Below are 72,089 nucleotides of genomic sequence, written 5' to 3' on the forward strand. Positions count from 1 at the left end.
AAACTTGGAATGATATAATACCTTCAGTGCATCCTTTAAAGGCATTCTGCTATATACACCTCTCCAACTGAAAGAGCTTTAAGGAGTGTGGCCAGAGGAAGAATAGAATTTTTTTAATCTCACCTGAAGAAATATCTCAGACATATTTCTGAGGCTGGATTCCCTATGGCTCTCTCTACACTAATAAATTAAAATATCCTTGGGAGTATTCCTGGCCAAATGGCAGGGAGGAGCCAACATCTACCTCAGACTGAAAACAGAGTTGCTAAATCCAAACTGCTTGTTGGAAATGGTGTTTAAAAACCTACTTTTTCCAAGGACTATTTAGAAAATTTCAAACTAGGGCAAACCCAAAGCAAGTCAGACATTGTTCTTAGTTAACAGTGGGAGATATTGGTAATATAGATGCCTGTATTGGAAAGTCCAGGAGTGTTCTGGGTGTCAATTTGATAGTATAGGCATAGTCCCAAAGTGCATGAAGTAAATGTCACAATTTCACTTATGCTGCATCTTAATTGAAAGAACTGGGATGTTTGTAAGTCCAGAGTATATCCCCAGTCATCCTGCAGTAGGATGATTATCTGAACTAAGGAACTGCTGGGTCACAGAACTAATGCCTTGTATTTTCAGTATTGGCAGCCTTGACATGTCAGCAGCAGGCAGGCTTTATCAGGAGTTGAGATGATCCTACTTTATTTCCAAAAGAGTAATAATTTAGCAAAGTTCCTAACTTTATTTTCCACTAGAATAGAAAGATGTAAAATGTGGCTAAAAGGAAAAGTACTTTTTATTGTACCTGTGCAAATTTCTCATGAAAATGTGCTAACATAGCAACAAACACAAAAATAAACCAAAAAAAAGCCAATCAACTGACCCTAAAACCCCAACAAAATTAAACAATATCTGTCTTTGGCCAAAAGCAGCAGTCTGAGCAAGGTGGGTTTTGTATTTTTTTTTTTTTTGGTTTTTTTTTTTTTTGTTGTTGTTGTTTTGGGTTTGTTTTTTTGTTTGTTTGTTTGGTTTTTGTTTTGGGGTTTTTTTTTTTGTTTTTTTGTTTGGGTTTTTTTTGAGTGGTTTTTTTTGTTGCTGTTTTTCTTTTTTTTATGTGTTTTATTTATTGGAACAATGAGCAGATAGATTATATTACTCCAGTACTCCTTGGAAATTCACATATTTGGAAGAGAAAGTGTCTGCATGCCACAGGCACAAAAAAATTATGTAAAAGGAAAAAAAAACCAAAACTAAACATCAGACAAAAATAAGGGATATCACAGTGCCAATGTTCAAGTTCAGAACACTCCAGCACTGACTGAAGAATATTTATCAAGACTTAAACAAAACAACCATCGCCACAGAGGCAAAATGAAGCAGATTATACCACATGAAATAGTCAACTTGAACTAAAAATAAAAGAAATAAAGAAAGACATAAAGATCTAAACAAAGACCTTTTTTTCATGTGAATCTCATTTCTAGTGAGTGTCACAGGTGTGCTGAAGAACCTGCACCTGACAGTTGTGTGAGGACCACAAGAGTCACTGCCTGGTTCTGTTAATAATTAATGATCAAATACCTACAGTGCCACCCACAGGCACTTGAGTTTTCTCCTGGTTACTAAACAGTTTCCCACTTTGCACTTCTAATCAAAATGGAATTGCTAAACAGTTGTGGTTTTTCTTCCACTGGACTAAATCACCCTATGACAAGCTTAAAACTTTGTTCAACCACTAAAAGATAAACAGAAAGAGAAAAGCAGAACAAAACAAACAAACAAACAAACAAAAAGGAAATAAAAAGCTGACTTAAGGTCTATCACTGTTTTCAAGTTTAGTACTGACATTCCTGCCTAAAGCTGTCGACTAAACTGGGATGAGTAGTCAACATCTGTTCTGAATTATTTATTTATTTTCGATTGCAGAAAATTGGCAGTTCCAATGTCCCTAAGAGAAGGATAATTGTAATTATCTATGATGTTGTGAAAACTGTTTCAATGGCTCAGCAGTTACTTAGGGCCTGGGGTTTTTCCTCTCCTTCCAGCATATATATTCCAGTGTGTGTATGGATGTGGGAAAAAATAAATTTTCAGGGTTTTTTTTCAAGTTTTATCTGATTTTTTCCCCCACTATACCACTTTGAATGCACTATAATGTTTTGCTAATTAGGGGATCCAGAACATGCATTCTAAATATGCTGCTTATCGTTAAACCTCATAAAATGTTTACTTGAAATAAGTTTCCATCTTTCAATATGTTGTGCTTGAATGGGCTGTTGTACCTGTGTGCACTTGCAATGACTGATATAAAGTGTCTGAAAAAATATGCAGTTAAATATTGCATAAAATTCTAATAACCAGTTATACATATTTACCAAAAGTGTAAAAATGCTGATCTCAAATTTCTGTCATTTTACAGGAAGAAGAATCAAATATCAAATCCAAGAAATGAGCCATTTTCTCAGAAACCCATTTTTATTGCTATTTGAAATAAAACCAAATAAAATGTATAGTGAATCTTTTACTGAATCTTTTGTCTCCAGCTCAAAATCCAGACTATTGGAATTCATATTTCCTGGCTTTATGTAAAATGTAAAAATATTGAGAAAAGAACTGCTTGTCCTGGAATGAAAGGAAAGAAAAATGGAGAAGATATTACCTTATATTTATGAAAAAATTAAATCAAATATGAAGACAGAGGAAAGTGAAATACAGAATTATCAAATATCCATGGACTGAGATAAAAGTCATACATGACTCCTCTAAACTGCCAAGTCCAGAGAATGTGTTGATGAGGAATTATTAAGCATAATAATGGTGACATATAAACTTAAAGAGTGGTGGGACACAGGGATTTGAACCAACTTAACTCATGATGGATAAGGAAAATATCAGGAGATAAATGCTAGGACTGTACAAATAAACCAAAGAGTGCTGGGGATCATCCTGTGCCATTGAGGCCAACTAGCACAGTCTGTCACATCCACACTGTTAAACTCTCTTGGCCTCCAGCACAATATGGGCAGATCTGTGCTGCCATTTGGGAATGGTCCCCAACCTGCACTAACACTTGAGCTACAGCCAGAATTTTTCTGGCTGGTTGGCTGTGGCCAGAAGCATGGGCATTATAACAATTCACCAACAGAGATGACTGAATCCCAGTGCTGATTCTAGCTCCAGTTCATCAGCTTATGATCTGTGTACAGCTATGTTTTTCAAAAATCCTTAAATTTTATCAGGGAAAAAAAATGTGCAGAAAGTACTAAGTAGTACATGATACTAGAGAAGATCAAATTTAAAAGACCTTTCTTTCAAATAAGTTTGTTATGAAAACACATTTATGTGATTAGATTGACAACAAAATAGGAAAACAGGTTAAAGTAAGGAAAGAAGAGATCAGGGTTAATTGTATGTGTTGTCCTTCTGTGGCTCAAGTAGCTCAAAATGTTAGCCAAGGCACAAAAACATTATTTCCAGAAAGGTAAAAAGAAGAGATGATTCAGAGGACAAGACAAACATCAGTGAAAAAAATACTGATATTTAGAATGGCAGAAAGGAGATCCCAAGGACGTGAAAAGCACTTGACCACATTTTGTTACTCCAAAAGACATAGAAAAAAAATCACTAATCTGGTTTTGTGCAGCTGGTAGATAATAAGGTGCTAAGGAAAGGGCAATATGGATTTGTCAGGATTTGACAAAATATGCCAAAGCATCTGAATTTCCTTCTTGACATGTTAACTGGCCAAGAGGATATGTGGGAAGCACTAGATATATTTGATAGTCTGACTTTTGTATTCTGTTGATGTGTATGGCATTATTACAAATGAATTTAGGAAATGCAGTTTTGATCAAATGCAGCTAATACAGATGAACTGGTTGGAAAAAAAAACCCTTCATACTCAGGGAAGAGTTCTCAGTAATTTTCTGCCAGACTGGAAGACTCTTTCAAATTGGCCCCACATATAGCAGTTCTGGGATGTGTATTATTTAATATTTTCATTAAAGACATGGATGACAGAATAGTGAATATACTTACGAGAAGTGGAAGGTCTTCAGGCTGGGAGTGGTTATATCAATTTAGAGGACAGAAGAGTAGCTCAGAGACATTATGGTATATTAGAGAATTAGACTGAAATCAATAAGAAGAAATTTCTGAAAGGCAACTACAAAGTATACTCAGGAAGGAAAAACAAAAATGTCCCTAAAATATGGAAAATAAAACAAGAGAAATATAAAAAATGGGAGTTAACTATAAACTGTATATGGGTTAAATGTACTTATAAGAAACATAATATCATTCTAACATGTATTAATTTCAGAGTTGTGTGCAGGACATATAAATGCAATTATTTAATTCTGTTCAAACTACTGAGGTCTTTGATCCAGTTAGTGTAGAATTTGCACTACTCATTAACTAGCTGGCTTTTAGATTCTTTTAGAATCTAAAAGAGATCAACAAAGACAACAAAAGTTCACAAAAAGATAAATTGCCAGGACAGGATGAAAAACAAAGATTTAGTACAGAAAATTAGGAGATGTAAAGAGTATTCAAATCTGTGAAACAAATACAGGTTCACACAGGCATAAAAAGGGTTTCTGTGTCTCAAAAAAAATGTAATTTCATCCATTCATTTTTTAATATGTATGTAAATCCAAGGTTTTTTGCAAGTTTGTGATGAATCAAAAGTTTTCCAGACTGTGAATTTGATTATATTTGTGAGCTTCACTGCTAGAATCAGCTTTCAGGGACTTTGGCTTCAGGGCACATCTTCCAATATTGTCTGCTCTGGGGCTTGGGGTCCTGACTCTGAGCATCCCCAGGACAGCCCCATTACTCCTGCATTCCCCAGGGCTCCAGCTGCCTTGGGTCCCATCATCCTAATCCTTCTCAGCAGTCTGAAGCCTTGATAACAGGGAAATTATTATAAAAACCGTTATTATGATTTTTCATGCTGAAATTAGGTTTATATAACAGTTAATTACTGCTTCTTGTATTAATTTACAAATAATGTTTCCCCCTCCTGCAGGAAGAGGAAAAGGAACAGCCCCAAATGTTATAATCAGCATCTCTCAGTACCTGCTGGATAGAATACAATGGTTTTATGCTGCCAAAGCAAACCCAGGTGTAGATTCTATAAAGGGGAGACTGGGAGGGGAAGGAGAGAACTGATAATCTAATTTTCTCCATGAGTCCTTGTTGAGTGCATTGAGGGTGTTTGGGGTGGAGAACAGTTGCTGCTGTGTAATTTCACTGCCCATTGTGCACTGCCCCTTCTAACACACAGGTCAAATTAAATCTGTTGTGAAAAAGGAAAGGAAAGATGTGTGAGGAAAACAAAGAGGTTACATCCTACACCTGTAGGAAATATATCCTTGAGGGTCATAATTCCCCAACTTCAAGAATTTAGGAGTAAGCCATATGTATCTGCAATGTGTGGTTTAGGTGGTTTAATAACATTTTTCCTAGCCTTAGGGGATGGTCTTTAGAAATCTTTGAGCATATGGGTGTTTGCAAAGAGGCAGAATCCATGCACGAGGCATGTTTTAAGCACAGCTGAGGACTGTACTGCTGTGGTCTGTCACTGCTTCTGCAGCTGTGGTAGATCCCTCTGTGCCACACTGGTGAGGACAGAGTGCAGCCACACTGGGTACATTTTTGTAGCCTCAGACCCCTCATCCTCTGCTGCATTGGTGGAATTTATGGCTGAATCAAGCCTCTATAGTGTGAAATGCTAATGTAACCCAAATACATGAGCTATAATCCATAGCCTGGAGGAAGGTCTCTTATCCTTCTGTCTGGGAGTGTGCTACTTTGTGGTGCAGAGTTGATTTTGCTAGTAAAATAAGGCAGCTCCTGCCTCCAATCATAGGTGTATATTGTATGCATGCTATTCTGCTGAATTTAATATACCCTAGGGTTTCTCCAGGTTTAAAAAAAAAAAATAAGAAGATGAGGACAATGCTACAAGGTGATACTTGATACAATGAAAATCTAGCAGACTTTGGTGATGTTAAAAGCAACTGAATGAGAAATTGTTTTGACTGAAATAGACATGAACAGTCTTATAAGTCTAAAAGATTAGAGGATTTATTACAGTCTCAAGAAAATAATAGATGCGGCTTTTGTTCTGGCCACCTGCTGTTTCCTTACTGAAGTGAGATCCAGTTTAGTTTTATTTCAAATTCATAATTATGGCAGAACTGGTTTAGCTTTTCAAAGCCCAAACTTTGAGAGTCATAATGCTGAGATTCTTTTGTAAACACAGTCACAATTCTGTACAAAAGAGCAGGTAAGCAAATTCATATGAGGTACCTGGCATGTTGCAAAATAATTATTAAGTCAGTTTTCTCCTGTAATTTGTATTTACTGAGAGGCAGTGGTTAATCCCAGACAGTTTTTACCCTCTTAATAAGGCTGGGGGGAGGGCAGAGGCAAGATGAATAAAGAAATACATCTATAGATAATTCCATGTTGAGCTGAGCTTGTTAAACCAGATACTCTGAAGCTAAAGAGTTTCACAGAAGAAAAGAGGAAAGAGCCTTTTCAACTTCCCAAGAGAAGGTAGCAATAAACTGGCTTGATGATCACTGTTGTTAAATTGAGCCCCTTGGGATGCCAGGTAATTTGCTGGTAGCGTGAAAGACTTGGTCTTTAGCAAGGCTGTTTGAATGAGTGTCTGGAGGTTCCATCTTTATAGTCCCAAATTCTCTAGCACCTTTCTTGCAGGGGGATCTATTATGCTGCAACAGTCAGTTGATGAACTGCTGAAAGTTAGAGAAGGCAAAAGGCCATTTTCACTCTGTGGGCTGGATTCAAAAGCACTAAGACTAGCAGGCTGGAGGGAGAAGAGATGCTTTATTGTTCATCCCCAGAGTGACAGTGGAGTCACAAAAGGGATCTTCAGGGAGAGAACAGGTATTTAGAGGGCCAAGTCGTTTCTGGAGGTATAATCTATTTTTAATAAAATTGCTAATTTATCAAAACTACAGGAAGTTTCTTAGAATTTCTTCGTATTCTGAGAAGTAGCTCAACTAATCTGTTAACTCTTACCTACCAGTTAAAACTATTTTTCCCCCAAAATCCTTGCAGTGACTTAGTTTCAGAGTTCCTTAGTTTAAAATGTTCATACAGAGTTTTTTAGTACTTTACTACTCTCACCTTATAGACAGCAAATGCTGAAACAGCTCATGCATCTCATTGGGTTATTGTTAGTTTTAGTGGATGTTTTTCTCCAGAAGAGACAACTATGTTTTTCCAATAATATTGGTTTCTACTTTTTTAAGTCACTCAGTTCTCAAGACTTGCCATGCCTAAACCCTTTTTCTCAGACAGGAAAAGAAGGCACCTGTACTCTGATCTAACCAAAACTATAATTTTTCATTCCAGCTGTCACACAATATTCGAGTGGCTTGAGTTGGAAGAGACCTTGACAATCATCTGGTTCCACCCCCTCCTGCCACAGGCAGGGACATTCCAACTAGACCAGGCTGCTCCAAGCCCCATCCAGCCTGGCCTGGGACAATTCCAGGGCTGGGCTAAGAGCAGGACACTGCTGTCTTACATGCCATGGTTTCTGATCACTGCATTCAGAATATCTATTCAACAGCTTCACCTTTTTATTAAGAATGATGCAATAATGGATTTTTTTTCCTCCTGATTGACAGCTAACCACTGACCCAAGCAATTGAAGAGAACTATAATTATAATTTAGCACAGAAAAGTTATGGTGCTTTAATGGCTCTTCTTAAAGAACATTTGATTTACTGATACAGCAATGGGTGCCAATATTGAATGAACTGTGAGTATGAACTCAAGTAAAATAATTGAATTCTCCACTATAGTTTTTTTGCTTCCTTTGTGTTTGCCTTCTGTGAATATTCTATAAAGTGAATTTAATGGCAGCATGTGTGTGATAATAGTCAGTTTAAGTAAATATTGGAGAATATTCTGATCCTATAAATACCGAAATTGGAGATGCAAATATTAGCATTGTATTATGAATATTTTAAATTAATTTGGCATTGGTTCTCATCCACACATATTTTTTTTCACCAAAACTTTATAATTTGTATTACAATAGATGAGTAAAAGCCATTTCTCTCAGTCTTTTATAACTCAGGATTTGTATGTTCGTGGAAGGCAAAAGAAATACTTTTCTGCAGAAACAGATGATGTTGCATGAAAATAACACCTAAATAGATACATGGTCTAGGAACTGTGGCATCAATACCCTTCACTTTACTGTGTGCAGCATCCTGGGTCATTCTTTATGCAGTCAGTGAGATCCACTCTGACCTAAAAAGCCACAAAAATCTACAGAGTGATCAAACATTGTTGCACCATCCAGGTCTACTATTGAAAAGCAGTGTCAGGCATTTTTAAGTCTGGTTTTGGTTTGGTGGTTGGTTTTTGGGTTTGTTTCTCACAAGAAATGCATGAGCACCTGGAATCTATGAACTCTGAAGGATGATAGAGGGCCATGGGAATTCCTGTGTTATAGCAAATATTGTCCAGGTAGTCAGAAATTATAATTCTGACAGAAAGCCAATATCAAACACTCCAGGTAAATAGAATGGGAAATCCTCTTATGGACAATTGTGTTATAACCTGGCCAGTCTAAAACTCTCATTTAGTGATTGTCTCATATTATAAAATGCCTTCAATAATCAGAAGTGACCATTCCAAAATGGTCAGAGTTATAAGATCTTATTTTCTCTTTGGATAATCCAGACATTTACTACTCTCAAGAAAGATTTATAGATTGTATTGAAGAGAAAGTAAAACCAAAAACAATTTGTGTTGAAAGTGCAAGTCCCTTTCTTAATTATTTTTCACTAGAGGGTGCAGGAATGGTGTCAGAAACAGGAGACTAAAACCCAAATTTTCAGACAAGCAGATTTCATGATGCAAAAACACTAGTGGAACTTCATAAAATTTATAATTAATCTAAAAAACCTGTTTCTTTAAAAAATTATATTTCAAGTTATTAAAAACATTAAATCAATTACTATTTGCAGTTGATTTTTAATTTAATCTTCTCTTTCAAAAATACCTTTAAGATAATAAGATTTAATTTTTCTTCATCCTTCATATCCTGTTTAGTTTAAAGTGTGATGGCAAGGGAAAGCTTGAATCAAGTCATGTCCTGTAATTCTCTTGTTTCTTGCCTTTAAGTTTTGGGGGATGTTTTTCATTTTGAAGGATCCAGTATCTGGTCTTAAATAATATCTTTGTTTTGTTTTGTTTCAAGATCTGCTCTATCATCTCTTTCTGTATTTTATGTATGCAATTGCCAACACATGTTTTTCAAGTGTCCTTTATAATGTGTAACAGCAGCAAGTGTTGATCATATCCCAAGCAGCTTCCATTATGCACAGATTATGGAGGAGAAAAGAGAGAACAGAAAGGCACTCACAGTATTATATTAATTACCAGGACAGCAAGAAGCCCATATGCTTAAAAATTTCTACATATGTTCTTGGCTATTTGCTCTCCCCTGTGCAAATTTTCTATTAAAGCTGAATTTATCATTTTTTCAATTTGTTACTGACAGTTGGCAAGAGTTGCTCCTCCTGTCTGAAGACTGCCAACAAAGCTGCTCAGGGAAAAGTAAGGACCCCTCTCAGTGCTCTTGAAAGAGTGGGGCTGAATACCACACACTTCATATATAGAGAAATAAATTATTTATTTCCCAAATTAATAAATTCCTTCCCCCTTTCTGCCTGGTGTATGGTCTCTGTGCAGTAAAAAGCAGTATCATTTATTGAATGGCAAGAACTCTGAAAGATGTCCTTGCACTCTATAAGCATGCACTACAAAAAGCTTTCTCTCCACTACTTTCTCCTATAAAAGCCTGGTTACAGGGACAAGTATTGCACAATACCCTGGAGAATGATCTGCAAACTCACTTCTGCTTCTAATGATTTAAATATATTTGCTCCTACTCAGAGTCATTTCTTGGAAGAGTTACTTAAGCATTTTTATGAATTCTTCTGCTCCAGAGACAAAACAGAGGGTGGTGATCTGGCAGCCAGAGTCCAAGGCAAGCAGGAAATATCAGTAAGAGAAGCCTTTGAATGAACATGGATGGAAACATGAGAATATTATTTCCACCAGTGTCTCATCTAGCCAAGAATCTGCATGCTCATGATTAGTACAGTGATCCTCAAGTGTAAAGGTATATAAAATATAAAATAGCTATGTTTAGCAATTTTGGGTTGTGGTGACCATCCCCCTGTCACTTATTACATCATACCAATGAAACACCACTGGAATTTGTTCAGCTGCCCCTAGACAAATGTCATATCCTAAAATTGTCATATCCTAGCTGTTTCCATTGCCTGCCACCTTCAAAAAATTGGCATATGAGGGAGCACATGCATGCACACTGCCTGTTTGCTGCTGTTGTTGAGCCACATTAATTCCTCTACACAGCTGAGGGATTCTGCCTGGCACAGCTGAGCAGGAGACTTTCCAGTAATTTACCAGAATGGGTAACTGAATGCATGGCCTATGCCTGGACCTGACTTAATCTCCTGCTGTCTACTCTATACTTACTATATATATATATATATGTATGTGTGTGTATATATACACACATATATATATGCACAAATGGACATTTATGCACACCCAGTATAAGAGCTGTGTAAGAATGGTCTCTAACAGACTTGCAAAACTCAGCCTCAAGCTCCATGTCATGGAATCTTCCCTGGCTAAATGAAAGGCAGTGTGAATATGCTGATACATGCTGCAATCACACATCTTCTCACAGTGTAGACATACCGTAATAATGAGTGTCAGTTGAGGTCTTGGTTCAGCTCTAATCATTTTGCACTGCTCTGCAGTACAGCAAATGCATTTCATCTGCAAGTGGAGAGTGCTCCCAGCAGAGGGAAAATCTCTACTTGTATAGAGTCAGCACAGCTGATTCCCACAAATACCTTGTCAACCCTGTGGGATGGACATGCACAGGATGAATAACAGAGAAGAAAGAGAACCTTTCACCAGTCTCATAAAAATGCTATAAGTTTGAGAAGCCCTCGAGCTATTTAAAATGAGGTCATACTATTACTGCTTTTTTATCATCTTTTCTGAGTACAGGCCCTATTTAACTGTACAGCCTTTGAAAATGAAGCAAAACAAACTCTTGTGTATTAATTCTGTCAGCAGTGTGCTGGGCAGAAATGGAAGGTGGATCTTTGTCTTGTATCTTTTGTTGAGAAGAAAAAGGAAGGACAAAATAATTGTCCATGCATAAAAGTGTCAGGGCCACAGTGGGTCTCTGGTGTTGCTGCAGAAATAAAGGCAGTAAGATAGTGGAGAAGATGCTGAGAAGGCTGAGGGTGCACTGCTTCGTTGAAAACAACCCTATGTGACCTTTACTATTCAGACATATTTTTTTCTTGAACATTCAAATGAGTTGTTCTATGAACAAAAAGGAAAATTAAGTCAGGTCTTCTGTAAATCACGGTCTTACTCATCTATTCACTACAGAGTTTACGACTTTCTCTCCATTTTCCAGATGCCCATTAACCTTTCAGATATTTCTTTGGTGCACATCTGCCTGTTTAACCTCCACCTCTTCCATCTGCACTCTCCTTTTGGATGTTCCCTCTAACTCCTGGCAGTGACAGAAGTGACATGAACAAGCTTCTTCTGAGTGGTCCAAGGGCTGGCCAGCCAGCCAGATTAAGGGGATGGTTGATTAGCAGCAGAAGAATCAATGGATGAGCTCTTCCTGAATATTTCTTGGCATTGTGTCACTAACTCAGGCTTTTCTCCAAGGCCAAGCCTGTGATTTTTATTATTTATTGTTGAATTTTATTATTTAATACTGAATTTTATTATCCTCCAAGATTCAATTGCTTTGACAAATGTTGAATCTGGTTGATGGGTTCAGAAGATATTAGATGGGAATAGCATGTAGAAGAGAGTGTGGTTGTGTAAGATTCTTTTCTTTAGGAAACCAGGGTAAACATGGATTTGTATTTTGTACATTGCAGTCACAAGACAGCAAGATAGACTTTATTATATAACATCAGACTAATTGTGTGTTTTGTCTAGTATCCAGTGGCAGTACTATTTGCTTCAGATGATGTTGCAAGAAATACTGTAGTAGGCAATTAGGGATTAACCTCTCCATAACAGAAGTTTCTTAATTCCCATCAGTTAGTGATTAGCTTATGCTCTGAAGCATGAAGGTTTATATCCCTTATGAATTTTTGTTTAATCTAATATAATTGCAGATGTTCTTGTTATCCATATAGCTCCTTATCCTGTTTTGTTCTTTTTTTTTTTTTTTTCTTTTGATCCTACTGTGTTCTTGGCCTCAGCGATATCCCATGGTAATAAATATTATGGAAGTAAAATCTCTATTCCCAGCATTGTCCCTTATTTTAGAATATAATTACAGGGAAGTACATAGAAAATAGGGAAGTTGTGGAGATGGGAATATATACTTTGCATATAGACATTGTTTTCTAAGCAGGGCGATGTCAGCTCATTCAATATGCAAATATTGAAATACTAGATTGCTCTCCTTACTACAGAGGGTGGGATTTATCCTGTCTAGCATCAGTGTCTGAGTACGTCACCTCAGACTCTGTTTTGTAGTGAAAATTATAATTTGGGAAGTTTATACCTAATCTGTGGTAGATGTCCATAGTAAGAAGTGATGGAACACACTGTGAAAGTACCACATTCCCTCTGTTCACTATGATACTAATTCTGAAACAGATCTCAGGTATAGTTGTTTATAATATAGACATCTATTTTTAGTCAAATTATAATTATGAATGGTTAAATTCCAAAATGCAGTGCAGGAACTTGGACATTTCCAGGGGTTCATTTTGCCTAATAAATCTGGCTCTGTAGGAACCTGTCCCTGCTGACTACATGCAGAGCACAGCACAAATTAATTCCAGACTTCTTGAAAGTCATCACAGAGGCTTTTGCCTTCTCCAATCATGTCCGTTTTCCCTATTCTGTGCTTCTCAATTTATATTTTAAATATGCATGTGTGCATTCCTTGTAAATGTGAAGTGAGCATTTCCTCAATCACTGACTCAGGCAGGGCTGTTCATGGAGTCAAGGTGACTCAGAGCATAGCCCTGGCAATAATTTAATCCTCATTCTGTGGAAGGAAGTGAAGGAAAAGCAAGGCAGGTAGGTAAAGGTAGGGTTGGGATACCCTTACTCCTAACCTCAACAGGTGGCAGGGTGGAAGACTGGTCACAGTGTCAGTAAATTTCTGACCCTTCTTCCTCCCCTTGAAAAGAGTGACAAGTTGTCACAAGTGCCCATTTCCATTTTACCATCTTACCTTTTGCTTTCTTCTGTGATCTGAGACACATACTCCACTTTTGATCCTTAATTACAGAGTATGAAAGTCTAATCTTATGCATATCTGTGTGTGTGAGCAGCTTTCAAGTTCACAGGGAAAAGATGCCAAGGAAGAAAGCTTACTCACTTTGAGCATTCAAGGGTCATGATTTGGTAAAAGAAATAGCTAAAAAAAAAGAAAAGGACAAAAGAAAAGCCCAAACAACAACACAAAAATTACACACAAAAAGAATACAGCAGAAAAATTGAGAACAACAGTTTAGTGTTTTTATGTATGCTTACTAACCTCAGTCAGTTCATTAGGGTTCTGATGATAACCAGAACCCAGAAAGGAAGGTGTGGAAGACAATCTTCCAGTGCTGGCAGCCACTAGACCAATTCAGCTGCTCCCCTGAGAGCTCCCAGGGAGCCAGAGAGGCCATTTGGGTCCTTAACACCCAGGGATGTCAACATCAAATTAGAAATCCAAGTGGAGATTAGATGAGCAAATTTTTAGATTTGGTCTGTAAACATTAATGTGACCTCTGTGCTTTGACTCCAAGGAACCCTGAGGCCATGTGCTATGAATTTCTGTCAGCCTGCTCCACTCACACCTGTCCTACCCCTTCTTAGAATATATCAATACACAGGAATATGTGATGCAGTATAATTTGATTGTATTGATCCTGACTCATTTTGCTGTCCCTGAGCAGCAAGGGACCAGGATGATCAGAAATCAGAAGAACATTTATTAGCTCATGAACCTGGAAGCCTGACTGGCAGTTTTCCATTTATGCTGAACCTCAAAATACATAGGCAAGATAGGTGAGAACTGGGACATGATTTTGCTCATTTAAGTTGTGTCTCTCAAAATGAGGCTTAAAATGACTGATGACTGTTGAAATACCAAATTTCTCAAGGTTTTTTTTTTCCTTTTCTCAAACTAAGTCATGATCCTATGAATGGATTCAACAGGAGTGACTCAGGGATGGTAGACTCCTGTTTAAATGGATTTGCTGAAAGATTGCTTAGATTAAGTATGATATGTTCTATTTCCAGTCAAAGAAAATAGCTGGGTTTTTTTGCAGTAATATTTAATAAAAGCTTTCTGCAAAATAGTCAATGGTGTTGTATTATATCTCTGTTACAGTATTACTAATGGAAAATGGCAACCTGAAAAATAAGATAAAATCAAATTGGTTTTGTTTAGAGGAATAATTTTGATTTTCCAGAAAATAATGAGCCCATCACTATATGTTACTTTGCATTTACTTTTGTATATGCAAAATAGCAATATTGTCTGTGTCTGCTTAATTCTGTTTGACAATAACAAAATAAATTTGCTATTGTTTATTAGAGATTTTCAGGGAAGGCAGCTAACTTGTCTTAGATTTGAATTTCAAATACAACCTTTTTAAAAAACATAGGCAGAGATATTAATCTAAAATATTGATAAGAAATTTACATCGGAGAATATCTAATTGTAGTCACAGTTCTCACATTAACAGCCACTTGCTGTTTGCTTTTTGGAATTAAAATCACAATGAGCTGGCACTCTCAGGTGTATTTCAGCATATGTCACTTTTGCATATGAAAGAATAAATGCATAGAAATATCTGAAAGCAAAACAAAACAAAGCAAAACAGCATCTTTATTTTAGAAATACCTTTCATTGTTCACAGGAGGAACAGCTTCTTGATCATAGAGCCTTTAGACACTTGAATTTGAGCAATTATAGCTAACTTTTATATTATACCTAATTCAAGCAATACATCATAGTTTCATACATCTTGAAGTTTTAATGCAAAAACATATAAAAATGTCTCTTTTGCAATCACTGAAATACCATTTTGGTGGTGGAAGAGGTGGAGGTAAAATAAGAAATACAGACTATTATTTTACCATATATAGAAAAGATCATATTTTTTACTTAAATGAATAGTGGGCAGTTGCAGACAAGACAAAGACCTTTTTAAGAAGTGCACTGGGGTAGGATAATAGGCAACAGACAATTTTCTGTACAGAAATTTCTGCTTAGAACATAGGAAGAATTTTCCTTTTTTTTTCTCCCAATTAAATGGGTCAAAAGAGAAAAACATTGCCCTGGGAAGTTGTGGAATATCCATCCATAGCTAAGCAAAACTTGGAGGGACATGATTTAGCTCCAGATTTGGATTTGCCTTTGAAGTTGGCCCTGCTTTGAACAGGAAGTTGGATCACACGACCCCTGAAATCTCTTTCCATCTAAATTATTCTGAGTTTCTGATTTCAGGTAAATGTAGCCTGAAAATCAAAATAACAAATTGGAAGAGAGCTAAATATTAATAGGAGTTCAAACAAGTGACATGGGATGTGCAGCATAAATTAGCACCATGTAAAAAGGGTCAATGTTCTCTTCAGTGTCAGCCTCATGTTCAATTTATTGTAGTATTGCATTTTCAAGTGCAGTCATATGGGAAAATTCCTGAAGTGTAAAACAGATATGTTTGGTAAAAAGATAAGAATAAATTTTCTCTACTACTACCTTCTCCCTCTACAGTGCTAAACACCATAACCTGCCAAGACTTCCCTCTTTAGACCACACAGACAACTTACTAAGCCTTGTGAATAAAGGGGCTGTATTTTAAATATTTCTAGAGCAAAGAAGGTTCAAGTATAACAGAAGATCTTGGAGGCAGCTGCAAAGTGTATTTACCATGGTTGTGACTACATACACAGTAGGCAGAAAAATGGTGATTGGGACAGGCAACATTGGCTCAAACAGGATTAGCAGGCATGTATTTAGAATAAAAGGTATATGCAATTACTGTGAGAAATTCGGATCCTATTCCTTATATTCGTCAAATTAACATGAAATTATTTTGTTCATTGTGAATATAAGTTTAATAAATCCACTGCTTAGTGGTAAGCACGTTTTTCCTTTTCAGAAGCTTCAGACAGACAATGATTGCACATATTTTTATGAAATCCATCAGAAAAAAATATTTGAATATGAAAGGGAAAAAAAAATCATGACTGAACTTGATTGATTAGCTTTATTTATGCTTTTTATTTGAACCAGAAAATTAACAGGAGTGGACACAAAAATCCTAATAAATTAAAAATTCAGATCTATTACATTCACATCACTGTATACCTGAAATGCCAGTGTATTTTACTCAACATTTCAGATATTATGATACATCTCTCCAAAGCCTCCATATGAATTTCTTTTATCATGCAGGCTAATGATGATTTTGACAAATGACTTGACACATTTTCCTTTCTTTGTTGAATTATCAAGTTCTGAGGTTTCTTAGAAGGGAAAAAATTTTGATGTCCTGTTGTCAATGAATGACAGTGGGAGATGGATGACTGAATATTTCTTGAATGTGCATTATTGTGTATATATATCATGGATTGTGTTGAGAAGCCTGTTTAATGAACTGTATTTCCTAGATAACTTTTGAAGCATTTTAAGAAATATGATCACTTCTATTTTTTTGAGATACCAATAAATCATGGCTTCCTCATATATTTTTTAGAATAATATTCTAACTACTATTCTAACTACTGTTACTGAAATATATTTAGTGAATCATCTATTATTCCCCTAGATTTATGAGGTGATACAGATTCTAGTGTTTTACAGAGTATTTTGAGATGATCAGGTTGTCATTTTCCTGTTTTTTTCTAAGTACAAGGGAATGGTCAAAAGACACATGCAGTGGTTTACAGAGGCAGAAAAAGCTCTTCAACATTTTAATGCTTCAGCACAGAGGTGATTGTATATTGGTGGCTTTCCAGATCTTTGTTGAACTTTACATTTGGCAGCTGCTTGCCTCCTACAAAACCTCCCTGTCTCACCATCATGCCTGCTTTTTCTCATAACATGAATTGCTCAACATATGTAGGAAGCGCTTCTCAGAGCAATTTGATTATGAAGTAAACCCTCATAGCAAAAAAAAGATCTTGGCAATATGATTTAACAAGAAGAGTGTATGAAAAATATTGATTTTGCCCCTTCAACTGATAAGAAAATTGCTGGATGAAGTGGTAATCAGCACTGCCACCCTTAAGTGCTCAGCTCAAGGAGAGGAACTCGTCAAGCTGATGCACTTTCTTCAAGGTCTCTCTGCAAATGGACAGGGGTTATTTGGTGTCTCCACTGACAGTAGCAACACCCACTATGCTGAACAGTAGGAAATGCATGGCATTAAGAAACATCATGGATAAAAGATCAAAGGATAGCAGAAACCCTGTTTCTTGGCTTTGGGAGTTCTAAATTGGGTGCTACATGAAACCCAAAAATGTAATTGATGTGGGACAGCATGTCAGAGTTTTCTTGTAAGGAGGATGAGGTAGTTGTGATTTTTGCTTTTGAGTCACAGTTTACATTGGGTTCTCATCCTGGAAAGTTCTGAATCTACACGGTGGATAAAAGCCATGTGTCTGTGGGGTATTATAAGAGGATGTATTACATTTCTGTCATTAACTGGCCCCACTGTGCATACAGGAACACAAATAATGGGATCATGGAGGGAGGAACAATTGTGTCTTCCATATGTTGATAATCATTGATCTGAGGATGAAGTCTCCTGGGTTGTTTATATATGTAGTGACAAAATACTGATGAAAATTAAGGCCTTTTTTTTTTTTTTTTTTTTTTTCAGAGAAATGGCTGAAAAACAGATAAAAGACTTATTATAGACTGTGCCTACTGCATCAGAATTATCAAATCTGCTTCTGGTTAGCTATCACACTACAAGAAGATCAATGGAGGGCTATAGCTCAGTAATTTTTTCTTCTCTTTGAATCTACATTCCTTTAGTTGATCAATGCATGAAGCTAAAGTAGGAGCTCTGTGAAGAATGACAGATGCATATCAAGAATTTGTAATGTAATCTATGAAATTCATTCACAGCAGGATATGATTTACCAGAAGCCTATTGATTGGGGAATAAATGTTATTTTGCATTTAAAAGAATACATTTCAATGATGCTGGAGCTTCAGCTCCTGGGTTTTGAAGGGTTCTATTTTATTCCATATAGAAAAATCCTGTGATTTCATTACATCATGCATACTACCCAGAAAACCAATCAAAATTTCTTCAGAGGTGTGACATTCCCCATTTTGCTTGTAGTTTGAGGCAAATACAGTTACTGGCAGGGACTTTTTAATTCTTTGAAAACTGCTGTTTGGGGAACAGAACCTTCACTGCTTTTAAGCACCACAGATCTATAGATCAAAGGCAGAGAAGCCAATTTGCCAATTAACACTATGCAAGGACTTGGAAGAGAGTGCTGGCTTTTCACAGAGCTCATCCCACAGGAGCACAGGACACACCATGCCCTGCTGAAATTACAGCCATGTAGGAAAGGTGTTGTGTTAAAAGGCAATGAGAATTTGTCTTAGAGCTCATTAATGAATTCTTCCTTCAGTACACCGACCCATTTTATGTGTTTCTTGCAATTCTTTTTTATTTTTTTCCTCTTTCAAGTAACGCAATCTGCTTTTCCTTAGACAGTCCAAGGTTAACAGTATTCCTTATAGTCTCACAATATTTTGCTTATTGGTTATATACCAATCATTTTTTGCACGAAAAAAAAAAAAGCTTCCAATTAACCCCCTGGTGATTGGGAGGTGGAATTTCCAGATTAGTGTTGGAGAATTCCACCTCCTATCACCAGGGGTTTAATTGAAAACTTTTCTAAGAAAAAATAATTGGTGCAAAAACATCAGTACAATAACCTAAAATTCAAGGGACTCTGTTAATTTCCATCTATTTAAAGGAAAGACAAAAAAATTAAACAGGAGCATTGAACAAGTAATAAACAATATTATTACAGCAAAACCAAGATTAAAAGGAAACTTGGGAAGTTGTCCTGCAAGATCACAAAATGCAGACAACCTTACCTTTAATTTCAGTTACCATATACTAAAACAAGAAATTAGCTTGTGTTGGAATCTATTTCAGAATCAGGTGATTTGCTTCAGATTCAGAGACATAAATCACATTTTAATAATCTCTCTCCCAGTATGAAGCCACCGTACAATCTGATATGTAGGGGTTTTCAAGTAGGTGCTTTCTTTGCATAACAAGAAGCTGCAATATATTAAATGGAGCCCAGGAAATCTTATAATGCAGCTGTGTAAGGAAAGAAAAGGTGTAAGCTAAATATACTATTGCAAAAATATATATCTTTGCTAATAATGAGAAACATCCAATGTGAATGAATGTGTCTGCAAGCAATAAACCTGTCTGAAAATTGTATCTTCAGTATTGCTCAAAAAATATTTTTCTTGCATTAAGTATAACAGACTGTGACCTGCAAATTATGAAAAAGATTAAGATATGCATCAGCAGAGAGATTTATGTCTAGTGTTGACAAATTATTCATTAAAGTTTTATGCGACAGGCCCAGAGAGAGTATTAAATAAGATTATTATGGCAGTTCTTATAAGTGTATTCATCTTGACTAAGAAGAGGTCGTGATGAAGTTTAGGACTGTTTACTTACAAAGCTTCTTTAATTAGGAAAAATAGAAATAAATGTTCTCCATTTGGCTTCTTTCACTGATTTCATCTTTATTACTTCTCTCTCCCAATATTGTGAAAGATCAACATCAATAAAAGTAAATCTATTACATGCAATTTGACAAATCATTTGCTTAATGATTTCTAAATATAGAGAACATATAAAATTTCCTTCTGAAATTAACAGCACTCTTTTCCTTGTGAAAATAAGCAGACATAGCTTTGTATCTGAAGTGATCATTAGTGAATAAACAAGGTAATTATCTCTGAAAGGAGCTAGTTTCAGTGAAAAACAACCATATATTCCTACTGTAAAGCACAGCACTCTGTGTTCTATTCTGCCATACATTATACTTTCCTGCTGTCAGGTGAAAATTCAACCAATGGCTATTTGATTACGTTGGAAACATTTGAATTGATTTTTATTACCTGATTTTGTACATCTATAAGGAAGATATATGACCCCTCTTCTTGGAAGAACTGAACAACTTCTCCTCGGTTTGATGGAACATGTAACAGGCAGGTAGAAGAGAGAGAAAACCAGATTACCAGTGGAAAAAATGCTACTGAGTTTGGTGGAAAGAAGAACAACATTACTTTTAAAATACATTTCTTCTCTACTAATGTGGCACCTTGCAAGTGTCCAGAAGGACAGGAGTTCCTTTAATAATCACTGAATACCTCAAAATCTCTACAAGTAGTAATATTTGCAGTACTATAATAATTAGTAGTAAATAGTAGTTTGTTTTTTTTTTCATAATGCTTAGTGTGAATATGAATTGTGAAAATCAAGACTTAGTTTTTACTAAATGCTGATCATCTTAACTGAGATTTCCATCCAGTGGCACTCTCTGATCAAAACTCACAACTAACCTGTTTGAATATAAAGTGTGGAAAGCAAGACTTTATGAGCACACCCAAGGAATAAACACCCTTGAGCTGCACTCCACTTTCTGCCTTGGCTTCCACCCAGCAAGAGATATACTTTATTACTTGTACAATTTAGTGCAAAACCACAAATGGAATATTAAAATATCTTCTGAAAGGTTACAGAGGGAAGGAAGAATCTCCTCTGCATGCAGAACTTCTGTTTTCCCAATTGCATCATGGATTTCATTCCACTATATAGCCAGCCTGTACAGGCACTTTAACAGTTGCTCACAGATGTTTTCCTGTAAAAACTGGTACAATGTAATTTGGAATATGCTGTTGTGAGTGGCCCCACAATTGGTTGAATGCTTTATAATAAATTGAAAAAAAAAAATTAAAGCGGCTACAGTTTTAATCACTGTTTTTCATTTAGGGTAGGTGCTTTGTGACTATTTTGTTGTTTGTTTAGTTTTGGTTTTTGTGGTTTGTTTTGGTTTTGGGGTTTCTTTTTGTTTGTTTGTTGGTTTGGTTGGTTGGTTGTTTTTTTTTTTTTTTTTGCTTTACTTTGTCCCTAAACCTTTGTATTGCCTTTATATTACACGGTTTTAGAGTGTATCAGTGACTGCCCAAGCTTCAGTGTGTCATGTTGCACAAGTGAAGACTAAATGTCACAACATCCATGAAAAAGACAGCATCTCCTTTTATTTTTATTTCCACACTAACATGGAACAGAGAAAAAAATCAGGAAAAAATAAGGCTTTTGTCATATGTCTGTAGAAAAATTACAAACTTAACTTGTAACTAAAAAGGAATATGTACTTTCTTCATGAATTATGTTGTAGAAGGAATAAAACCCCTTTGTCCAAGCCTCTCTCCTCTCCTCTCCTCTCCTCTCCTCTCCTCTCCTCTCCTCTCCTCTCCTCTCCTCTCCTCTCCTCTCCTCTCCTCTCCTCTCCTCTCCTCTCCTCTCCTCTCCTCTCCTCTCCTCTCCTCTCCTCTCCTCTCCTCTCCTCTCCTCTCCTCTCCTCTCCTCTCCTCTCCTCTCCTCTCCTCTCCTCTCCTCTCCTCTCCTCTCCTCTCCTCTCCTCTCCTCTCCTCTCCTCTCCTCTCCTCTCCTCTCCTCTCCTCTCCTCTCCTCTCCTCTCCTCTCCTCATCCTCTCCTCTCCTCTCCTCTCCTCTCCTCTCCTCTCCTCTCCTCTCCTCTCCTCTCCTCTCCTCTCCTCTCCTCTCTTTACAGCTTTTAGAAAAAGTATTTATTTAAAAGCTAAGAAAGGGATAGAAGAAAATAGATAGATAGAAAAAAACCCCTGTCCACGATATGATTTTAGTGACAGCCCTGGGAAATTCATGAAGTTGATAGCAGATGCAGTTGCCTCCCTAATCTTCACAATACTTGTAGTTCTGCTTCAAAGCAGCATGGAAAGCAGAGATGGTACAATGAGATCCTTAAACAAAAACCTTCTCTTATGAAAGTAAGTGTTTGTTCTCTGTTTCTCTGGATAGTTGATTGTGTGCTTGGGTAATTAACACACTGTCCTGCTCTTGTTTCATAAGAATGATACCCAGGAACAATCGTGCAACTTCTCATTAAAGCTGACTAATTTCCAGGAATTAAACACTTGAAACAGTGGCAAAAGAAACCTGATCAGAATCAGGTGTCTAAGACCTCTTTCTACACCTATCTGAAAGCAAGAGTGGATATATTGGTAAAATAGCACGACTGAGCCCATCTATTTTCTCCAGCTTTACTGTAATGGAGAAGTTGAGCACTCAGAGACATCCAGTAAGGACGTGCAAAACTCGTATTCTGGTGTAAAATTAACCTTCAGCAAAGGAAATTTATGTGCTTCTATGTGTGCAGAATATATGGCATACAAGTCCCACACATAGTCCAAACGTCAGTATTCTTCCCATGCTAACATTTGAAAATATTCCTGCCAAAGGTGTTCTAGCATTGAGCATATTCACTTTTGCATGTCTGTCATACAGTCTACTTCTCTCTATCAGAATTATTATCTATATTTGAATGTACATTATTTCTGATTTTATTCCATCATTTCTTGCATTTTAATCTACTCTTTTGCCCTTCCTTCCTCCATTTGCATATATAATCCTTCTCCTTTTTTTTGTTTTAAATCAATTCCTATAATCCATTACTGTGTAATAGCACTTGTCCTCAATAGAAATGAAATCCCCAACACATTGAAGGAAAGAGAATTTGCAGGTACTGGTTTCTAGTGGCAAGTTGTAATAGAAGCAGTGGGGAATCCTATTTGCATGTAAAAAATCCTTATTTGATGCAAACTGATGCAACTTTCATGATGGGTAAAAAATTTTCCTCTACCCTTGCACCATGGGAACAAAGCAGATAATAGTCTATGACAGTGCTACAGAATTATTTTTCATAAGCTCTTGCCTGAGATGTATAACAAAAATAGGAGTGCCTTGGTAATTAACAAGACTGGTTCCAAGCCTCCTACTCTCACGATGCAATATTAGAAATTAAGTATAATGCTAACAAATCCTGATCACAGGAAAAAAAAAAATCAACATTTGGTGAGGAGAGTGGAATGCTTCATTGTGAAAGAAAAAGAATATTTTCAATGAAGATTCAATAAAATAACTAACAACAAATAAAACCCCAAACAAAACAAAACAAAACAAGATGAAAACAAAAACAAAAACAACAACAAATAAAAATCAATTAAAAAATTGCTGTTAGATTTGAGAAATCAAGCCCTCATGTCATTCATGGATCCAGGTATTTTTTACCTTCTGTATGACTGACAAGTGGCAGAATCTGGGAGTCCAGACATAACTGAGCAACAGATATATGAACATAGAGATAAGTGTGTGACGGAGTCTGAAATCACTAAATTTATCAGTACTCACTTCAGCACTCCTCAACCAGACTAAAAAAGGTGATCTAAAAAATTCCAATTTCTCGACTCCATGTCAGCAAAGCACTAAGATTTTCTGGCAGTGCTCATGGTGTGATTCCCGTATCTTTGCATATGGTAAAGGAAGTCAGGTTTCCCCACTGAATACATCAGCAGAAAAACAAGCAGTTTCATTAAGCTCTGGCTGAATTTTACTGGGTGTTTTTCAAAAGCAATATATTCCTAATAAGCATTTTGGTCTTGCTGAATCAGCTCCTTCTGGGAAGAAAAAACTCCTAAACAACTTTAATCTCTACCCAATAGATATTTCACCTTGAGTATTTGTCAAGTTAATAGAGCCTACCCACTTAGAGAAAGAGGAAGGAGGCCTTTCTAATTGGTGCCTAACAGCTTACACTTAAGGGTCATTAAGACGAAATACTGGAGATAACAGTCTTAATGGCCCCAGTCCTCTCTCTTGGGGGAGCACTCAGGGTAGCCTGAACAAAAAGGAACAAGACTGAAAGACCCAAAGACACAGCAGGATCTGAGCTGGCTAAGAGGATGCAGATTGATTTAGTTCTGCCCTAGTAACTTAAGAGAAGAATTTATCTCATTTGACTTGTAGTGAAACACAAGATTAGGTGTGAATAACTACGAGATGGATGGACATGTAGAAAACAAAAGGTATGCATCATTATTTTAAAATATGTGTTTTTCTGGTATATGTCAGAAAATGCTTAATAGAATTGTTTGGGTTTAGGCAAGAAATTGGTCAAACCCACCAGCTAAAGTGTCTGAACTGAATACATCACTGCTGCTTGAAACCCATTCAATCCAACCCGCAAAGTGAAAAGCATTTAAAAAGAAAAATATGACCGCATCCAGGAGCTGTGGTTTCCAAGCTGCAACAAGAAACGCCAAAGATGGTTCACCCTGCTGAACTCCCAGAGCCCAGCTGCACACCAGACACTGAGGTTCTGTAATATGAAATACACCAGCCCCAGTAACTGAGGCACCTCAGCTGCTCAGACATCGTGCCCCACTGCAGAGCACAGTCATGCTCACCACCCGAGCAGTGCAGAGGTTCAGCTCACCCTGTCCTGAGGTGGGTTGTTTCTCATAATTCTTCTCTGTAAATACCCAAGACACCTATAAAAAAAGGTGAGGCTGAAAGGTCAGACAATTAGCTTTCCTATTTGTGAAGAAATAGCTTTTCTAAGCTTATTAATGGAAAAATACAGGATGAGATCGCCAGTTACTATAAATCAGTGTAACTCTGCTGGCTTCAGAAGGGCTGTGCTGTCTTATACAAACAGAGATTGCACTGTCTCTAATATTAAATAATAATATAAAGTCTTACACTGAAATAATGAAATACATGCTGAAATGCCATATGCATGTTTTCCTAAGCAAATTTAATTCAACTTTCATACATCTTCCTGTTACCCTAGAAGTTATTTGTCTTCTGAAGGATGCCTGCCTATTGCAGTTCACCTGATAGGTGATCTTCACTAAACAGATTTCAAATTTACTGAGCTCAGAAAATTTCAGCTTTCCTGATTTCCTCTTTGTTACAAGCCTTAGACTTTCATTCAGTAGATCCCATAATGAGTCTAAAACTTTGTGCTTGCTAAAGCCTCCCAACTACAAAGACATCCTGCAAAATACTTTGGGGTTCAAAAACTGTGGGATTAATTTTCCCTGTTCCCTTCTTCTGGTGTATGACCTACTCTGGTAAATAGCTTATCTATCAGTCAAGTATGTTAATTTATGAGGTGATTCTCCCCCTCTGCCCCACTTTTGTGGGGCCTCACCTGGAGCACAGCCTCCAGCTTGGAGATCCTTAGCACAAGGAAGGAATGGATCTTTTAAAGCAGGTCCAGAGGATGGTCACAAGGTGATCAGAGAGATGGAATGTGCTTCCTAGGAAGAGCAGAGGGAGTTTGAGTTCTTCAGTCAGCAGAAGAGAAGGTTCAGGGATATCTTATTGCAAACTTTTATCATATAAATTGGTTTATAAGAAAGATAGATATATTTTACTAGGGTCTGTAATGGCAGGAGAAGTGGTAAAAGTCTTAAGGTGAATGAAGATAGATTTAGATTAGACATAAGGAAAATATACTTTACAATAAGGGTGGCAATGAACTAGAACAGGTTGTACAGAGAAGCTGTGGATGCCCAATCCCTGAAAGTGTTCCAGGTCAGGTTGGATGGGGCTTTGAGCAGCCTGCTCTAGTGAAAGCTTCTGATACACAGTGAAATTTGGGTCAGACTAGATGTTCTTTGGAGGTTCCATTTTAACACAAACCATTCTTATTCTACAATTCTATGACTTCTATTTGTAAAACAGCATACTTGAGTTATAGCAAAACTACTGAAATTACCAAAAAAACAACAAACAAACAAACAAACAAACAAAAAACAAACAAACAAAAAAAAAGCAGAAAAAATAAGCAAAAACAAACAAAAAAACCCCAACACATTTCACATTCAATCCTGACATTTTTGTAGAGTGCAGCTAATACTAGCCCTGCAGCACTGAGGGGCTTTGGCTCACAGCTGGAAGCACTATAAAACTTTCATCCCTTAGGAATGTGCAAATTAAAAGTGATATATAACATTTACCATTGGTTACTATGGACTTAACCAGAGATGTTAGTACATTAACCATACTCCCAACAGACCCATGTAATACTTGAGCCAGCATTCTGCAACTCAGATAAGAAGAGCATTTCCTAATGGCAAAGGATAATATTTAGTTTTAATTACATATCTTTTCTAAGTATGTGGCTTTTTGGAGATTAATCATGTGTAGAGTGTGATTACAGCTATATTTCATAATCAGGAGTTGTTTAAAAAAAATCGCCTACACAGAATTTTACGCTGAGGTTACTCTTGACATCAGAACAAGGAAATCTAAGCAAAAATGTTACAGCAAATTGAAGCATAAACTTAAGGAAAACTATTTTGCCTTCACCTTCATAACAGTCAAATGAAATAATTTCTCAGGGTAACCCAAATGCCAAATTCCTTTGTAGTATCAACTTCATATGTTTCAAGTCTCTGGCTTCACTTTTCACAGCATGCTTACAATTTCCATCACATAAATCATAGAAATGAAAGTGGATAATATACACAAGCAATTCCTTATGACATTTCCAGCACAGAGCCTTCATTATGTTTCTTCATTTTAAATAAAAATTAACTATGCTTAGAGTTGAGCAATGATGTTGATACATTATGCATATAAAACCAAGACTAATCTTTCAAGTACATGCATCTATTTTGGACTGTACTAACAATCTGCAAAGAGACAGGATGGTGACATTAATACAAAACTGGTTCTTTTTTTGTTGTTGCAATATGCCAGGGAAAATAGCTGAGCAGATAATGATGTCAGAGGGATGCCCTTCCATGCATGCTTTTTGCTTTTTATTTCGTAGATTATGAAAAGCGTTTCTATTTCCTTACATTTCACTTGTTTTTCTGTTCAGAGCTAGAAAAGTCATAAAATTAATGTTTTTTTAAATTTATTCAAATAGTTTAGTCTAAAAATAAAAGAGGTTTTAAGGGAAAGCATTTGAATGAAAAGTTTTTATTATCATTCTCACCATTAGGAGGCTCAAAAAAAAACCCCAGCACTCTTTGTGTTTTTCTCAGAATGCAAACCCAGACAAACCATTCTGTTTTGGGAAATGTTGACATTATCTGTATACTCTTCTTCTTAAAAAGACTCACTTCAATTTCTCTTTTCCTATCTCCTTCTATTCCAATTTGTTTTGTTTAGCTCACTTTCTCTTGACTCAAAACCTTAATAGGACATTTCATAGAAATAGGCACATTCCTTTGAAAAGATGCTGACATGAAGAATTTTAATTTTACGAGTAGAATGACACCAACAATTTTTTGACTGACTTTGCTTTGAAGTCCCTCACTGTTGCCAAAGTGGCTTTGATGCTGAAAGATCTTCATCTCTGTAGATTTCACAGAAGAACTGGAAAACAAACATAATAAAGTCCCGAAAAGGACTTTGTCCTACTCACAGAAGAGACATCTTTTTCTCAAGTCATTGTGTAGACTTTCTTAAAGTTAAAGGAGACTAGTCCAAGGAAGCAGGCAGATTTCATGCAAGAGTAATCTAAAAGATTCAACAGTATAAGATAGGAGATTTTTTCCCCTTTAAAATTGTTGACTTATCTTCAGAGACTATTAACAGAGTATAAAATGGTAACCTAAACCATCAGATTTTCTGTTGATGTCTCCTGTCCCAAGCCAGTGTCTTGATAAATGATCATGCAAATGTATGTGACTATTGTTATGGGATGCAGAGTTCCAAACTCTTAAGACAGAAGTAAGACTGCAAGATAGATAATAAAAGTATATATGTGAGCAGAGATACTCTATAAGGATATACATATTTACATATGTATTAATTGCATTTGCATACAGTCTCACTTCATATGTGAAATGACTTTAATATCATGTTAATTATGCCCCTTTAAGAATTAGAAGTGATTTTTAATGTTGCAAATAAACATTCAAGGACAATAATACAAGTATGTTAAATGAAATGTCAAATGACTTCCAAAAAGCTCTTAAAATTAATAAATATGTATGAGATAAATGAATCTGGTTGTCAAGCACTCCATGTAGAGATACAAAAGATGTACTTTTTTTTTGGTTTTCTGATAGATTCTCTTGCCACCTAAATTCAACAAAATTCACTGGTTCAATCACAGTTTTGCAGCAAGGTTCCCAGGAAAGGCATATTTTCCTCAAAAGGAAATTGGGATGTCACATATGTGCATATCACCTATTGCAGCCTATTGCATGTTTAATTCTTGCTGAGCTGTGCCATTCATGTGCTCAGCAGCTGAAGGAGGGACACCAGTAAGAGATTCTGATTACCTATTACAGGTTCCTGGAACAGGTGTTACTTCACTTGAGCAGCAGGAAAAAAACTCCTTTCTAGCTTAGGGCACCTGGGAACTGAATGTAGTCAGAGAATAGTGTTAGTCACCACTTGGACCTTATAAAAAAACTGCTTGTGCAGAAATTTTTTCAAGTAGGAACTTGAGTGAACTTCAGATACTTTCAAACTAAACCTCCAGAAAAATGGGGAAAATGGTATTTAAAACTTTTGTTTCTAGGGTATTGAAATTCTAATTTATTGAGTGTTTTGTGATCTTTCTTTGGTTCACTGCAAGATTCAAGGTGTTATATGGCTCATTATTTTAACGAAAAATCTCACGTAGGTAAGAGAGGTGTTACTCTAAATAAGGAGTAGAAAACAAACTACTGCATTATGAGAACATATGCTAGTGTATGGGGTTGCATAAGACTGTAAGAAACCTTCAGTGGGAAAATATATTCTATAAGGTAAATCAGAAGTGTGGATAGTGTCCTTGAAGATTGTAACCATATGTTCAGTTCAAGGGTTAAAATGCTGGTGACAGTATTTCTGTATACAAAATATCAGAAAAAATTTATGGCATAGATCTTTGCTTAATTAATTTGAATATTTTATTTCTTCACCTTCAATATAATACAACTTAGCAGAGATTTTCCCCACTAACTTTTTCTTTCATAGAATGTCTTGTCTTGGAAGGGGAACTTTTAAAGATCTTATCCCCCTTTCCATGGGCATGTCCCACTATCTAAGCCCCATCCAACTTGGCCTTGGACACTGCCAGGGATGGGGCACCCAACACCACTCTGATTAACCTGTTCAGAGCTTCAAAACACTCACAGTAAAGAATAACTTTCTAACATCTAGCATAAACCTGATCTCCTTCCATTTGAAGCCATTGTCCCTTGTTTTATCACTTCAGAACCTGGTAAAAAAAAAATCTGTCTCCATCTTTCATGTAAGCATCATTTATGTATCTTTAGACTGTACTAAAATCTCTGAGCTTGCAAGCTGAACAATTTCAACCCTCTCAGCCTTTCTTCATAGGGGGTATATTCCATTGCTTTGAACATTTTCATAGCCCTCATCTGGACCTGCATTAAAAGTTCTGTATCTTTCTTGTACTTAGAATTCCAGAGCTGGATGAAATACTACAACTGAGACCTCACAAGAGCAGAATAGAGGAGGGCAACAACCTCCCTTGACCTACTGGCCACCTTTCTTTTCATGCAGCCCAGGATACATTTGACTTTCTGAACTGTGAACTCACATTTCTAGCTCACACCTCCTTTTTCATTCACCAGTATTCCCAAACCCTTCTCACTGAGGCTTTGTAGAATCCATTAATCCCCCACTGGTAGAGGTGTTTGCCCTGACTCATGTGCAGGATCTTGCACTTGGTCTTGCTGAATTTCACAGGTTCACATGGTCCCATTTCTCAAGCCTTGCAAGTTCTCTGGAGATGACTTACCACACAGCTTGGTGTCATCTCCTCATATGTGATGTGTTCTGTGCTGTCAATGACTCTGCTGGCCCTTCACTGCATCATTCCTAGTCTTAAAGTGTCTTTGTTGTAAGGGGGGAGGAAAAAATGAGTTATGGTGCCCTCCAAAGCAAACTCTTAGGTGGTAGACATTGAAGAAATATCACTTCCTTCAATCTTCTGGTTAATGCAATTTAGTGTGGGGCTGTCAACCATCAGAGTATTCTGCACACTTCTTGTCCATTACAACCTCCTCCAGGTCATTTTCCAGAGCTGCCTTCCAGTCTGGACACCTGCACTGGTGCATGGGGTTATTCCCAGGTGGAGGAGACTCTGTTTGTCTATCCTGGGCTCTGTGAAATTTCTATAAAGCCAATTATTCAACCTGTTGAGAGGCTCTGCCTTTCCCTCATCCTCAGCTTCACTCAAACATATTATCACACTTGAAATTTCTGAGGGTGGATTCCATCCTGTCATCCTGCTGATTAATAATTGTATTAGACAGTATCTGTCTCAGTATTGATACCTCAGTGCTAAAAAACTCTTTCTGGTTGAAATTCAAACTGCTGATCACTGCTCTAGTACATTTTATTCACTCTTTAATTTCTTATTCACACAACCACAGACTCCTGTGGATTCATTTATTTTTTTTAATATAAAAAGAATGAAGTTTATATTAAATATAGGTGAAATTACAAGTATTTGGAAAAAATTAATCCAAATACTATATAATTTTGTCTTGGGATTTTGACATGAATGTTCACAAATTATGGACAAAATAATTTGTGTACAACACTGTGTCTGAGCTGATGGTAAAAGAAAGCCAATTTAATGGTATCAAGAAATGCTATTCTTAGTTTCCTCAAAAAATATGATTATTTATCATTAAAAGAAGAAAAATATTATAATACTATCCCAAAACATATCAGAATGATTTCTAAATTCTTTGCCATTTGTTCTATCTACAGTAATGCAAAAATTATATTAAACATTTTCACCATGATATAATGGCATATAAGCCAGTTGTTGATGATTATTGCCAGCTTAGCCTGCCACAGCTCTGATCTTATATTTAAAATGTGCTTTATGAATTAAAGAATTTTTAGTGATCTAAATGTAGGATGGACTAGAATTGCCAAATTATGCCAGCTGAGAGAATGGCAATCTTCCTCTCTTTTTTAGCTGTTATAAGGATCTTTTCAAAGTGAGATTTATATAACCTTCAAAAATGCAGTTTTCTAGATCAACAAAAGTTTGTAATAGTACCTCAGAAAATTTTCTGTGAACTGAGATGTAGTAACAGAAAAAATCAAATAAGGTAGGTATTGATTCTTGGTGATGGATTGCAAATGTCTGGTCAGAGTGAAAGAGAGGAAAGGAGTTTGTATATGCTTTTGTCCCATGATACTTGACTCACAAGAAAAGTCACTTCAGTATTTAATCCTAAAAAGTCACTTCATTACTTATCTTTCTCCTAACTGAGCAAGTTCTTCATTCTATCACAACACAGAAAAAGAAGGGAGAAACAGAATGATTTCCCCCATCAAGTGGAGAAATCCCGTTTCTTTGAGGTGCGAGGTGTTTTAGTATGTATGTAAATTAGTGTAAAATTTGAAAGTAAAAAAAGATAATTATCAGAGAAAATAAAATTTGCATCTCTGCAGACCCTTAAACATCTTTGCCCAGGATCATATCCTGGGTGTTCATTTGCATCCTAAATCTTTGTGGATATAATCTTGGAGCTCTTTTCAGATTGCAATATTTATGCACAAAAACTTATCACATTTAAATTAGGACTTCTCTTCTGAGCAAGTTCTTCTCAACATGCATGAGAGTTACAGAATAAGCTCATAGAGAATAAGCATTCAAGATATTGGATTGTGTGAAGGGATAACTGGATGAAATTTTGCATTAAACAGGATCACAGGCTGGATGATCTAATGGTCCCTTCTGGCCATAAAAGCAATGAATCTACGAGAAAAGCACTCTGAGATCATATGATGAAAAGCACAGTGAAATTGGAAAGTGTTTTCTTGATGTTTCCATTACAAATCCCCTGAGCAATCCATCCCCCTGTCTTCCTCTGGCCACCTCCTCTATCATTAGATTCCAGAAGAACACGCACTGTTGGAGTCACTGCTGCTAAAACCATTTTGATAGCTGGCTCCACTCAGTCTCATGCTAAATCCAATGTTTAAGGTTATGGGAGCGTTGACTTCTTAAATGAAGACACATTTCTCCAAGGCTTTTTGCACTCTCTTGTTCCTTCAGATTGCTCAGCTAAAGGTTTTTTTCAGGACTTTATCAGTTATTAATAATTGTGATGATTCATGATTTATTCATAACCATTTATACATTTGCCATATGCTGACTGCACATGCAAACTGTTTTCATGAGCACACAAATGTGGCACAGGGCTTCTTACAATTCATATCCAGTAAATAGATGAGAAAAAAAGATTAACAAAATGCAAAAATGCAATAAAATATCCAGCAATATCTTCAGTTTGGAGCTTTGGAATTAAACCATGCTGAGTAATCATTTTTAGCAGTACCAAAACTAAAATAAAGAGAGGGGAGAACAGTGAAAAGTCCAGTGTAACACCAAAACCAGCAACTTATTCTGTTTCTATTATGTGTCCCATAATGATAATTACAGGGAGTGAGAGTAAATCCACTCATCTGTTAAGGTACAACTTAGGACAAATAAAGATAAGAGTACCTGCAGTACCATCTTTGTTGTTCTTTTCTTGCTTTCATAATAATTCTAAGTATTCTTCTGCAGTGAAACACTGTTATAGTTGCTTGGACTGCAGGAGAGAGGGAAAGATCTGACATGCAAATCCTTCAAAATGCTTAATAGCAAAACCTGAAAAGAAAATGTTACTCCTTGATTAAAAATAAGAGGCTTTTTATGCAATGTCACTAACCAAAAAGTCATGTCTCCTAGGTCCACTATGACACCTTCTGCATGTGCTGCTCTCCAGATGAAATGCCTGGCTCTAATGAGAAGGTAATTATTTAACATAAATAATGCATTCCTGGGTTTGAGTGAACAGTTCATTAACAGTGAGGTGTGCCCTGTGGAGGAAATTATCAGTGCAGAGTCCCAGGGCAGAAGGACCAGCTTGGGTCTGACTCACACCTCATCCCACTTTCTGCTGCATTTAGTTGGAGCTTTTGGAACAGAATGTTTAAATTTTTACTAACTGTCTTGAAAGTGAACATCTGAATTTTTACTAACTGCCTGTAATTGTCTAGGATTCTGTAGGATGGTCTAAAATACACTCAGGACCTTGTCATGACACAGAGTGCTATGGAGTGCATCCAAGACTCTAAGTTATGTTGTCCCCCCGTGGCAGGATCAATATTACCTATTTCATTCCTGCATTTTGGCTGCCCACCTTTTTCTTGAAGACATCCACTAACTTTACAAAAATCTGAGATAATCTCTTTTGTTTCACTTTCTTCTCCATTAGATTTTTTTTCCTGGTGTGTAATAACTTGTTAAAATGTTATTTCTTTTCATTCCCACCATGAAGTCACATAAGTGATATTTACAGAAATCTCTGACATTCCTGATAGCATTCAAGCACTCTTTCCTCACAGTGCTTGAGAATCCATAAGTGTGTCAGTGGAGACACCTCCCAAATGCAGAGGCCTTTCATTAAGGAACCTGTAGGAAAAACACTTGTAAGACTTTGAATTTCCACTGTACCTTTTGCATGAATGGAAGTTAGAATTCGGTTTTGAAATTCTGAAACTCAAGTCCTCAGTATGAGAGAACTCTGGACAGAAGTTTCAAAGCCATCTTCAACTCTTCATTGTTTCCTTAAGAGCAGATTCAGTCTTATTCTCAATCTGGCAACTTCCTGAATTTCATATAGTTTTATAGGGAAAAAAATCTATTACACTTTTGCACTTATTGTCTGAGAAACAAGCAGACCCAAAGAGTTTCAGACTGGACAAAACAACTATGCAGTTGCCTATTTGTTGCTGCCCGGTATCCCTTTAAAAACAAAAACAAAAACAAAAACAAAAAAAGGCAATTGTTATAAGGTGTCATGGTTTAATCCCAGTCAAAAAGACCAAGACTATGGTCTCAAACTATGGTTTTATAGAAGTGCAATGACATTACACTTTATATGTCTTCACTGAAATGCCTGTACAATCATGTTTCAGTGAATGTCAGAGACAAAGGTTTACTTAGAAATTTCCTTTCAAGGACCAAAGTTATTAAAAGGCTTAGCTGCTTTTTTTTTTCCCTGTGGTATATAAAAGAAACATTTATGACTAGTTAAATACATAAAAATTGCAAGAATAATATGTTAGGGGAAAAATTAAAAAGAATAGTTGAAATATGTAATTTCAACTCATCAGAAATAGATCATAAGCATGTGGGTGGAAAAATACTATTTCATTATTCATTTGCAGTACATATATAATCATTTCACAAATTCAAATTGATCTTCATTTATCATCCATATGATAGTGTATTTCTACATCTTGGGTTGCATATACAGGATGAAGAACAGTTAATTTAGAATATTTATTTTGTAAAGTCATTTTGCACTCTGGGAGTTATACATTAGTTTTAATCTGTTTTAACAACAGTAACGCCAAGCTAGAGAAAATAGACAAGATATTTGAGCACTAATTGGGCTTCTTGTTAAGTTATGACTTGATGGTTTTTAAAAACTTGGCTGCAATGAATTTTCAGGCATTACTGTCTGTTCCTGTCCATGCTAATCAGTATCCTGTAGCACAGTGGGTCTTACATTTAATGGAGCAGCACGGAGCTCTTGCCAGCATTCAAGCAATTGATTCCATAGAAGGGGCACAATATAAATCAAGCACAGAGCAAAACTGCTGTGTTCTACAAGCTTGGAATAAGAGCACCCTTTGTCATATCCAAGGCACTCAAAGACTCTCCTGCTGTGCTTATGTTGATTGTGCTTCCTTTATCTTCTGCTCGGGTTTGTTTTTCTCTCCTTTTTTTTTTTATTTCAGTGTCTTCAGTGTTGGTTTAATGTGGGCTCTAACCAACCAAAGTTCAATTCCATTCTTTTCCTTCTAAAGTTTAAGAAGGTGAGGAATGGGGATTTTTTCCACCTGATTGCTTCTTGTAATTGTTCCTTCCTCATAAATACACAAAAACAATCTAGTTATCTGCAAACAACTTAATTTATTTGACATCACTCAAATTGCAAACTCCTTAAATTCTTCTTGTCTTAATATGCACATCAAATTTGCACACAATGCATTACTAAAAAAAAGGCTAGTAACCCAGAAATATAATTTAAAATAAAATGTTATACAGCTGAGGATGGATAGATAGATAGATAGATAGATAGATAGATAGATAGATAGATAGATAGATAGATAGATAGATAGATCAAGTGTGAAAAAAGAGTGTCCACCTGAGTTCTTGTATTTAATATATTTTATCAACAACCTGAAAGAAAAGTATAAAATTATAACCGATGAAGTACAAGGGCAACACAAAGAAATGAAGACTAATAAAGAATAACTCAGCAATAAAAATTTATAATTTTATGCTACTCAGAATCACATTCTTCTGAGGAGAGCCAAATGTAGCATCACATACCTGGGAAACAGAGGGGTTTTAGACATTTCCTACAGAAAATATTTTAGAATGCAATAGCTTTGGGAATAACAGAGGCTGCCACACACACAAAAATATAATGAATTTAAACACTAGAAAACCACTATAGTTAAAATTAAAATTTTTATGGTGATAAATAGTATTTCCTTTTGGTTACAGAGCTTGAGGGGAAAAAAGAGTGTTTATTTCTAATGCTCACCTTTCACCACCAATACTGGAAAATTTTGGTAGTTCAGAAGGAAACTGAAGGAATAGAGAAAAAAAAAAAAAGCTTAAAAGGCTACATCAACAGTGTTTCTCAAAAGGATTTATGAGGTGACATAATTACAATGCATAATAACCAAATGGAACAAACAGAATAAAGTCATAACAGGAGGCAATGGCCAAGGAAGGACATTTATTAACAAATAGAGAAAAAGTAAAAGCATTTCCTCTTCTTAGTTATTTTTTTTTCCTGAAGGCTTCCTGCCAACTCTGGGAGAAAGCAGAAGCAAGAAAAAAAATTATATCAGAACACAGATGCATATATTAACAGTGAAATGAGTATTTGAGCTATTTTATGGGGGAAATCCTGGATTTTCCTGGGGAAATTTTTTTTGCTGGAGAGAATTAAACCTACATAATGTAAGCATTGACATCTACATCCAAGATCTCTTTTAATCTAGAAATTCTTTGTATTCATAATCCACCTTCCATGGTTTAGAAATCTGTCCTGTGAATTAGATCCAGTGTAATGCAGTGCCTACACCTTAGATATGCAGAGCATACATATATATTTGACTCATAGACATCAACTGTAAGACAAATGATTCATCACTTCTTTATCTTTAAATTAAGTCAGTTGATCAAAGATCTGGTCTTGATAAAAACAATAATTGGAGAAAATTATGGGATTTGTGATATTCAGGAAACTAAATCCGAATTGTCTTGTGCAAGCTTAGCAGATATGGATGTAAGAACTCCCTAAGGATCTTACCTTCTTGTCATTCTCCAGATGAAGAGAGATCCAGCTATGTTTTCTTGATGCTTCTTTTCACTTTGACATCAATGTCAAAGCTACATCTCTCTTCTAAATCTACCTGTAAGTGATTGCAGACGTTCTTTTTGTAAGTGAGATAAACAGAGAGGGAAAAAGCATCCTTTCCCGCTGGTGTTTCTGAGAAAACAAGAAAAAAATGCAATGCCAGATTTACTACAACATTTTAACCTGAGCCTGTATCACGGGAAATAGATAAAAAAATCATGGTATAATTTTTTTCTCAGGGCTGTTACTCAAAAAGAAAATTGCCAGTTTGTGAGTTATGAGTCTGTAGATGGGGCCAAATTTGTCTTATATTCACACCAATGGACCTTAATTGAAATCAGTGAATTTGCACTAATGCAACTGTGAGCAGAAATTGACCTCTTGTGCTTGCTGGAACCCATCCCAAAAGCCACTTGACTTACTTGTGCTTAAGGCTTGCTCTGCATGAATGTCTACTGTTTTACTAGCAGTAAGTTATGTAATATTCATGGTTTAATGGTGCATATTCTACTAATAGACTGGGTAGATGCCAGCAGACTACATCCAAGCAGTACTACACATTTGCTTTGTTGACCTCTGTACTCATTCAATCACATGAAGTAGTTACAGCTGGGACTCCAGTAAGGAATTCCAACTTCCAAAATGTTCCCACTGCCACCATGCAAATGCTAGCAAAGAGCCTCTGTTGTAATTAGCCTAGATTTCCTTACAATATCTAGTTACAAAGGAGTACCATGAATATTCATGGCCAATTCATTTGAATTACGAACATTCATGAATAAATCATTTGGCTGAGAACAGGGTACCGTATGTTGCATTTCATGGCTCCTGTGATTTATTCCATAGTGCTACAATTTGTAATATTAGCAGCTATCATAAAGTTTATTTTTCAAGCCTTCATTTCCAGCTGTGACCGTGGCACTCTGGGGATCAGATAAGCCTTTTCTTATACCCCTGTAAGGTCAGATCACAGCCTAAACACATAATGCAGATTTACTGCTCTTCTACTGCTCATTCTCATTAGTGCTTCTGCAAGGTGCCTTTGTTCTCTGGGTGTAAGACACCAGCCTCAGACAAAGGAGGGATGCAGTGCAGTTTCTGGGCTGACATTGGGAAGGGAGACACAATGCTGGAGGAAGCAGAGGAGCAGAGTGCCCAGAGAGACTTTGTGCAGTCTCCATCCCTGGGGGTTTCCCAAGGTGAGATTGGTTAAACCCTTGAGCAACACAAGAACAGGTGTGATGTTAACACTGAAAGCTCCAAGTGTTTTTTATATAGACAACAGTAAGGAAGAAGAAATCTACTTATATTAACAAAAATTATCATATGTCTGTTTTTGCTCTGTCATAAGACAAGTCAAACAATATCCATAAAGTTCATTGATGTAATACCACTCTTTAGAGAGAGAGCCACTCCTTTTTCTTGTATCCTGTCTATTTTCTTGAAGTCCAGCAATTCTGCATTTTGGCATTCTAAGAAATGACAGAAATAATAGCAATTTATTCATATACTTTTGCTGGCTGTTAGTTGAGTTTGAAGGGGAGAGACAACATCACATGACCAAACACTGCTCAAATGGTGAAGAACAAAATTAGGAGACAGAGATTCACAGGCAGTAACCACTTATCAGTAATTGAGTTCCTCCGATGTGGTTAGATAACAAATAGACACAAGGCAACCAAGACCTCATTATCAATAATATCTGAGCCAGAAAAGAGAATATGTGCTTCTGAATAAACTAGCAAATGTGTGAGGCTAAAGCATTTCCTGTTAACTGTGTAACTACACAAGCAGGGAGCTAGTCCATTTTGGTCTATAAATACTTCATTTGGGTATGATATCATGGCCTGAGGACAACTTGCTTGCTGACAGGTATTGCCATTTTTTTTCTACTTGCAAGAGACAGAGATGCTTCCATTAAAATAAAGTTTACAAAAAGCAAACAAACAAACAAAAAACCCACCACCCCAAAACCTAACAAAAAGCATATTACAAAGGAGATACAAGATGAAGTGGAAAAAAAAATAAAAGAATTGTGATTTATACAGTTAAAGGTTTTGTGTATAGAAGGTGGGAAACAAGAACTTGAACTCCTGATTAACACTGGCAATTACTATCTACCCCAAGACCCACTTGGGATAACTCCCATAACAAATTCCTTTCTAATCAAAGTCACAGTTGGTAGATTGCTGATGTTATGGCCTTTTAATATTTCTGTGCAATGAAATGAAGATTCTGATATGACATTTCTGGTCATAATTTCACGAGTCTCAGTCACATAATAGCTGGAAAGAAGATAACTTGTAATTGATTTGAGTTTGAAAAACTGTATTAGAAGAAGAAAAAAAAAACAACCTGAAGAGCTGTTTTTTTATTTTATATAATTTCCTTCCATGGCCACTTAGCAGATATGGAAGACAACAGTGGTTAAATTATTTGAATTAGAAGGAAGCCAGTAATAGAGAATGAAGCCAAATGCACCATAGGAAATCACCAATAGATCTGAAGGAAAACTAATAATGGTCCTCTGTCTGAGTTTGCTGAATTTATATTTACAGAGATTAACTCTTTTAGTATCTCTTTTGATTGAAAAAAAAACTAAAAATGGTAGCATCGATTTTTAAATTATAAAAAGACAATTCAGATGTAAAATATGGATGATATAAACTGAGGAAATTCTGCCTATATTGACTTTCTGTGACAGCTGAACTGATTTTGACTCTGAGAATAACAGGTCATTTTGCAAGCAAGATGAATTCAACATAAAAATAACATGTTTCATGTATTAAAATATAGAAGCCTCTGCTTTCATAAAATAGAATTTTAAAGAACTGAGAAATCTATGCTTTGAACATACAGAGGTCTGTTATTGCTGTTCCTTAGTCTCCTTCACACTTTGGAAGAAAATGTACCAGAGACTTGTTGATTATCCAAACTGTTGACCTGAAATTTGCTCAAGTCTTCAGGAGGACCTAATTTTTGAATTCTGCATAATCAGAGTTCAACAGCAGGGCATGACAAGGCACCAGAAGCAGATTAGACTAGAGTAGAAAAGACCAAGAGTAAACATAACAGATTTCAGTATGTAACAGCATTAAAAAAAGAAAACTAAAAAAAATCTGCTGGAAATAAATGGGAGTTTCAGTAAATGAAAGGTAATATTAGGAAAATACTTCAAAATAGGAAGCTTTTAAACATATTGAAAATGGGAAAAGGACAACCTGATACTGAAATGAGAAAAAAGTAATGAACAGATATATGGGGGTCATCTAAATGATTAACAAACTTTTTGCTGAAGTTTGTGAAGAAATAAAACCACATTTTAAAGGGTAAAAAAATATATGCTCTTCGTATTTTGAAGGTAGTTGGTACCAAGTGTATTTTATCTTTTATCTTTTTTTTTTTCTTTTTTTTTTTTTTTCCCTAAATTGCATGTGCTGTAATGAGATGTAAATAGATCTGTCTGCCTCAGTCTGTCTGTCATTATTTCTTGGGGACTCCTTGGTAGATCTTCCTCATCTTGTGCTGAACATTCCCAACTTTCCCCTCAAATATATCTGAAAAATTTATTGTACCTAGTAGTTGACTTGTGGTTGAAGGTAATCAACATTCATATTTAAACAGAGCAAAACCTTAAACAATTGCAGGGTACTGCCTAAGGAAATGTATTTTCCTGGAATCAGGCATCAGAACAGCTGATGAACATTAGGAGAACAAAAGGCTTACAATTAAAATCCAATGCTAGATATTTTAGTAAGATACCAAATCCAGACAGAAGGCATGCTGTTTTTTGTTACAAGGGGATGTATTGCCCCCAGGTTAAAAAACAAAACAAAGCAAAGCAAAACAAAACAAAACTACCCATGAAAAAACAGAAAAAGATTGAATAAGAGAATTCTTACCAATTTCAACCATGACCTAACAGACCAAAAGCAGCTGTGAAATCAGCCATAAAAATTACTTCAAACGTATTTTGTTACATAAGAGTTGAGCTTGGGGCAAAATGCTTTTCAAAAGTGTCAATTTCTAAAAATCACATTTTTAAGAGCTTTTTTTAATTATTATTCTTTCTCTTGAAATGTTGTTTATTCTTTTATGAAGCCAAATACCAAGCCAAAATATACCCACATGTCTCATGAAGAAAGCAATTTCTGGGAGGGAGGGAGGGAGGGAGGGAGGGAGGGAGGGAGGGAGGGAGGGAGGGAGGGAGGGAGGGAGGGAGGGAGGGAGGGAGGGAGGGAGGGAGGGAGGGAGGGAGGGAGGAAGGAAGGAAGGAAGGAAGGAAGGAAGGAAGGAAGGAAGGAAGGAAGGAAGGAAGGAAGGAAGGAAGGAAGGAAGGAAGGAAGGAAGGAAGGAAGGAAGGAAGGAAGGAAGGAAGGAAGGAAGGAAGGAAGGAAGGAAGGAAGGAAGGAAGGAAGGAAGGAAGGAAGGAAGGAAGGAAGGAAGGAAGGAAGGAAGGAAGGAAGGAAGGAACGAAGGAAGGAAGGAAGGAAGGAAGGAAGGAAGGAAGGAAGAGGAAGGAAGGAAGGAAAGGAAGGAAGGAAGGAAGGAAGGAAGGAAGGAAGGAAGGAAGGAAGGAAGGAAGGAAGGAAGGAGGAAGGAAGGAAGGAATGAAGGAAGGAAGGAAGGAAAGGAAGGAAGGAAGGAAGGAAGGAGGAAGGAAGGAAGGAGAAGGAAGGAAGGAAGGAAGGAAGGAAGGAAGGAAGGAAGGAAGGAAGGAAGGAAGGAAGGAAGGAAGGAAGGAAGGAAGACAAATATTAAAGGAACTATCTACAAGGCTTAGAAGACGTAGACTGCAGAATCCCACAGAGGAGAAAAGCCTGGCAATTGGCTCCAGGAGTCCAGTTAGAGTAGCCAGATATGAAAAAATCTGAGTTGAGATCCACTTCCAGTGAGATGGCATTACAGGACAATATTAAGTTTTGATGTGTGTCCAATAAACCATGGAGAAAGATCCCTTACCCCATTGTCATATGGATCTAAGCTTCTTTGTTCAGCTGGATTAACAAGGATGTTGACAACAAAAGGCTAAAGAGCCAGCTGTGGTCTCCAAGTCATACCATAAAACATGAGCTTATTACTGAGGCTGCTTTTGTTGAAAATGACAGACCAGTAACAGGATTGTAACAAATAATGGCTGGACATTAAGAAATTCCTTCCTTCTGTCACCCCAAATATTTTCCTCTTTAAATGTAATTCTGCAATTTCATTGAAATAGGGAATTTGAGTTTTTTGGATGGGAAATTATTATGATACAGAAAATTGTTTTAACTTAAGAATGAGGGAAATTTATGTTGAGGAGGTAACATATTTCCTTAATAATAGGGTGCAAATGATTCAATGCATTAGTGATCAGGACATAAATTGGTTGAGTCTCATACCAGAGAAAAGAGACTGTTCCTTGATTCTAAACTTTCCTGTTCCCAGTCTGCATAGTACATTAAATGAGCCCTGATTTATATTGGTTCTGATTTACATTTGGCACTACTCTGGCACCAAGCATTACAAAGAGCTTTAGACTGTGAGTGAATATACAGCTCACTGTAATTTAAGAACATTTTGAGGTCATTTCATGCTGGCAGAGTGTAAGAAGATATTTGGGCTTCTGGTGTCTAGACTAACAGGGCAAAAAGGCCTCCTACAATTCTGACAGAGCAAAGATTGATGAAAAAAAGAGACAAGCTGCCACCTCACCCTCACCCCAACACTTAGCATCAGGAGAAGCATCTGAGCCAGGCAGCTGGGGCACCTGACCCCATGGACAGGAGCAAAAGCTATTGCTGCTCAAAACTGTGTCAGACAGACCCAGCATTAAATCCACCCTGGGCACAATTCAGGTGACCCTGAAGATGCTGACAGCCACTGAGGACAAGACTGGATTCTGAGCTGTAAAGCTGTTCCTAAAGCCTGGAATGGTTCTCTGCTGAACTGGGGATATTAGTATGGCTATTAATCCAAGACTACCAATAATGATAATGATAATAATAATAATAATAATAATAATAATAATAATAATATAATTAGTGGTGGAATCCTGCTTCATTCTTGTTACTTTTCTTTCCTGACACTGAAATAATATTTGACTATCGTGCAGGAGCAATGATATTTAAGATATATTACATAAACTGAAGATATTGCTTATATATCCCCCCAGACAGGTGGGTCCCTCCCCCTGGAAAAGGGCTTGGAACTAGATTATCTTTCAGGTCTCATCCAACCCAAAATATTATATGATTCTACAGTATAAATAGTATAGCTTTGAGTCATTCTTGACCTCATGGACCTTAATTTTTTTCTTTTTATAGTAGGAAATTCCCAGTTGTAACACTGCTTAAAAATATTAAATGCTTGCTTTTTAAATAAATATAGGTTTCACACTCAAAAGCTGCACACTTTTATTCCATTGCAATTTAAATTGTTTCCTTTTATCTCTGAGGGTTCGTAGAAAAAATCAAAAGAAAAATGTCAAAACATGAATGGAAGTAATCTTGCTGTTTTGAGGCTATTGTTCTCTACTGGATAGCACAGAATTATTCAATCAAAACACATATTAGGTCACTTCAGATGATGAGGGTTCCTTTCAAATGAGACCTGCCTTTCATTTTACAAGGAAATAGTCAGTACAACTCTTTCCATCCTTCCATGTGGAGAGAACGAATACTTAATTAGAGCTATACTCTTCTTCATCCCAGGTTCAAGAGTCTTTAAATCCTTTAAAAATTGATTACAAATGTTCTGGCACATCAGGGTTAGTTGAAAAAGGAAAAAAATACACATCTGAATCACAGTGTTGCAATAATTTCTTCATGTTACCATATGATCAAATGGCTGTTATGAGTATCAATACATAAGCATAATGCTAGTCAAATACTGTCCATACACTAATAAATCATCTGTCAGAAAACCCATTCAAATTCCACAATAGTAGCAACACTCACAGCTATACAATAAAATATGACATATAATTCACAACTTGGAACTCCCAGCTGTATTTCTCCTCTATTCACAGTCTCATAATATCCAATTACTTTTACAAATGCAATTGCAAAAAGTTATGCCAAGCAACTCTACATGTTTGTATCCACTGAGGATTTGTTATAAAATTGCCAATCTCGAACACGTCCTTAATCTCATTAAAGAGTTATCTATTCACCCGGGGAACTTGGGCAAAATTAAAGGTTTCGTTTCCTTTATGATATGACTGCTATTACTTTGTTTTTTGCACAGGAACTTTTATTGGAGGATCTCAAAGCAGTTTATAAACTTTAATAAATTAAGCTGCTTATCTTATTTGTCACATAGATAAGTATTATTATCCCACCTTTGTAGATACAGACAAGTGAGGTATAGCAGCCCATAAATTTCTTCATAAGGGTAAGCATTCTGTATAGCAATGATTACAGATTGTGACAAAAATTTAAATTTCCCAGAAAACTGTGGGTTTTAATATCAAACATATTTTTATCATGAATGAACATAAAGCAAAATATCAAGTTCAATTCATAATTTGGCTTCTGACTCTGAAATCAAAGTGTATCACCTTGAGAAAAACACCTTTTTCTTCTTCCAAAAATATTGTAAGAAAGAAGCCAATCATTACTTTATCTTTTATGAACAAAAGAGCGAACAACCAAGCCAAATAACGAAACACTCTATCTATCCAAGATGTCAGGTCATAATAAATTGCAGTTTATCTTCCAGGCCCTTAGCCAAAATTATCCACACACTAGAAAGGTAAAAAGAGCAGCACATTTTTTTCAGTATTTATTTATAAAAAGCATTTACAGTTTCAGAGCACTGGGAATGGAATATTCCATGTTAAGTTACATTTTACAGCTCTTCAGATTTTTCTTTTTTCAATTAAAATCTTTCTGTAAATTCCATCACTGTTTCTGATTCTGTTCTGGAAGAGCAATTTAAACTGTGCAGTTCTGTCACTTCAGTTTCTTCTAGTGGTCTTGCTGCCTTGTCATTTAAATCTTCTGGTCAGTCACCTTCAGAGAGAGTTGGAAATGATGGGTGGCCAGAGGAAATGAGAAGACTTCTTGTGGTCTTGGTTAATCTGCCACCTTAATTTTAGGAATACAAAAGCAGTGATAAAAAAAATCAGATCTTCCTTAGTTTTTACTCTGTCAGTGACCAAAATCAGCAGGGTTTAAGGAAAGAAAACAGGGAGATGTGTGGAGGTTCTTCACTTGGAAATGAACTGTAATACTAAGTGAGACAGAGTAGCTGATCTCAGCTCACTGACCTGTGAATTGGCCTGAAATGCAGAAACAGATCCACAGACGTCAGGTATTAATTATTCAATTGTCATTGCAAACTATGACAACCTTAACATAAAATAGAAAATAACCACCAGGATGACCAAAACACATCAGCTATATTCCCCTAAAATCAAAGTTTCAGAATGGGATTTAACAACTTGCACACTGAAAGTTCCTCAAATGCAAGTTGACAGATGTGCCTTCACTACCTGGCTTTCAGGTGGACTGCTCTTCCTGACACTGTGAGTTATCTAATTCCAGGTTCAGATTTTCATAACCCACACCTTAGCCTAGGATATGACTTGATTTAATTTCTTACCTGTGAGACCATTATTATTACTTAGGCATCCTTGTGCCTATTCACCACTTGACAACCTGTTGCCCACAAGTTTAAAAAGCAACTGTATTTTTTACAGGATACTCTTATCACTTCAATAACAATCTGGACACTTTTACATATAAGCTTGCATCTCTGGACCTGGACTACTGCATTTTCATTGCATTGGCTTTTCAGAAAATCTGTTTGTTTCATTTCTGTCAAGGGGACATGTATAACTTCTCATGGCAGAAGTCATTAGTTGCTTTTCATTCCCTTGCTTCAGCTGGAAAAAGCCCTGGTTCTATTTTGCAGTTCCGTGGCTAATTCTGAGGGGTCCTAGAATTTCACAGCATGGACCACAAAGGACCAAAGTGCAGTGGGTCTGTATCATCCAGAATACACATTTTCTGCTCATGAATTTGCTTAATCTTTTCAACAACACAGAGTGAGAGCTATTTAGAGGATTCTGTGCTTCAGTCCAGTATCTGCTCATGCAATGCATATTGATCAGCTGGTTCTCTGTGTGAAATGGCCCTGCTGGCCAAGAAGCCTTGGCCATCACACTGGAAGACAAGAACACTCAGTGTAGGTAAAGTACAAGTGATTAAGTCTTTCTATCCACTCATTAGCACTCTGACCTTTTATTTGGTGCTTGAAAAATCTGTCCTTTCCTGCACTCAAATCTTTCCCCAGATAAGCTTTGTCTGGTGGGGCTCTTGATAAGATGGGAGATACATGGCTTCAGCTTGATAGATTCAGGACAATGAGCATCTGTCTTTTTCTATTGTTCTTTCATTGACTAGAAAGTGTCAGTGGGTTGTGAGCATCTTTCTCCACGTGTCCATATATAAATGGGCATTCCTTTGTTCTGCCTTTGATGTTCATATCTCAGCTGTGCACAGAAAATACAAATATTATGTCTTATGTTTTTATCAACACCATTAGCATAAGAAAAGTGCTCGAAAAACACATAAAAATTCACCTCAAGTCTGTTGTACTGCTGGGTCTTGACAGCAATGGCATTTATGTTTCTATCCTTTCTCAACCAGAAGTTAAAGCTCTTAACTGTGAGATTATACTGCTTAGTTTGAAAGCTTTTGCGAGCCTCTGTAGTATAATAATTTTTCTTTAGGGAGCATGTAATTTTAAGTTCTTGCATAACGCCACACATTTTTATGGTATTATTAAACTTCGTAATTTTATTTCCCTGTGACAATTAAGTGCACACCAATATTATGGAATTTTTTCCTTCCATCACAGTTGAATGGAATTGGAATGGAGTATTATAGAGTAGGTTGGAAGTTCTGATCTCTGGAAATGTTAAAGGTTTTCTAGTCCCCTTGTTACATATCCATTTCACACATAACCAAATCCATCAATTTGTTCATTTTTCCCTTCAGCAATCTACAAGCTGTGACCACAAAAATGTAGCAAAAACATATTCACTGTGTACTTCTTATCCAATCTCTTTTCTACAAGTACAGCTTACAGTGCTAAAGGAAATTAACTTTGATGTTTCACAGATTACATCTGTCAAAATGCACCCATTTTAAACACCTGACTGCACTTAGAGGCCCCTACAGACCCACAGAGTAAATGTTGTCTTGCTAAGGTGAGATACACTTTGTGACTTGACCTGCTGCCCAAAGTCAAAGTCCAAGTCAAAACACACCTAGAAGTCAATCTTGGTATAAAGTAAAGAAGATCCCATGTGTCGCTACCCTGTGTTTAGGATGAGATAAAAAATAATTTTGGTGTTATGACATTAGCCTGCTCTAACTGCAAGTCACACCACATCTCATGTAATCCCCTAGAATTCAAGCAGAAAGCCGGCCATAATTCCAACTTTTTTAAAATGCTATTTTTAGTAAAGACAACTTTAAGGAAAGACAGAACAGCCTGGGCTGGAAGTGACCTTGAAGATCATCCATTTCCAGCCCTCTTGCCATGAGCAAGAACCTTTCACCACTCCAGGATGCTCAAATTTCCATCTAACCTGGCCTTGAACACTTCCAGGCAGCAACCTGTGCCAGTGCCTCACCACCCTCACAGTCAATAATTTCTTCCTTATACCTAATGTAAACCTCTTCTCTTTCAGGTTAAAGACATTCACCCTTGTCCTGTGCTCAGGTAAATGATCCCTCTCCACTGTTCTTGTAGGTTCCTTTCAGGTCCCAAAAGTCTGCAGCTGGGTCACCCTGATACTTTCTTTTTTCCAGATTGGACAATTCCAATTTCTCAGTATTTCTTCATATGAGAGGTGCTCCATCCCTCTAACCCATGTCAAAAAGTTTTACAGATTCCCTTGTTTTAGTTCTTGGTATTTTTTTTTCTCCACAGAAACATTTATTTTTCCCCTAAAAACCCACTAAAAAAAGAATTATTTAACTCTGTACATAATTTTTTCCTAGTATCTCACATAAAACAATATAAGTTAAATTCTGCACATTCATATTCTTTTTCTGGAAGGTGAAAATATGCTGAAATGTTTTTACTTTCAGAAAATAATGTAACAGTTATCTTGTCCTGTAAGGCCAGCCTCATATGTTGGGCCATCAAATCACAGATACTGCAGAAAACAGTACCAAATCATGTTTACACATTGTTTTTCTACTCATTATCTAGCCATCACATACATTATTCAAAATAATCAATTATACTGTAAAAAATGAATAAGACTTTCCCTCTGGGGTACATTCACACCTCCAAGCTAGCTAATCTTATACAGTCTACCATCAGAAAAAGGCAAAAAGAAACAAAAAAACTAAACCTAGGGAATGCAAATCTCTGGGGAAATACTCCAGTAAATCCGTTTTAAATACTCTGCCCATGGCTGAGATGCTGAGATGTATATACACACACATATGCATGCATATATATATATATATATATATATATATTAGGGGCTCAATTGACCATAGTACTTAGAGAAAGAAATATGAGTCAAAAAGTCTGGTATTGGATTCTTTTATGGCAGTGAATTTTATGGCAGAAATATTGAGGGTGTTGCACCATCTTAATTAAAAACTGAAATAGATTAAAGGAAAATATCCTTTTAGGTAGCATTTTATCTCAGTTATGTCTGTTATTATGACCCTGAGGATGACTTATCCTACCTGCCTCTGATCACAGTATACAGAAAATCTTATTGTAAATATAACCATATATGAAATATAAGCATTAATACTGTTCATTTAAAAAGTAGGATTTCTGAATTAAATTAACAACATTAATTTACAGGAATACTGAATGACAAAATTGGAAGGCACCTTCTAAGTTTTCAAGCCCAAGCCCCTTCCATTTTTAACAAATATATCACTTAATGTTTCTGGATGCTTGAAAAAAAGACTTTTCCCATACTGGCCATTTTGAAAGGTTGTTGAAGAATCTCAGTTTATATATGGTTAAAAATACCTTTCTGATTATCAGTGCTGATGTGTTCATTGCAAATTTAGGCTTATTTTCTTTCATATATGCATCACACTTAGCCTGATTTGTCACCTCTAAATAATAATAACAATCTCTCTTTATTCTCCCATTTTCAGTCTAATGGACATAGCACCTTTCACTTGAAGTTAGAAAATACAGCATCCTTTCAATTATTCTTTTAGTCTTTCTCTAGACAAAGAATATTTCCTTAATTCTTTTGGATATGCCTTACACATTTTGAGTCACACACTTCCATTTGCACATTATTTTGGATCAGATAACATGTACAGATATTTCTCCTCACTTATTTCCAAAGGTTGGTCTCCAAGTAAAGCAGGTAGTCTTGGTATTAGAGTAAAAGTGCATGGCCATGCACACAGATATATTAAATTTGCCTCTTTTCTGTGAGTCCAGTCCTCAAGGTCATTCATCTTCTCCTGTATGATATTTTCACTCCTCACTACATCTACAGTGCCTCTCAACATCACTTCAACTATGAATTTCATTAATTCGTACCTATTTTGCAAAAAGTCCTTAATGAAAGTATTTAATAAGATTAATCCCAAGATCAGTCTTTAAAGAATCTGAAAGTAACCTCTCCCTATTCTGAATTGTCCTCTTCTAATATCCATTTTTGTCTCTTTTGGTCAGCCTATTTCTCATATTACAATTTTTGTTCTAATCCCTGTTATCTGCTTTAACTAGTAGTATAATATCTCACACCATATCAAATGATTTACTGAAACCAGACAGATTAGATCTTCTATGTGTCTTTTAATTAGAAAATCAGGTATTTTATCACAGAAAGCTATCAAGTTACTATGACACCATCTATCTTCATAAAGCCTTGTTAAACTTTTACCATATTTTCCAATTGCCTTCATGTCTTTAATTATTATTACCTTAAAAATAAATTGAAAATGTCTATCTGCTATGGAAGATAGGCTCTCAGAGCAGCAGCAATGTGAAAATATTATTTTCTCCTTTGTGATGTATAGAATATTCCCATACACACCAAAATAATGTTTCAAGAAATATGAGCAACTCACTCCTTTTTTTATATCTATGAGTGTGCCTGATGAAAACAGTTTCCCCAGTAACTAGCAATCTATGTGAATATGTCCTGTTCTTCAAATTTTCCTTGAAGCTATGGGTTAAAATTATTCAATCTCTATACATATCATGGAAGTGTCAAAGATGCCTTCAAGGCTATATATTTGTCTGTAACAAAAATAAGTTAGGTACACCATTTCATACAGATGCAAACATCCATCCCTCATAAAAAATAACATGCAAATCCCTAAATTTAGTATTTTTCAAAGTGCTACATACAACTTCTCCTGGGCCAGAGAGAGAAGCAAATTCCAGTTGTGCTAGCCTAGCTCCTTTGTAGATGTTTTTGTTAGTTAATTAATAAATAATTTTTTTAAATGACTGTCAGATGAAAGCATCCATTAACATACAAATTAACGATGGATTTATCAGATCTTTCATCATTTAGTGATTATTAAGTCTCCCAGGCCATGACTGAAGGTATGATATGAGCCAAATTCTATAACTCACTAATCATTGTCTTCAGGGAAGTTGGCAACCAACAGAAGGGAAATTCAATCTCAGGAACTCTCCTTTTATAAATCAAGGCCAGAAAATTTGAAAGACTTTTTTAGAGTATTTGTCACAATTTCTGATTCAGGTCAGGTCTGGAATATTTTAGGAATAGATTTTTTATCAGCAATTTGAAAATTTTCTATCCATTTCTTTTTAAAAAAAACAAACATTCGAACAGAGGGAAAAAATTTCTTAAACCCCATAACTATATTCCCTAATAGCTTTTTTCAGATTAACTGAATTATTTTGCTGCCTCCTAAAAAAATGGTTCTCTTGCCTTGAATCCCAGTGCACATCCATGGCCTGGTTTCACAGACTGAGGAACTCTTTATTTCACTCTCAAAGACACAACATGAGAATTTTGCAGCAACTCAGGTCCCAAAAAGAGACAGAACATGGATAGTAGAGGAAAGGAAACACATTTTCTAGAAAACATCTATGAACTTCTTTGGCATAGAACAGTTTGAACCCAAGATTTTACAAATCTCAGTATTCAAAATATATGGGAAAAAAAATATGTAGGGATGGGGAAAAAAAAAGACAAAAGAGGAGGATTACAAACTTCCTTATTTCTAAGTTTTATTTCTATTTTTTTCATTATTCTTCTGTTTTATGTAAAACAAGAACTGGTTTTGTTTATTTTCTACAGCTGTCTTTCTGATTTAGGCATGTTACTCTCTCCTTCATTCTAGATGATGGTTTTCTTAGCCTGACTCTCTTTAAGCAATAGAAAGAGTTTTGAAAGCCTGGAAGAATCAGATCTGTTCAAGATTATATACCTTACTTAAGCAAATAATTTATCTTTCTGGTAACTTTCAAAAGGCACTGACTTTTCTCCATTTTATGGAGTGGAAAATAAAGCACCTATTTTAGATTAATTCTCCATTTAGGAGACTTAAGCTACGGAATTAACTAGATTAACTTGATTGTGTCTTATTTTATATCTTTTTTCTATATAAAGGTGCATTTCTTCTAAATAAATACATTCATGAATTAAAACTAAAAATTAAAATTAAAAATTTAGGGGCCTTGGAACAGAACACTTGACGATGTGCTAAACGTCAGACACGAGCCACAGCTCAGAAGTCAGAGGGATTATTTCTGCAAATGCTTCAGTGGACTAGAGAGAGCATTTAAGAGTCAAGCCTTGCTATTACAGTATATTACATTAACCATTGGAGAATAAGCCCAAGTTTTATATTTTCTGCTTTATAAAGGGTTTTACAATAAAATGTTAAATGGCCTTTTCAGTTGAAACTCTGTAGGGCTAAGAAGGCAAGCCCTTCTGTGCATACCATATTAGTTCTATTAAAATGATCTGAAGTACATGAATTTCCAGTGACCTGTCTTCAAGCATCTTGCTGAAAAATGTCACAATTAGTAGCTGACTCCTGCTGAGGGTTTGATTGCACAGTAAGGAACTAACTTTGCACCTCTGGAAGTTTGACTTTGACAGAAAATGTCTCTGTTGGTTTCAGTTTATTCCCCACTGAGTACATGTCCATATCACAACATCTTCACAAAATTTAGTATCATGAATGCATCAGCTCCTTGGGAAGTGAGCATAAGGAAAAGAAAGGAAAACACCCCAGATCAGTCCTTAGGCAACAAAGAAAAATACATCATACAGGGATTAGTGCCCTATAAAAGAAATGAAAAATTGGCAAACAGATAGGTAGGTAGACAGCTGGAAACTAGTGAACAAACAAAACAGTTGCCAAAAATTCAGAGTAAAATGGAGTGAGATTTGCAGTGTCCTACACCAAATGGAGTAATGCCAGGAGCTCCTGATGCCCTTGGAAAGTGCCAGCACCCACTTCTAAAAAGGATTGCACTTCTGTAGACAGGGTGCTGTAGGGTGCTGATTTAAAGGAGGAATTTGAGGATAAATCTAGTAATTCTTGTGTTATATCAAATTACTAAGCACCAAGTTAGTTGCCAGAAATTCCCATATTTGTGTTTTTGGTCTGCTGCAATCAGGAAATCCTGCACCTTAAACTGGTATGTAGCAAAAATATCTTGAGACAACCCATTTTATATCACGTTTGAAAACCTCTAATAGCATTGAGATGCTATGGAATGGATGAATCCTTTTAATTTATGGGAGACAGACATGCCCAGCTGTCACTTGAAATTTTAGATCCCAAAGAGCACTGATAACTCAGAAACAGGATAAACTCTACATATGCTTGGTTACTTAAAGTACTGAAGGACCTGAGGTCCTGATCTCTCACAGAAGCTGCTGAAAATTAGGAGCTCCATAAGGACAGAGCTCAGCTCCTTGATTTTTATAATTGTGGGTCTTACAGGTCCCCCTTCAGGTGAGGCATTAATTGTCACTAATTACATTCATTCACTATCTAATCTAATTTGAAACTAGAAGTCTTCAGAAGTCCTCTGAAGAGACCTTCCTACCATCAGGATTTCTGTATATTCTAAATATTTCTTACTGAAATACAGTGGACCTATTCTCTCACTGAGGATATTATTCTTAAATTTCCTGAATCCTGTATGAATTTTTCTTAGCAACCAAAGTTTAGAGACTGTTTCTTGATTTTTCTTTTTGTCCAGGTATTGCCTGTGATGTATATTCATTGAAGCATTAAAGCAGAAGGGAAGGCAAAGAGTGCCCCTCAGTTCAGTGGCTGCTTGTTGGGATAGTGAGTTTGCTGATAGAAAGGTGAGCCCAGATGGTGACAGATGTACTCCACCCAACCAAACCTCATGGTCCCACATGTCTGTGGCTACTGCAAACACTGAGGTGAACAAAGCCTGCAGAGGAGGGTTTGTGCTTCTCTTTCAAGCTCAATTCCAGTGAACAGGCAGCCAGTCACGGGTGTTGCCACATCCATCAGCAGTTATGTTTCCACCAGAAAGATTTAAGGGCAGCAAGAGCTTTTCCTGTGGTCATGCAGATTCTTTTAGTGGATAGTGTATTCTGTGGTGTCATGAAGGGTGTCATGGGCTGTGTCAGGAGGTCCCCTCCCATATAGAATCCAGATTTGGGTGTCACCTCTGTGTCACCGTTGTCAAAGGCAGCCTGTGTGAAGATCTGTGCCACATCGCAGGCAGAAAGAGAAGCTGCATGGACGTGAGGCTCTTGCCTATAGAGCCAGAGAGTGACTTGAGTCATTTCATTCACTGATGAAGACTGAGCATCCTCCATGCAAGCTGTGAAAACAGGTTTAACTACAAGCACACAAAAGAGGAACCTGAATTCAGGTCTGCCATTTCCCAAATGGATGTGACAGCTACTATCTCAGATTTCTCCCAGAAATGTGACTTGAAGTCATTGGCTTTTCCTCCTGGCTGTGTGAAATGGCTTTCAGAATGATGTCTGCTGTTACTTTAACCCTTCAGTCCTGAACTCTGCTGCTGCTTTGTTTTGGGGACTGAGGGTCAAACTCAGGAATTTTTTCGGGTAACAAAGAGCCTGAAAGCTCCCTCCTAGCATTGGGATCATACCTTCTCCTGCCCTTGTCAGCATCCTGGAGGATAAAAGCTGGATGTTCCCTATTACTGACATGTGCAAGAATTATAACCAGATATAGCCTGCCTGGCTGAAGGCTTCATGAATAATTATGGCAGATACATCAGAGCTCTGCACTTTGGTCTAGCCTGTTCTACCAGCATCTCCTTGCCAGATTAAATTTTCCTACTAAAAAAAGCATCCTTCAGTTCATTTAATTTTTTTCAGAACAATCGGATTTTTCCTACATTAATTAGCACGTTTTGTTTTATGGGTCTTACACGGAAAGAAGCTGGGGAATTATTTAGCTTAAGAGAAAATATTAGAACTTGTCAAGATCTTTGCTGCTGCTGTTGTTGTTGTTGTTGTACTATGCTCTATTAATGCAGATGAGCAACAAATATGCTTCTATAAATTGAATCTGACTGTGGCAGCCCCAAGAATAACCCAAGGCAGAAAACTAGGGGAAAAAAAACACAGAGACAGAAAATCTTTCTCATTATTTTACTATAAAAATCTTAATTAGTCCCAAAGGTTTTTGTTATAAAATTCAGGTAGGTAAGGCACAGAAACTTTTTGTCAAGCAGACTATGAAAAAGTAGGACAGTGACACAAAAAGAGTTGCAAATGAAGCTAGACTTGTATTCTTACAAGTGAAATATTTATAAACCCACACAGTTATCTGCCCATGGAGCAGGTAAGGTAGTATAAATAAATTAGATTTCAGAAATTAATACATTATTTTAATTGAATTTATCCTTGAATATTAATAGAATTCTACCAATCTTTGAGGCAAAAACTCACCACACATTTGCTTCTATATGACAGGGGAAAGATTATTAGTGCCTTGTAGTATGGTGGTTGCAAATTAAATATGGAAGTTTGCAGCAATTTGAATATCATAGGGAAATTATCTTTTCCTGTCTATATCTTTCAGCCTCTACAGCTAGGATTTTAAAACTAGGCTTATAATATTTTTACTTCCCTGAACTATTACCCACAGCTATATTACAGCTAATCAAAAAAGCTCCAGTTCCAGAAATGCACAGAACAAATCAGTAAATGCACAAAAGCTCCTGGCACCTCATGACAAGAAATTGGTGCTTGAATGTGACACATGCAGAAATTTATCTTGAATTCATGCATAATCTCTCAACTTGACCTCTGTTTACAGTCTGTGATTAAGTGGTCATACAGAACTGTGCTCCACTCTGAACTTGTATTTGATGTATGCATTGGAAAACAAAAAGCTGCTTTGCTTACTCGAGTGTTGAAGGCATCCTCTCATCATAAAACCAGTCTGAAGGGCTGACTTGAGGTCCTTGTTTATCTCCACTGAGATTCAGCAGCAGGTCTGACACACTGATCATGTCTTCTTTGGAGGCCTAAACGTTGTATGCCAATACTTAGGAAAATTAACAGGAAGTCTACAGAAGTATTTCATGCAGGATTCTCTAGCAGCTCTCTGTACAAAGCCATTTGCAACCTGAGCATGGCAAGCACGTCTGCTGCTGTGAATGATAAGGGAGGGACATCTGTCCTTTCCACAAATCCCTCATGGACTGAACTGTGGGATGGGTGTGGTGCCAGGAAGCTGTGCATGCCCTCAGAGGAACAAAAACAAAATAAAACATAATTATGGCCTTTAGTACTGGGGCTAGGCAATTACCCACTTAATTCTTTATTACATTCCAGCCCTTTAAAACCTAAGTCTTATTGACTTCTACATACAGATTTGGGACGGAATGATAGAGGAAGCTGATTTATGATTATCTATTTTAGTTTTTTTTAACATTGCTATATTTCATAGGGAAACAGAATACACCTTATCTTCTGGTCAACTAAACATTAGATCATAATGCCTTCCCAGTTATGGCCTTTAACCATTTCAAAAGGGACAAGGTAGGGGAACAAATAGCTGTGGGGAAAAAAGCAATCTTTATTTATGGCAATACAGACATCAAAATTGCTTTACACAGCTAGAATTCCAGAGATGCACAAGCATAGATCAGTAAAACAGCAGTTCCTAGTAGGTTTTGATACAAAAGAATGGACTTTTCCTCAGGCATTTTCTTTCCCATCAGCTCACACAGCATTTTCTGTTTATTCACTCAGTAGTATTCATTGATCAATTACTCAGCTGTACTTGGCATAAGGAAAGTAATAGTTCACTGGTGAATCTGAAAGTAGGCAACACACTTGTATTCAGTCTTTTTGCAGTTAAATACCTTTGTACTGTGTTTTATTTTCTAGAATGTATCAGATATTTTATAAGTGATAATGCAATATTATTTGAAATAGGAAGTATTCCTTTTTTCAATTGCACTGACTTTTTTTAATGCATATCCCAATAGTGTGTGGATCACTAATTTATATATGGGGACTGTTAGATAATAAACTTCAAAGCAAAGACCTCTAGAATAGTGATATTTATGTTAGAGGTTATAGATATAGGATGTTATCTTCCATATCTATCAGTCACCTGTTAGGATGGTGATGCATTTGGAGTGTTCATAGAATCATAGAATGGTTTGGATTGGAAAAAACTTTAAGATAATCCAGTTCTAACATCCCTGCCATGGACAGGGACACCTTCCCCTACACCAGGTTGCTCAAAGCCCCACATGACCTGGCATTTAACACTTTCAAGGATGGAGCATCCACAAGTTCTCTGGGCAGCTTGTGCCAGTGCCTCACCACCAGTCTCATCCAGTTATTGAATGAATTTTATACCTGTATGTATGAATTTATAGAGAGAAAGATATAAGTACAATCTAGGAATGCTTCAGTCTTGCTCCAAATAGGGTAAAGATGAAAAGCTAAGTTACATCAGCTATCATGTAAAAATGTTAATGTAGAAGGGATGAAAACCCTTTAGTTTTTATTGGTTATTCTGTGACTGTCTGCATTTATAGAAAGAGATCTACCTTGAAAACATTCTTAAAAATACCTTAGGAAGAATACAATGCATAATAAAGAAAAAGGGGAAAGCATTTAAGAAATAATAGCACAAGGGAGTATATCTTACCATTACAGAAAGGAATACTTTAATTAATATAAAAGTTCATAAAGCCTTGAGCCAGGGAAAGGCCAATTGCATAAAGCTCTCTCAATATTGTATTAAAAATGCAAAAACTAATCGAGATTTATTTTTAGAAAGCCGGATCATAACTCCCATTAGTCTCTCTATGAATATGAAAATATTTGCAGAGTTTGTCCAACTGATATGTCTGAGATTGTAATTCATATGCATGTAATATGAGTATGCAATATGTAATTCAGTTATTTTAAATTTATTGTAAGGACACATGCCTGTATCAACCAAGATACAACATCCATAGCAAACCCCAAAAGCAGAAAAGGCAAGTCAGTCACAAACAAATCTTTACATGTCTATGCTCTCTGGACTGGCCAAGTTAGTTGCTGTAGAAGTCAAAGAAAATGCAAAAAAATAGAGTTTGATATAATTCCCTGTAATCAACAGGGACTTTACCTTTTGAACCAACTTAACTGTGGATTTTTTTTTATTTTTTTTTAAAGATTTTTTTAAAAATTTAAAATAATATTAACAACAAAAAAATCAGCCTTCAAAACCTTGTAAAAGTGTTTGTTTCAAAGTGCAGGTAAGTATAACTAAAAACTCTCAGGCTGATTTTATGATACAAGGGGGGATTTTATATAATTAAAGCAAAACACAAAAAATATTATTTTACCATTACTTTCTTAATCCGTAGTCCTGGCTCATATGTCTAACTATTACATATTTATTGTCATATTCATGTTCATGAATCAGATTGCTCAATCTTCCTTGTACACAAAGTTTTCACCTCTCTATATATGTGTGTGTGTACATGTATATGTATATAACTAGTAGGAGAAAGGGGAAGCTTAATTTTCAGTTCAACACTATTAGCTTATATTAGCTGCACTTCCTGAGAATCAAATACTTGACACCTGTGCTTATTTATAAATCTATTACAAAGAAATAGGGTTTGGATTGAATTCTTCAGACTTCTGGAAGTTGTTTATATTTTCAGCTGTATTTCTTTTCTGTGATATGGATATATGTATCAGTCACTGCTCACATGTAACTCCTCACCTATTTCTTTTCTTCTGAAGGGCAGAGCATATTATATTAATTTTGTATAACCATTTATCCGTTATCAGTCCTGGGTAAATTATTATCTGGAACATTAATTAAATTTTTCATACTCGAAATTTTGTTAAGGAAGGTCGATTCCATTGCACTTTAGGATCTAGGCAATTAATCCCATCTTGAAGGTGTGAATCAGCTGGTTATCCCCACTCCTAGGTGCAAGGAACTGAGCTTGTGTTACAGAGGTGTAATACACATGTATACAAAGGAAACACACACTTAACAGACACCTCTATAAACCTTAAAAAACACAAATGTGCATTGCTATTCCTCCTTCCCAGCTAGCCAGACTTGGAATTCACTGGTTGAGGGCACACAACTCCTGCACTCCCCTCACCTCAGGCACATTCTCATTTGAGGATTCCATGAAGACTCCATCCAGGCACTGCACCAGGAAGATCCTTTTATGCAGTTTCACCTCTCCCCTTGGCTCTCACTAGTGTAGTTTTTTTCTGCTAGCTGGCCTGCACAGCCCAAAATTTGCTGGGAGATGTTTGTATGTAGGTGCACACACGTGGTTGTACTCACACAAACAAGACACCCACAAATAGGTTGGAACAGAGTTCATCAGGAAGACAGATCAGAGCTCAGTGACCAAGTGCAGGCCCCAGGGAGGAAACCACTTGCCTACTTGTCCCCTCAATCTCCCTTTTTCTCTATGTTTTTTTTCCCTGATACACCTTAAGCATTTACTTCTTCAACCTTGTCCCTGTTGAGATAAAAAGAAATCTGTCTGTAACCAGTTTTTTTCCAAAGGGCCCATTTTGACTACATCAATTTTAATATTTCTAACATTGTTACCTGGGTCACTTTGGTCTCACATGGCAATATTTATTGGTTATGTTATCTCTGTTGGCCTTGGCTGGTCCCCCAAAGGCTCACAAAGCTCCCTTTCAATTATTTGTGAAGTTCAACCACTTCTCACATAATTCCTCCTTAACCATCTGTGAAATACATCATCCCTCATGACATTATCTGTTATATTTGTCAGCTGTCTCATCCAGAAAATGTTCATGTTGAATTCAGAAATTTCTTATATTGCATTTACTTTGCTAAACATCAGGAATAGTCTATCTACATGCATACTTCAACAAAATTGAAATTTAAATTTTAGCCTTTATTCTCACAAAAATAGGATCACAATTTTTTTTTCTCTCATGGTTTTATTTTTTATATAAGGACTTTTCTTCTAGTTAACTTGAATATTTGAGATCTTTGTTGGGTTTTTCTAGTTTGTTAGCATGTTTGATGCATTATTTCAATAAAAATTAGTTCTCTAAGCCACACAAAATCATTGCAAAACTTATGAAATAGAACAGGAATGAGAATTAGTAAATAATATTACCTGATAAAATTATTTCAGGCAATTGGTTACTTCAAAAGTGTTGCATTTGTGTTACAGGAGAACAGCCAAAAGAATAATGTAACATAGTTCATTGTGTAATGGAGAGGCAAACGAGAGCTTTTATTTAAAGAAACACTACACTTACATAGAGTAGTTTGTGAAGTACAAAATTAAAAAGGCTCATTGGTCCAAGAAGGCAACACCTCTTTGAAAACATGCTTTCTGCAAAATGTCTCATCTCTCACATCTCCAGCAGGTGTTTAATCATTGTTGTAATTTCTTGTCCTTGAGCAGCCTAAAAAAAAGGCTGCTTTCTTGGCTCCATGCAGCATCCTAATGACACAAAAATATCATAGAATTGTACAATACCCTGAGTTGGAATGGATCAAGTCCAGTTTCTGGTCCTGCAAAAGACACCCCAAGGATCACATCATGTGCCTGAGAGCATTGTTCAAATGCTTCTGGAATTCTGTCAGCCTTGGTCCTGCGACCACTTCCCTGGGGAGCTGTTCCAGTGCCCAAACACCCTCTGGGTGAAGAACCTTCTTCTAATATCCAACTTAAACCTCCCCTGACACAACTTCAGGCCATTCCCTCAGGTGCTGTCACTGTCACCACAGAGCAGAGATCAGTGTCTGTCCCTCCTTTTCCCCTCCCAATGGAGCTGTAGCTGCAGTGGGATCTCCCCTCAGTCTCCTCCAGGCTGAACAGACCCAGTGTCCTCAGCCACTTCTCACACAGCTTCCCCTCTTCATCACTCTCCTTTGGACTCTCTCTTAGCTTTATACTTTCTTTGATTCCCAATTTGCTTAGTGTTCACCTACAATAAAATACTCTATGTGTGTAGTCAAGCAATTTTATTGAAACATTTATTTTAATGTATCTAATCAACATTATTTGCTGCCAATTTTTTTCTACTGCATCCCAGATCCAAAAAAGTCATGTTTAATATATATTTGGCTTATTCATTGCCAAAGGCTCTCTTTTTTCATAGTGACTGATGAGTGGGACCAAGGACTCTCCAGTCCCTGTATTTATGGACTCTGTTCTTCCTAGTCAGTCAACATGCCAGAATCTGTGCTAAAGGAAATTTTATTTTTTTAAAGCATTTGAAATAGGAGGCAGAAAATGGCATTTTGTATCTGTGAGTCAGACAGGAGGCAGCTCGGTCTATACTGTCTTCTACATGCAAAACAAACTGTGCATTAAATTGGGAGGAACTGAATTTTGCAGTGGGAAGAATGCATTAGATTAAAATGATGCATAATCATAGATGTATGATACTGTGCTTAGGCATGTAAAGTGTTTCAAGAGAACTAAGTGCTAGACACAGATATTTCAAGAAATGTTTGTTTTCTTTATCATTTACAAACAGGTGAACAGGGAAAAAGAGGCTGGCAATCTCCTTCAAATTAATTTTCAGCTGAGGGGTCTCTTGTATTAAGGTGATAAGCAACTTGTACTGAATTACTATACTAAAATTAACTATCTAAAAAACTCTTGAATCAAAGGTTATCTAGAAAACAGGAAAAAATGGTATTTATGAAGAGAATAGTGATAAGAAATGTATAAATGTTCTAAGCTAGATAAGTTAACCATCGAATGTAAAGGACTGCAGAAGACCTTTAACTGAACTCTAGAGCAATGCTTAAAATGTGAAATATTCCTTCCTGTTGCTTGGCAAAGCTTTCTCATTGCAGTTACCAAAGTGTTCTCTTTCTAATAATTGTAATTCAACCTGCTTTATAAAGGTTTCCTCCATTTCTCCCTCCTCCTTCCCCACTTTTGACCATTTTTAACTTAGGAAGAGGGACAAGTACTTTTTATCTTTGGACTGCACAGGAAAGTATAACTGCTAATTTTTAAAAGACAGGATTGATTTATAGGGGAGGTTTAGGATAAAAGAATTCATGGGAATTTCCCCTTCCTGACCACTATAATATCTGCCCTACACACTCCCTTTTCTCTTTGTCTTCCCCAGTCCTCTTTATAGAATACATCTTGTTCCAGTTACCTTCTGGTAGCCTTGTTGCTCATTTTTATTCAGACACATGATGAGACTGATGAAAATATCAAGAGACCTGAGATGATGGAATCTGTGGATTAGACAGAGACTGTAGATCAGTGGTTGGTTTCACATTCCTGAATGCTGGTGATGTCCCCAAATGATCAAATTCCCTTTGCCTCTGTGCTGAACTGCTCTGAAACAGAAAGAGAATTTTCACTGCATTATATGAAGTTACTGATTTTATTTTTAAAAAAACTGCTTGCTGTGCACTTCCTCAGGTTTTAGTTTTTAAATTATTTCATACATTTTTTCCCCTGAACAAGCTCTATGTCACCTTCTGCAAAACTTTTCTTTTTTCCCCCACAAGATTAGACATCTTTCCTAGTGTTTCCTTTTATGGATGATCATGGAAAGCAGCTAATTTTATCTGCATACTGTGAAATCTACTGAGAGCAAATTTAAAGAATACCCTTTAAGAAAACAGTAGGATAAAAAGGTCTTTTAGCCTCTCCGTGTATCTTATTCAGCCTGATTCTTCAAAGTCTGAGTCTAATTTCCAGTCCTGCTGTAAGCCACATGTCGTGACCTTGCTAAGTGGGTGGAAATCACAGGGAGACAAATAAGAAAAGGAGCAGAAGAAAGAAAGAGAAGGAAACTTCAATTGCAGTTGCAGGAACAATGAGTAGTTTAAAAGCAGAGTTACTGTTAGTTCAGTGGATAGGCTTCTTTTTTTGAATGTGGTCTGAATGATATATTCCATAAGAGCAACCCAAACAATTCCAGTGTTTCTCTTGAGTTATTGAATTACATGCTTATTCAAATCCATATATCTCTTACATCTTTCCCTTTTTTTTTAATCCCTGAACTTTCCAGTATAGTGATTACATCCTGGGATCTTAAATAAATTCCACACTTTTTTACATTCACGTGGATATTTTAAAGCGGACAACATCTTGCCATCATAGCACATTCTATAAAACACTGGAATCAGTAGGGCTGCAATAGATTTGTGATTTTGCTCACTTGCAAACAAAGAAAAATGTGAACTGTAAAGCGAATCCTAGCACATATGTACACGGAAACACAAATTTAACCTAACCCAATTAATTCCACAATTATCTCTGAGGTGGCATTTTATAGTCATTCTGTCTCTGAAACGAAAGCAGATAACAATTTTTTAACTGATGTTATAGTTAAAATAATGTAAGAATCAATGTACATGAGATTATGCCCACTAAAAAAGATAGGATTCTCCGGCATGGAATATTATGCTATTAAAATGAGAGCAAGAACTTCAGCACTGATGTTTTTAACATGGTTGTTAAGGAAGATATCGCTGCATTAATTTGCACTTTGAGCTAGTTGCTCATCTGCAGCCATTGTGTCTGAGACAGTGAGCAGCAATATTGCAGATTTTCCCTTTCTGTGCCCTATTTCTGTTATATTTGGTCTACAACTATTTCACAGCCCTGAAGTACATGTAAAGCTTTAAGAGGTGGCATTTGCAAGAGTGTGAACTCTGCATTGAGAGGAAGATGGTCAGAGATGAATTCATCAGGACTTCACACCCTGGGGGAGAGCAATGACAAACAAAAGCAATTAATTCCTCCATCCCTGAGCCTCACAGCATAGGTGACATTCTGCCCTGGTTTATCTGATCATCCCGGGGCACAAATGACTGGTGGAACTTACTGGACTTCATCCTGAAGCTCACTGGAAGGTTTGGTGTTCCAAATTTAGTTCAGATACTTCCTGAATACTCCCGCATTAAGGACCCGACATTTTCTTTCCTGATACTATTGTCTACACTTGAATTTACAATATAAAGCTTTTTCTTCCCTGTTTCTTATTCACACTTGTGTCCTTAATTTATTGAAGCAAAAATCAAATAAGAAGATTAACATGAAAGAAATCTAAGATTTTGCACCTTTAGAAATTTGATTTTGGACTCAAGAAAAAGTTTGTTGCAACTTTGTTGGAACAAGGGTATCAAACTCTTTGCGCTTTTAGACAATTAACATATTCATAGTCCTTTGAAGAAAAAAGTTAAGTAGTGGAATTTTTAAAAATATTTCCATGCAAGCTTTTTTTTTTACTCTATGATCTAAAAACCAGATAGAAATTTAATGAGCAATATTCCATGCTCATAAAATATTTTGGAGATTCTCTGAACAATTAAAATAATCTTCAAATATTTGTAAAAATGTATATATTTATACATACATTTACTTCTGTATGCATAAATACAAATATATATATTTAGCAAAATAGAACTTTTCCCTCAATTTTCTGCTATTATTTTTGTGCTAAAAACATCTTTATCCAACCAACTCATTTGTTACAAGGAGTATCTGCAGATGGGGTCGAATGTTGTTAAGTGGAGTTAAAGCATATAAAGAAAACGCTGTCTCTGATACCCTGGATGATGTAAAATCTGAAGTACTAGAAAGGCATAAAACAATATGTATCTCTAATGATGTAGTTTTCATTGAAAGATTTCAAAGTACCTTGAAAATTAAGTTAATGTCACTGTGTCCAAAAAGAAACACAATGGGAGGTGACTTGTTTGAAATTGGCCAGCAGGCTTACAAGAGGAACAGCTGAGAATGCTCTTCATATTCTCTCCCTTCACCTGCAGCTCTCATTAACACTTAGGATGTTTCAGTGTGACAGGGTTAAAGATGGAGAGAGGAAGTAATGCACTTTCTTTTTTTTTTTTAGGGGTTTTTTTTTTTTTCCCACTTTTTAACAGTGCTGTTCTGGTTTGCATCTTTGACTGTTTTCAATGGCTCATTTTTTCAAATGTGAGCCTTAGCCTTTTCTTGGAAGTTCTTTCTTCTATGAAGAACTATATAAATAAATGAAACACAACAGCATTACATTTTTTTTTCTTTTTTTTTTTTTTTTCCAGCCCTTTACTACATACAAAAACTCTCATAAATAAGTTACAGAGTGCAATCCTCATCAACACAGCCTCCAGCACTTCTCATTTGGACTCTCACTCATCAAAGGGCACTCTACAGTGGTGTCTGGGCTGAGGTCATGGTCTAGGGAAGAAGAGATTTTCTTCACACAGACAGATGATAAAACTGTTCTTTTGCTTCTGATTCAGTGGGAAATGTTCATTAATTTATATAGTTATTTTCATACTATGGAAATCTGTGATAAGAAATCTGATCTTGACAGGTGGTAACTTATTTCCTGTGGCTGAATAGGATATCTGAAGATAGCAAATGTTGATTTGTGCACTTTTCCCATATACATTAGAATAGAATGGAACAGAATAACAGGTTCTTATAAGCTGTAAAACAGTATAATTACATCAATATACAACAACTTTCCATAAAGCTGTTCAAAGCAGAGCTCTAAGAAAATATCTTTTCCTTCATAAAATTCCATCTACACACATCTTTATATATAAACTAGTTATTTATTTCCATTTAGTCTAAACTGACATCTTTAGGTTTTTTTAAGCATTATGGTGACAATTACATCCAACTGCTACTCAAAATATTTCAGGTGAAATCACCCATGTGTATTCATGAAGAGGGAAAAGTGCATGGTTGTATCTCTTATTTCTCTGATTATCCTTATCTGTTTCTTTGTAATGTGGTAAGTACTAACAGACAGAGATATTGATGCCATGGTCACAGACCTCTGACTCCATTTGTGGAGTATTTGGCTTCATTTTTCAGAAGTGTGTTCGAACATGAATACATTTCAAACTTTCATTTGTCTTTTATATTACTAGTATTATATTTTTGCCCTGCAAAATTTATATTGCCACACAAATTTCAGGACAGAATTCAATAATTCCTCCAGGAATTTTCCATTAAAATGTGAACATGTTTATAATGTAATGATCTGACTTGAAAGCTTCAGTGGGATTTTTTTTTTTTAATTCTTGTTTTCCAGTATGAAAAAAATAAAATCTAAGTTGATACATGGTTCCTCTGGATTGGATTAAGTTTTATATATACTTATGAGCTGGGAGACATTACTTTCTCAATTTAACTGAAGACTTTAAGACCAAAATTACCAACTATTTGCACTTCATCAGATGGAATTCTTTAGTTTTATAATGCAACAGAAATAAATCCCATGTTATTCTCATATGCTGCTGTTATCTACTTAATTCTACAATTACAATTCACATTAAGCAGTAGTGTTGCTGTTGTGCTTTATTCTTAAAACCTGTTCCTTTTGCTGATGGATTTAGGTATAGTGTCTGATTATCCTTCTGAAAAAAAAGAAAAAACTTAATAGGTTCAATAATCTTCTCAGTGAGAAAATAAAGAAATGTTGATTCATTCTGAAGAAAGAAATGAGTGCAGATGCTCTCTTGAAATTGTAGCCTATGCTCTGCATGCAGCTCTATTTATTTGAAATTGATTTGCATCTTGGTTTTTCTGCATTGAAGCAAATAAACCAAGATGAGTGGTCACTGTTTGTACCTACAGCTTTAAGGAGAAAGCCTGTCTGGAGACTGATCCCTCCAAGTACTCACATTTTCCCCTATACCATAAGAAGAAATTTGTTCATGGTTATCTAACAGGTTAAGTAACAGTTAAGATTCAAAATACAAAGAAGAGTGAACCAGGACAAATTATTTTATTCTGTTTTGGATTTTTTTACAGTTATTTAGTGTCTGGAAGAAGCAATGTGCCTGATAGGCCAGTAGTGATTACAAAGGCATGTGTGGAACTTCACAGTTCCATCCTTATCTCCAGTACTTGGTGGCTGGTAAATCTTCCCCACTGACACAAGGAGCATCCCCAGAGCACGGGATCCCTTTGTACCATGCAAGTCCCTTTACTGTTGGTGGATGGAGCTTTAGCAGCTGGGTCTCAAAGTTCAAGGGTGTTTATAGCATTATGCAGCCCACTGCAGTCTGCTTTCCTGATTTCTGATTTTCCTAGAGCATCCATCAATTTAACTGCAGAATCCCAGTGTGGGTGCTCAGTTAAGTCTTGCTCTTCATGTTGTGGTGTTGCTGGTTTTGGTGTTCTTACTCTGCTGGTCTGCTGATTTGCATGTAGTTGACAGCCTTTTTTGTGCTACTTGTATTTTTTTACGTAGTGTTAGGGCTCAAATCTGTTTGGAGGGGTTTGTACACAAGTAGAATCAGCTAGCAGCTAACTCTGGATCTAATAATTAGTGATGAATGAGTACACAAGGACCTGTGCTTTCTGCAGGCTTTCTGAGCCAGCAGAATAATTAACCAAGCACCTCAGGCAGGCTTGCTTTAAAAGGAAGAGAGTTCCAGAAACATAATGCCACAGTTCTGTGACATATCAAGACTGTTTTCCTTAGCTGAAAAGTATAGAATATATTCCCTCTCCACTTTGACTGATACCTGGTTTCTACCTAATTGCTGCTTTTTCTCTTAGATCTTAATCATTTGCATTACACTTTAAAGAGAAGAAGATCAAAGATCAGAGGGTAAGAAGATATGAAATATGTTCCTTAGCTGACCCATAGTTGTATATAAAGATGAACATAAAATTTGAGGCCTGTGAGGGTTTACCTTGCTCTTAGCAGTGGAAAAGCTGTGACAAGACAAGTGTCTGGGTTTTAACTGTTTCATGAATAATCACATTCTTTATTCAGCCAAGAACCTTTTTCAGGCACTATAATGATTAAAGAAACACAAAAATTTATTGTGCATTCTGATCTTATATGAGGACAGAGGAAGAAACAGAAATATTGGGAAAATAATAGAAAAACATAAAAAATATTTCCTCACTGATATATCTGGTGTATCACAGTCTTATTTAGCTTATTATTTCATTTGAGTAAAATCCTCTAGATTAAAATCTGAACTTAATGTGTAACTGCTTTCAGATTTATGGCTTGATTTAAGAATAGAATGTGGTAGACTACTACTTTACTTATTAATAAATTACATAGGACAAAATGTTCCACTGTATATATTTATTATTTGTCCATGACTTGGGGGATGTGAAAAGAATATGACAGAAGTGGGAAAGAACAAAGGGAAAAAAAATCACAATTGTATGGAATATTTTCTCTAGAGGAATAGTTGAGTAGTGTGGGTGTAATCATCCTGGAAAAGAGATTACTTTGGGGATATGGTGGGGGAGGGTCTGAAAGATGAGTATCATGAGAGAACAGCAGGAAATGACTGCTCACTGTCTTTTCCAGTATGACAAGTTTGTGAAATAAAGCTACAGGAGATGAGAAAGAAACTAAAGATATTTTATTGTGGAAACGTGCAATGGTCTGCATTGGTTCTTACTGTAAGAGTGGTCAAACACTGGAACAGACAGCCCAGAGACATGGTGTCATCTTCTTTCAGATATTCAAAACCCAACTAGGTACACTTCTGAGCAACCTGCTTTAGCTGATTATGTTTTCAATGGGGAAGCTGGATGACACAACCTCCAAATGTACCTTATCCTCTCATCCCCTCTGTGAAAATGCTTGGCACATAATATGTATAAAGAATTTCATTTTAATTTAGGCACTACCTACTTTCTCTGGTTTCCTTCTTCTTGGTTCCATGATTTACATGAAAGGAGATCTTTTCATCTTCTCACTGTCAGTGGCAGACTGTGCACCTTGTTTGTGTTTACAGGATGAGAAAGATCTGCCCTTGTACAAAAATACATGACTTCAAGATGAGGATGCTGTTGTGAGTTCAGACATCATAGCTGTGTCTGTAGAACAGATAGACTAGGCATGATGTAAAGCTTGAATAGCCACAGATGCCACTATTTTCTCCCTTCACAATGTGAAGGAAACCCAACTTTCATATTGTGGTTATCCTTTCCAGCACCACCTTATCTTTAGAAACTGTTATCTTAGTCAAGTCAATGAATTCTTTGGAGGAATTCAGGGAATAATTTCCTGAAGTTGTCTACATCTGCTTATCTTAGACAACTTCAGACTGAAGGGACACTCATTCAACATCTTTATTAATGGAGACTTATCCATTTATAATATTAGTGTGTTAATTAAGGAGAGACAAATAAAAAACATCACCACCAGGAATCTCACGAGGTTTAATAAAGCCAAGTGCAAGGTGCTGTGCCTGGGTTAGGGCAGCACCCAGTACCAACCCAGTCTGGGGGATGAGGAGATCAACAGCAGCACTGGCAAGAAGTAATTGGGTCTGCTGGTGGGTGAGAGGCTGGACATGAGCCAATTATATAACTAGATCAGATGTGTTTCAGTTAAAATGGGTTCAGTTTAGCCATTTAAATTTTGTATTAAATATTAATTCTTAGATGTGTTTATGATTACTTCATTTTAAATGGTCCAGAGAGGAAAAGAAATTAATTAAGTGGGTTCAGATGCACTTTTGAAATCTCTTGAGGTGCATATTTATGGATTTTCCTCACTTTTAGAAGACTAGATATTTTGTCTTATTTTTGACAACTAAAATAAATGTTAACAATAGTATGACAGCAGGCTCTCAGCTTGATAGCCTCGGGAGAATTTAGAACTGTTCAGAAACTGTCCAGACACCCTCAGAAACTTTCCTTTGAGTACCTGCTCAAACCCTGACATTTCAATACTGATGGCCACTTCCCAAAAAGTATAAAATGTTTGTACCATTTGGCTTCAAGTTTCATTGACAGCTGATTCTCTGTCTTTCAAACAACTGAGACATATTGTGAGTCAGCATTAGCTATTTAGGGCCAATTGTACTGCTGAAATAAATTGACAGAGTTCCACTGACCACTATTGAATATACCTGAAATTGTACAGGCAAGTGATAGGTAAAAAAGTAAAGAAGAGAAGTGAAAATGCCATAACTGTATTTGCAGTTGAATATCAAGCTGTTATTTACTGAGATAAATCAGTTTGTAAACAGCCTGCATTGCTAATTGCCCTTGTCTTTGAGGCTATTAGCAATGTCATATTTTATTTAATTGTTTAATAAATTAAAACTTAAATAAATGTTTTAAGGATAAAAACAAATAGCTTGTTAGCTGCTTAAACCTATTCATTTTTTCTTTATTTAAATGAAAAAGTGAAGGATTATCATCACATTATAATAATAACTAAAATTTAGCAATCAGTACAAAGCAAGTGACATAGGGGAAGCTCCACAGCACAGCCTGTCCTCTCTGAGAACTCTCTGTTCCATTTACATCAATCAATCTCACCATTTTGTTAGAATATAATAAGTTCTTCCATTCAGAGAAGGTAAGAAAGAAAGTTTTGCCTTTTCCCTACTGTGCAATGCCTCTACAGTGTTTTCATCAGCATGGTTTTGCTGGTCAGAAAATATAATTTTGCAGTGTCCCTCTGTAACACTCATTAGACCTGGCCTGAATGGGTTTATTCCAGTCTATAGGTGGTTGCTTGTAATTTCAAAAACATTATTGTAAAACCATGCTGTGGCCAAAAGCAACTCCAGATGTGCTGACATCCAGAGAAAGTGCTACAGCCTAACATGAGAAATTTGGCTTAAGACACACCCATACTGCATCTACAAAGGGATTTCTGAATTTATCTTCTGACAACCATGGCATCAGTCAAATGACTCAAAGGAAGAACTATTCATAGAATCACTGAGAAATATAATTTTTAAAAGGCTATTAAATAACATTATTTGGGAATAGTTTCTCTAAAGTAAGAGAAGGAAAATGTAGGTCATTCTGGATTAAGAAATCACTCTTGAAATTCTAATCCCCTCTCTAGCACCACTCTCAACACAAATTTAGTTTGGGCTTTATGAACAGTATGATATGTTTTTAAATGACAGATGAATAATGAAAAATAGTCCCGATCACCAAGGAAATAATTTCACTAAAATGTATCATTACTCTGGGAGATTATTTCAGCTTTGCATGATACAGCACTGTGTTTCAGTGTGCCTTTGTAAATCACCTTCTGCACAAAGACTGAGCCTAACAAATGATAACAGGACCATCATACATTCATTCCATATGTGAGTATTCATTAATTTCAACACTTCCCTTAGAAGCATGGTGGAGTTTCTGTTGAAATAATATAAGAAAGTATTTCCCCCCCCCCACACACACCCTCTTTTTCCCTTTTCTAAGTGACAAATAGATTTTGGGCAGGCCACTGAAATAAGCAGCAGCAAGCTGAGCTGATTTGGTTCTGCTAAGCACTTGCTCTAGGGAAGATATAACTGAAAACAAAGACACACAAGAGATGCAAGGGCAGGGTTATGAGGTTTAGACTTCTCCATTTGAGTATTGCTCTGAAACATGGGACAGTGCCAAAGCAGAGATATTGACTGCCTGGCATGACAACAAATAGAATCCTGAGTGTGTCTTGTATGTCCTGCTTTCCCTTGCTAGGAGCTTAGAAGGTCATGTTTCATTCTGGGGAAGAATGAGACTGTTTTGAAAACACAGGGATTTCTTTGCTGTAAAGAATAATTGGTTCATATCTGGTTGGGATATACAATGCCCATCTAGATGGTACCTCTGGAGATGACTATGAAGATTATTGTCTGAGAGAGAGAGAGAGGATGTGTGTATGCTTTTAGAACAGCCAAAGTATTTAAATGTTTCTTCATTACTAATTTCAGTAAGAGTTGAAGCTTTTTTGAGATAGAGATTCCAGTTAATTTTAGAGCTCAGTTGATTCAAGCACCTTCTAACTTCAAGTAAAATAATCACTACAGCATAGAGATCCTATCAATCATAGCAAGGTTTGCATGCTTATTTAGCTAGCTTGTAATTAAAGGCAGCTAAAAATATCATGCATGAATGGCAAGTTTCTACTTTTTTATTTAGCTCATCTCCTTCAGAGAGAAGACACAAGTCCCATCAATCACACAGTTGGTAACTGAAGTCATTATCACTAAAATTAAGGCAATTATATACAAATGAATATTAATGAATCTTCCAGTCAAAATCCAGGTCAGTTTCCAAGAATTTTAACAAAAATATAAAGAACTCCTCTTTTCCACCTAATCTTTTGTCAAATAATCAGTACCAAAAAGGACACAACTTTTCTATTTAGCTAACATCATGGATTGAGGTTTTAATGAAATTAATAACAGTATTTTTCCAGCATGGTGCAAAGTGATGTGTTAATTAACATTGTTCTCACAAAAAGTGACACAATGTTACACTAACTTAACTTTGAAGTTGTCATTTCCAGTTGCCATTAGCTCTATTATAAGGAGAAAACGGATTGTCAGTGCACTGTGCTCAGCCAGACAAGTAAAACAAGACTATATTATTTTAAAGTCTAAAAAAATGGTGAGTTGAACCCTCAGAGATGGATCTCAGTGTCCCACACAAGGAAAGACCATCAGACAATTTGTCCCCTCCTCTCTCAGTCAAGTCACGTTCACTTACAACTGAGCTAAAGGTAAGGAAAAAGGGAATAAGTCAGAGTAGCTTTCTTTGAACTGTGCTTCACCCCATGTCTTTGGAAATGATCTCAGTAGCCTTAAGGCAGGTTGTGGCAACTGTTAACTGCACCTGGATGCACAGCACAACAGCAGAGGCAACTGCATCTCTGAATTATTTAAGGAGATAGAAAGAAAGGCATTTCAGGAAGCTATAACAGACTCAAAGTTTCCCTATTATATATATCAGCTTTTTATTCTGAAAGTGCAGTAAAAGGATAATTTAATTTTCATGTGTTTATCTGTTTACGGTAACTGAAATCCATGCTGGTGATACCAACAGTGAAGGTGTTCTTCCTTCATTAGAACAATTAAAACCAGGAGTGAATCACCTGTCTTTCAGAGGCAACCACATATCAGACAAATGTTCAAAAAAGAAAAGGAAAAAAAGAGATCTTTTTAAAATATCCTTTACAAAAAATATTATTCTTTTACCTAATTCCATGGGCAGATGGAGTCACTGCTATGTTGATGTACAATTGAATGAGCAAGAT

The sequence above is a fragment of the Erithacus rubecula genome (assembly GCF_903797595.1).
Source record: "Erithacus rubecula genome assembly, chromosome: 2".
Taxonomy (NCBI): Eukaryota; Metazoa; Chordata; class Aves; order Passeriformes; family Muscicapidae; genus Erithacus; species Erithacus rubecula.